At 32.9% G+C, this 71,050-nt stretch overlaps 2 protein-coding genes and 1 long non-coding RNA gene across 3 annotated transcripts; all 3 read right to left on the bottom strand.

Annotated features, from left to right (window-relative positions):
• Positions 1 to 906: 906 nt before the first annotated feature.
• On the bottom strand, positions 907 to 20,669 carry LOC127722301 (aminopeptidase N-like). The gene is made up of 20 exons (XM_052229191.1): positions 20,473 to 20,669; positions 19,593 to 19,748; positions 18,425 to 18,539; positions 17,618 to 17,738; positions 16,627 to 16,781; positions 15,623 to 15,736; positions 14,890 to 15,024; positions 12,921 to 12,986; positions 12,131 to 12,196; positions 10,566 to 10,750; positions 10,148 to 10,248; positions 9,381 to 9,520; positions 7,943 to 7,998; positions 6,532 to 6,679; positions 5,741 to 5,814; positions 4,309 to 4,419; positions 3,496 to 3,663; positions 2,373 to 2,510; positions 1,638 to 1,719; positions 907 to 1,083 (listed from the first exon to the last, which is right to left on the bottom strand). Exons 1-20 carry the CDS (start codon positions 20,667 to 20,669, stop codon positions 949 to 951), a joined length of 2,463 nt encoding a protein of 820 aa, XP_052085151.1. The 3' UTR covers positions 907 to 948.
• A 30,348-nt stretch (positions 20,670 to 51,017) lies between these two features.
• On the bottom strand, positions 51,018 to 59,715 carry LOC127721440 (myb-like protein X). The gene is made up of 11 exons (XM_052228170.1): positions 59,628 to 59,715; positions 58,268 to 58,333; positions 57,771 to 57,863; positions 57,370 to 57,435; positions 56,875 to 56,919; positions 56,189 to 56,239; positions 55,538 to 55,609; positions 54,972 to 55,023; positions 54,007 to 54,342; positions 53,089 to 53,146; positions 51,018 to 52,442 (listed from the first exon to the last, which is right to left on the bottom strand). Exons 2-9 carry the CDS (start codon positions 58,294 to 58,296, stop codon positions 54,022 to 54,024), a joined length of 729 nt encoding a protein of 242 aa, XP_052084130.1. The 5' UTR covers positions 58,297 to 58,333; positions 59,628 to 59,715; the 3' UTR covers positions 51,018 to 52,442; positions 53,089 to 53,146; positions 54,007 to 54,021.
• A 1,051-nt stretch (positions 59,716 to 60,766) lies between these two features.
• On the bottom strand, positions 60,767 to 70,487 carry LOC127721439 (uncharacterized). Its single transcript, XR_007991255.1, has 3 exons — positions 70,400 to 70,487; positions 62,096 to 62,219; positions 60,767 to 61,237 (listed from the first exon to the last, which is right to left on the bottom strand). It is a non-coding gene; the product is annotated as an uncharacterized LOC127721439 (long non-coding RNA).
• Between the last annotated feature and the right edge of the window lie 563 nt (positions 70,488 to 71,050).

The raw sequence follows: 71,050 nt of genomic DNA, 5'->3' as shown, positions 1-71,050 counted from the left end.
CTTTCACTATACTAGTAGAATAGTACACATGTATGTCGTACAGTCAAAAATATATAGCAAAAATTGCGCACGATTATATTTGGGGAAAGTATAAAACATTTTTTTATTATCCGATCTATTCCTGGTTGGGCTTTTTGGTTAACTAATGGAATACAATTCAAGTCGACATTAAACGAACTTTTTACTACTTCTTTATCGTAGTGGTCATCTCCCGAATCGAACTGTTAATATAACTGTAGACCACTCTACCATCGAGGTCACACGGACAAGACAGCCTGAGAGCTTGTAATGCTGTATTTATTGCTTACTTAGCTGAAGGGTCCATACAATATATAGATAAAAATGAAAAGCGCTGTGGGGTAAACATGGCATGCAAAAACTACCAAAACAACTAATTTTAACTTCAACAAAGATTTAAAGTTCAATCACTCTACAGATCAACACACGTGCAATGTGTCAAGCCCTGAGTATAGAAAAAAAAGATGTTCATGTTTGACTAGAAAATCACGTCTATATGTGTCTCGACTGAAACAATTTTGAATTTGATATGGGGACGACAATTTGATTTTTATTTTTTGGGGGGAGGGCAGCAGGATTTTTAAGAGGCATATTCTGGCCGCGAAAAAAAGTATTTTAAGTATGCGTAGCAACAGATATAAATGAATAGTCAACCCGCAAAAAATCCACCCCGCCAAATATCCAATGGTCGTCCCCTGAAGTATTGTAAACAAAAAGAAATGTTGACCTCAGAAACAGATAGTTGGTGTCTTAGGCAATCATACCACAATTTCTTATTTTCATCTTAACATGTACACAAATAAATGAACTTTTATAATAAAAATCTCTAATTTGATGTTATTTTTAGTGGGTATGTGTGCTTGTAAGAAAGGAAGAGCAAATTTGTGCGAAAATATTTTAATCAAGGAAGCTACATGTACATGTATAATGTCAAATATCTTTGCTCATTAGCCAAGTCTTGATGACATCATAATTCTGTTCACCCCATGTTAGCTTATTCCTTGCAGTTGCCAATGCCGCTTTAACACGCCATGATTGCATGTTCACTGGAGACTTCTTGCCAAACTAAAATAAATAAACTGGAAAATGAACATACAATGACAGGTTATTTGAGTAAGTTGTCTCTGGCATTACATTGTCAATGTGTTATACATCTAAAATGCATACTATTTTATTTTTATCCGTAACTAAACTTTACTTTCATGCCCGTCTTTTTAATAATTTTTTCCGTTGGAAATGTGTGGAAGGTAATTTCAATTAGAGTAAATAGTAAAGCCGGAACATGTATTCAATCTTTTCTTAATTTGATAGAATGTGCAACGTTTAATGCACTTTAAAGTGTGAAATAGTATACGATGTGGAATGCAGTTTACATACATTAGAACTTGGTACAGTGTAACATTCATTTTAAAACATATGCGGCATACCACAAATGATTGGAAGTGGTTGCGAAAAACATATATCTATTCAAAATTTCCGGGTTAAAGTGTACCTTTAAGTAAATTTGGTTCATAAAATAACAGTGATTTGATTATAAGTATACTAAATTTACACAGATTATTCGAAGAAGTTTTTTTTTAATATTATACTTAAACAGTAAGCTGAATAATAAATTTTACCCCTTCTATTTCATGATGAGTATTAAATGTTTCTACCAGCTCAGGGAATAGTTTGTCTGGTTTCATTCCATCTTTTACGAGTCTGAAAATAAGTGTGATTGATTGATTGTTGGTTGCAGTTAACGTCCAGTGTTGAAAATAAGATATTCAAAGTTTATATTAGAAATGAATAATAAGAAATGTTAATTGATTGGTTGTGTTAAATGCCACTTTGAGCGCTATTAAGCTTCAGATATGGGACAGTAAATGTTCTTTAAAAACTCTATATTTTATATATGAAATCCTTTCATTAAAGACAAGGAAGACAAATTCGAGAATACACACTTGCACAAAATGTGAGAGAACAAATGCTATAAGATTTAAATAATTGTTTACATGGTTAAATCTACTAGCACAATTTTCGTCATTGTCATAAAAAGGGATTGTTCGTAAAATATTATCAATACTATATTGTTTTTTTCATATATATAGTGAAAAAATAAAGATTATTAAGTTGAATGTTCTACGTATCCATTAACCTGCGTCCATATATGCCGATTCTTTATTTATTTTTCTTTAATGTCCTAACCCCAAAGGTATTAAGGTCACATGCAAAACAATGCAATGGCATAAAAAACATTCCGGTCTTATTTTGCTCCTTTAGTTAATCTTAAATATTATTAAGCAACTATCTACACTACGGAGTTATTACTTCGGTTTTTTTTTTAAACTTAACATTATCTGATAGATACATACCTATCAAAAGCACCTGCATTCTCTGTTAGATATTCAAAAGCCAAGGACCGTCCAACTTTATTTTTGGAAAGATATAGTAACGCTTTGGTTAACTCTCCTTGTCGGATTTCCTCTGAATTTAAGGTGTACTTCAAAAATCTACGAGAAAAAACAAAGAAAATTTTAAAGGTTTTTTCCTTGTTTGTATAGAATTGTTTTTCATTTTCGAAAAACGTTCAAAATATTTTTTTATGGTGCAGTCTTTCAGAGGCGACATTTTTTCCGAAAACTACCCTTTAACATGCAAGATGTATAAATACGTTCAGAAATCTTCCTTTCAATTTCCACCACAAATATGTGCTGTATATATGGATGTAGATACCAGCCCAGTAGTCAGCACTTCTGTATTGACATGACTGAATTATCATTGATGTGGTCATAATTATTTTATAAACCTTTAATTTTTTTCAAAATACTTCGGATGTTCTACCCCATGAATAGATTATCTTAGCTGTATTTGGCAAAACCTTTCAGAATTCCATTCCGGGTTCCGCAATGCTCTTCAACTTCCTGCTATAGTTGGCCTTTTAACTTTTTTGATTCGAGTGTCACTGATGAATCTTTTTTAGACGAAACGCGCGTCTGGCGTACAGAATTTTAATCTTGTTACTGATGATAAGTTTATTTACTATGTTAAGTACAGTACTGTGTTCTCACTCGTATTAGGCTGAGATATTATTGAAGCGATCATTTTTATTTGAAGAATCAAAAGTAAAAATAAATATTACGCAGAGTTAATATATATTCAAATTTTAAAAATTACTAACAAAAAAGCAAAATAAGCCCATCCGCTAAGTTATTTGTATAAAAAAAAAAGACGAATGCCTTGTTTTCCAGACAAAACTTCACTCAAGCATTAACTACGAAAGTATCGGAAGCAAATGTAATAAATAGCGAACGGGAAGTTAGAGAGATCGCATCAAAAGTGTTTGGTCGCGACCAAAGACCAAAACAGCGTAAAATCGAATGAATTTATCACGATCAAATGTATGTTTCAGAGCATACAAGTATTTGTGGATGATGATTTCTATACCAAATCAATAATATATGATACTGGTTCATTGATTTTAGATATACATAATACCTCTGTAAGAGCTTCATATCTTTACTGCACGACAAAGCACGGTATAGGACTTTTCTCTCTGAGGGGTTTCTGGACGATTTGAATTTCTTAAGTACGTAATCCCATTCCTTAACTCCACCATGACGCACTGCAGTACAATAGACAGTATCTCTCAGATTGACATCAATTCTGGAAACAAAATGCGTAGAAAAACGGGAACATGCTGAAAAACTACAACTTCATTATCTGCATTTATTTTGGCTTCAGTAAGTGTTCTTCACAACAAATAGACGCATACGGATTTTTTTTTAATTTTTTTTAGTAGAAAATCTGAAAGTTGACACCAAACTCGGTCTTAATAATACATTTGATATTCGCCACTGGATGTTAAACAAGCAACACGCAATCATCTTAGAATTCACACCACAAATGGAGGTTTATGAATTAGTTTTGGTTTTGTTGATGGAAGTAAGAAATTTGAAAAAAAAACTATCAATTATAGCATACTTATTTCTAAAAAGTCAAAACTAGACTTAATTTTAATGAATGATAAATGATTTTAGAATATTTTGCAATAAGCTTTCTGAATACTATAACTGTTTATAACGGAGCATAATATACGATAAAGATATATGAGTGGGGTTTACGGAACAAGAATATTTGGTCAAATCTACAGAAAAATGGATAAAAAAAATAAAGATTAGAAGAAAATATTGCAAAAAAAAAAATAGAGAAAAATGAGATGATTAAATATAAAGAACTGATAAAAATGAAGGACACCCCCATCAAGACCCTCGTTTTTTTTTGTCTCAGAAATACGCGTAACGAACTTACTGATGACTCCCTTCACTCTCCATGAACTGTCTGAATGACGATTTTGCCATTTCTATACATTCTTCATCATCATTGTCACATGCCATGTCAACTATGTACATCTGCGCAATTCTATAAGTATCAAGAAAGAAAATAATATGAATGAGTACCATCTAGATTGTTGGAAAGGATTATCCTGCAATCAGCCAATACATGGTGTGCAGATAACAGTTAGAGTTGGGGTCCTGGTCGTGGTGCGCGTTAAACTCATGTCGATTTCATTCAAAGTTGGGATGTAAAAACACTGCTCAACATTAAATTGCAGGATAAAAGTAATATTCGTACAGTGTAGGAAAATATCAAATGTATTCGTACATCTATGAAACCACCTCATTTATTTCCATGTTTTTAAAGCTTATACAAATAAATCTTATATTTTCCCCAACACTATCAACTACTATATATATCTATGAATTGGCACTGTGACAATGCAGCTAGTTTAACCAGTACTAGACCCAGATGGAATGATAAGAGTACATTTGTAGTAGGGAACGTATATGTAACTCAGTTGAAACAATAAAACTTTACGGATGTCATACAATGTAGATTTATTGAAGAATAAAATCAATATTTTGTCTGGGATTTTGAGCAGTAAAATGTTTATGAGAAGTTTATTTGTTTTTTTTAGTAAAAAGTCGCTACGAGAAGTTTTTTGTTTTTTTTTTAGTAAAAATCGCTATGAGAAGTTAATTGGGTTTTTTTACGGTATGACTTTCTCCTATGACGAAGCTCTAAAATAATAGTGACAGCATGCCAATGCACAATAATAAAAATTACATTCCCATACAAAACAACATATGTTCATGTAAGTGCCTAAGTACTATTGGGCGGGTGATATCCTCGAGAAATAGCCTTTTCACCAACAGAGTTACCGACACATTGGTAATGAGTTGTAGTCCTAACTATACTGTTGTTCAGTGGTTGTCGTTGGTTTATGTCTGTCATATCTGTTTTTCGTAAATTGTTTTGTTATAAATTAGGCCGTTAGTCTTCTCAATTGAACTGTTTCACATTTTTCATGTCGGGGCTATTTATAGCCGACGATATAGTATGGATTTTCCTCATCATTGAAGACCGTACGGTTGCCTATAAATGCATACATCCTCTTCATTTGAACTTTGGTTGATAATTGTCTTACTGGCAATCATGTTCTTATTTTCTGAGAATATTTTCTTTTGTCATTCAATGCTATTTTGGTTGATGTATGAGAAGAGAACAAATTGCATCATTTGAAAACAAAAAGATAATGAGGAATATCTCATTTACTCGTTTTGGACGTTCATGTAACAAGACGTTCGATAGCAAATACTGTAGTATTTGTAGAAGAGATTACTATTTCTTTGTGCACGGAAGAAATACACTTTACTTAATAAGCATTTTCATGTTTACTTACTTTTCTGTGTGAATTTCTGCGGTATCAATACTATACTTTCGAAACTGTCTGGAAAATATTTTCTGCGTGAATTTCTGCAAAAAAGAATGGTAGAAAACATGACAAAAAAAATAAATATATTTGTAGTTTCCTTTTTTTAAAGAAGGTACAAAATACTGTGTTTTACCAAGCTAACAAACATTTAATTTAAAACCTTTAAATAAACTCAAAAATCGAAAGGTTAATATATTTAATTCTGAATTAATATTAGTCATTGGTTCAAATGAATGCAAGTATTTTTTAGCTTTTTTTCTTTTGAAATCGTTTTGCTCTTTCTATTTTCTTATAACGCCTTTTCCAAAATTTCAGAATATACTTGAATGGCTGTGTAAAACGTAAAGCCCAACAAGACGCAAACCTTATACAATGACTTTAAACAGATTTAAATGGTTGATTGGTGCAAGGTAAAAATGCACAGGAAGATTTGTCACCGTCCCTGGATACATCAACCTATCTGCCTTTGCTCTTACTCCTAAGTGTAACAGCAAATACCAGTTACTCTAAATACTGGATGCATTGTGTAAGCAAGAAATATCAACAAGAGAATCCAGGATGGAAGGACCTTTTTCTTGAATTCGGGAATTCAGAAATACCCAGGTGCTTTCGTCTGGAATTCGGGATTTAATTATATCGTTATACGGGACCGGGCACCTTATTTTCACTGGAATTCGAGGTTTGACATTTATTTTTTTGGGAATTCGAGATGAAACCCACTCCTACCCTCTTTCAATATATAAATATTCAATATTTACAGAGAAAGTACTTGAAAGTTTGGTTCTGTCTAACACATCTTTGAGGTAATTCAGTTCGCTCATTGCAGCTTTGAGTGGTACATAATCATCTTCATCAGGCAAATACTCCAAGACCTGAGTAGCGATTTCTGTGGCTAGATCACCAGACCTAAAATACGTAGTATGATTATTTTCATTTAATGGTTGAGAAAAATAAAGTTTGACTTTTTTACTTGCACCATATTGGGTGTCTCGAAAACACCCACTTCCTTATTAGGGCGTAGACTATAGTTGCCATGGTTTTCAACAAGATAAAAATGTAACAGGTGTTTTATAGTTTTAAGATTGGAGATAACTTTTTATTAGGTTAGATTAACTGCAGGAATATATTCCGATGAACAATATACACGATCGAATGAGTCAATATAAAAATAAGAAGATGAGGTATGATTGCCAATGAGAAAACTATCCGCCAGAGTGTAAATGAGGTGGATGTAAGCAATTAAAGGCCACCATACGGGCTTCAACTATGAAAAAACCCATACCGTCTATTCGGCTATAAAAAGCCTCTAAGCTCTTTTCAACAGATTCTTATATTTTGTTCTATAGTTTTTCTGTGATAACTGTCCTATCCAAAGTTTTTTTTTTAATTTGATATAAGAGAGGCAGAAGATTCCAAGGGGATATTCAAACTCGTAAGTCGAAAACGAACTAACACCATGTTTAATCACTCCACATCTTTATATGTCTGTCTCAATGTACTGGTATTGGTTGTCTGTCTCAATGTACTGGTATTGGTTGTCTGTCTCAATGAACTGATATTTGTTGTCTGTCTCAATGTACTGGTATTGGTTGTCTGTCTCAATGTACTGGTATTGGTTATCTGTCTCAATGTACTGGTATTGGTTGACATTAGTTGCTGTTTGTCCGAGTTAGTTTTTGATTTTTCGTCGATTGTTTTAATTTCTGTCAGGCCATTTGTTTTCTCTGTTGTGTCATATTTTGTTATCTCAAAAACTTCTATAGCTTATTAAGTATACGGTATTGGCTATTGTTCGTATTGTCGTAATGTGACCTGATTCTGTTTTTGAATGAGGTTAAGAAAAATGTGTAATCAGAAAACGTTAAAAGGAAAATTGACCAGTCAGAAAAAGTCGGTATTTGCAATCGATGTATTGTCATGTGCATAGCATTGTTGAGTCTTTCATAAAGACAAACAACGTTTTCGTCGTTTACAAAATTTGGCAAGGCGCATTCAGTTTAATGATTAGGGAATCCTTTAAAAATCCTTTACCGATGTATATAGCTGTTTTTACAGATTTTTGTCCTTCTTTTAGTTGAATATATCTTGTGATCAATAGAATAAGGTTACATTTGCTAGATAAAACATTTGAGAGCGAGAGAGTGAGAGTTGTACATAAAAGATACTCACTTTGCCAGATGCCAGGCATCGTTGATTATCTGTGCTCTATTTATAGGAGGAATAACCTAAGAAAACAAAACATCTCTTTTAACATATATATACCGTTTTCATAGTATTACATGCTTCTTATATAAGCCATTGATTAATTAAATCTTCTGAAATTTTAATTGTTTTGAATGCGTTTTAAATATTACAAAAAAAAAACTCCATTATTTCAGCTTTATCATGAAGTAATTCGCATGTGCTCCTTATTGATAACAAATGTGTGTGTTGCGTTGTAGCACTATCAAATAATCACAAAGCACATAAAGGGAGTAAAAAAAGTAATCAATACATGTATGTCATCATGTTTTTTTATGTTTCCTTTATCAATACATCGAAATAGTAGAACTCACCATTACCAGATTGTTTGGTTACATAAGAGAAGCAAACGATACCAAAGGGATATTCAAACTTATTAGCCGAAAACAATCTGACAACACAATGAAAAAAAAATAAAAAACGACCAAAAGACAAACAACAGTATACAAAACACAACAGCGAAAACTAAAGACTGAGCAACAGGAACCTAACAAAAAAACTGGGGGTGATCTCAAGTGCTCCGGAAGGGTGAGCAGATCCTGCTCCATATGTGGCACCTGTCGTGTTGCTCGTGTAAGTACAAACCCGGTGATAAGTCTTATTCGGTGATCATATTCGAGGAAAAGAGGACGGGGTTACGACAATTAGAACATATCAGTCGTTATCTGTAAAACAGATATTCCATTTCGGTCAACCAAATCGTCATGGCGTCCGTAAAAGTTTCAAAGGGATAATTACAACTTCAACACTTGGGACCCTCTTGCTTTAATATCTTCCTTGTAAGCAGCAACCCTCTATTAAGGAAATTATGATAAGAAATGAAAGCTCTAGAATTATCGTATCAACAGGCTTCCTACATAGAATTGGAAAGTTCACAATTGGGAAGTTGAAATCGTCTCTTTTGTCGTAAAGTTTTATTCTTAACCGACCTTCATTGTCTATTTCAAGATGTAAGTCAAGATAATGAGACATACTTACCTGTATCTGTTGTATTCTTTATTTCAAGTTCGATTGGATAGATGCGCAAAACATAGTCACCAAACTTTAAACAATTTAGTAAGAGGACATCATCTATATAGTGGAACGTGAAGTTAAAAGGTAATGCTAGCTACTTGTCATTCTTCCTAAGAAGCTCATGTATGAAGTCAGCTTCATATGAATAAAGGAACAAGTTGGCAAGAAGGGAAAGGAAGCACAGCTGGTTCCCATTGGAATGCCGATTGTTTGTTGAAAAACACGTCCTCCAAACGTAACAAATATGTTGTTAATCAAGAAATCAAGCATCTTGATAATATGTAATTGCATTTATATATTTCCAATGGATTTGCAATTTGCACTAAAGAATTAATAGTTATATAGTATTTACCGTATGATCTGTCCTAAGTTGATTGATTAAATTATACCAGTTCTCTTCAGGATAGTTCACGCGATAGTACCCATACTGCATTAAGTTTCCTATGTACCAATCACTGGATGATGCTTTGCTCATAACACCAGAGATTACCACTGTAAGATAGAGGTAAACAGTCACAACTATTATCAATATTGAAGTTGAATATAATTACTTAATTGCAGGCCTATCACCATTTATAAGCATGTAATGGTGTTATGGTGTAGGAGCTTAATAGTCAATTTGAAAGCAATAATGCAATATCTACCGCTGATGCATTGAGGAAATTAAACATGCAGGTACCACTTCAGTACGATATCTTTTGGTAATATGCATAAGCACACGCTTGTGTTCAGAGAGAATAACTTTGAAGCGTGTGTTGGTTTGGTGTTGTTTTATTTATCTGAAAAAAACGTTTATCAAAAAAATAAATAAAAAATGTATGCAAAACATTACTTCCATGTTGTATTAGACAGATGGTCTGTATTTACAGAATAGAGCATAATATGCAAACATACAGAATATAGGACCAAAAAATATATAGAATAGAGAAAAATGGGGCGCTCAACTATAAAGAACAGAGAATAAAGGGCAAATAAAGAATAGAGAAAAATGGCCAACAAAATTAATAGAGAGATGAAACATCCCTCCCCCTCCAGACCATTAATTAAGAAGCCGGCAAACGATCATCTTTTACCAAAATTCTCCTTAACGGTGTTAATAAAGACAAACTAAAACCTTACCATCAGAACCATTTCTATCCATCCACGTGATATCTTTGTCTGTCTGGTCAAAGCGTAAATTACGATTGGTTGTAAAGGTTACAGGTATTACCCATTTATATCTACAATAGATTAATTGTTGGTGCAAGACATGATGTTGAAGTTGTTCTGGTTTCTAGCACCCTTGATGGTAAATCATGAGAAAGCGCAAATTCGCTATGTTTATTCAAGATATTCATTTTCTTGAAATGTTCCGAGTAAAACCCTAAGTTATCCGAAGTCCCCTTACAAGCCACTAACACTCAACAGTCATTCAATGGTCTTTTGCATTTTATTTAAATGTTATCAACCAATTACAATGTTTAATGTTAATTTGAAAAAAAAAAATACAAGATTACCCGGAACTTATGTGATTCAACAAGTATGAGTTAAATCTTACTCAAGTGGCGACGAATTGTCCTCGTTAACGTTTTCAGGCTCTACGACATATCTTGTCTGTGATAGTCTGAGATCACCCCCTTCCTTTGTTATTGATACAGTCGGGTAGTTTTGTTGTAGAATCCAGGTGTCCAAGATGTGTTTTATATCCTGTACGAATTTTAATTTTCCATCAATTTTGGCTTGCTGAAATGAATGCATGCATGTTTTAATGTTATTTTAATAAACGTCCAGTGGTAAATATTTCAGGAATAGAAACCATGCTATATATAGGTCCTGTCAAGTGAGCAGAATATGCCGATAAATGTAGACATTTACGAAGCCGCTTGGATAAGGGATTGTTGGCTATTCCTAACAATATGTCATCTATTGGAACATCATAGATTTGTTACACTCTCGCTCCAATGAATTTAACGTTCGACTGTAAATGACTGTTTATTTATACAGCCAAAGGAACGCCCATCCTCTACATGAGTGGTACTGTCGGATAGGAGAATTCAACATCACCATGATTCTAGTCAATAAGTTGGGATGGTTACATGTTTTAAATTTCTTTAAAAAATAAGAAGATGTGGTATGATTTCCAATGAGATAGCTATATATCCACTAGAGACTAAATGACGTAGAAATCGTAAGCAACTATAAGTCACCGTATGTCCCTCAAAAAGAAGAAAAGCCCATGCTAAATAGTAAGTATTAAAATCTACAGTGTTCCATTTGTATAGTTTTTGAAAGATTGATTGATTGTTGGTTGCTTGACGTCCAGTGGAAAATATTTCACGAATGTTCAAGACGAGAACAAATAAACAATTAATACAATATGTAGGTAGGTCCTGTAATAGAGGCCGTCTGGGTTGAGGTCGGGGAAATCTGGACTGCCACTGAGTATATTGAATAGAAACAGAAATTTTGTCATGAAACAGGCCACCAACTGACCTCTCAAAGACTTGTTGCAAGGGTTCTTACCGTGCAGACAACGTGGCATTCTCTCTACACGAGGCATCGGATTTCACGTCCCGATTCTGACCGGACGAGTCTGTGTACTTGTACATCCCGCATAAGTTCATGTAAAAAGATACCCCACTTTGGCAAGGGTTTAACTGCCGGTCGCAAGAAGACTTTGTTAAAAGTGTCCATATTTCTATTCCTCATTCACCATTGGAGCGAAATGTTTGATCAATAACACCCACTTGACAGAAATGGAACTACAAATGTATGTAGTTTCAGTGTACATTATTAATTTGGATCAATATTCATGTTCATGTATAACATCTATTTTTTTAGGTCATCGGCATACATACCTTTCCAAAAGCATTATAGAGGTCATCACCATACATACCTTTCCTAAAGCATTACAGAGGTCATCGGCATACATACCTTTCCTTAAGCATTATAGAGGTCATCGGCATAAATACCTTTCCTAAAGCATTATAGAGGTCATCGGCATACATACCTTTCCTAAAGCATCACAGAGGTCATCGGCATACATACCTTTCTAAAGCATTATAGAGGTCATCGGCATACATACCTTTCCAAAAGCATTATAGAGGTCATCGGCATACATACCTTTCCTAAAGCATTATAGAGATCATCATGTGTAGCCGTTGAATACTGGTGCTCCTTCAGAAAACGCTGAAAAATCGTTATTCCACAGACATTTCATTGTCATTCAAGATCAAATATATGAACGTAAAACATGGTCTTTATAAAGTTTGAACTATTCCGGAAGGAAAATTAAAAAAGACTTATGACATCCAGAACCGTACATTTCGTTTTCTTTTGTAGTTAGTTTGTTTGTTTGTTTGTTTTGGTTTTTTTTTTGGAGGAGTTGGGCTGTATTATTTCGCTGTTTTTTTTTTCATTTCGCTGCTTCTTTTATTCATTTCATATGACTGTACACGAGATGACCTCATGAGAAAGTAGCATCATTATAATAAGAAACAGAAACTGAAACAATTTGTCGTTTAGAGAATCATAACTTAATAAAGCCCATGGCAATTTATAACAATGTAATGCAATATCATTTGTTATACCATTTTGGATGGAACGATGTCTGCCGTCAATTCCACGATTTATGTTTGGAGTCATTGGCAACAACTTTGCGCAATTACAGTAGATATTGATAATTCCTGCTTAACAAATGTTGTTAATAACTCCGTACGAGTTTTTCTTACGGATTGTTTTTTTTTTCTCTCGTTGTTACTCTATGGTAATGGTATATTACTCTATGGTAATGGTATATTACTCTATGGTAATGGCATATTACTCTATGGTAATGGTATGTTACTCTATGGTAATGGTATATTACTCTATGGTAATGGTATATTACTCTATGGTAATGGTATATTCAACATACCTGTAATCCTCTCTTAAATGTATGTTCCCCAAGAAAAAATTTCATCATACGAACAATGCATGGACCCTGAAAGTAACATTCAATAATTAAAATCGATTATTGTACTGATCTTTCTGCCACAACCGAATATAAACTTTCGATTGATCCAAATCACTATTACTGGCTATCGGCAGTGCAGATTCAATTGGTAACTAATGATGTACACTTTAGCAAGACAATTGTTTAAATGTCAAACGGATGCTGTTGTATATGTGGCAGTAATAGCTGGTAACTAGATATCATTGAGATGAAAGCCATCTCTGTGGGCCCCGCTGTGAATAATGTGTGGTAAAAAATTTGTATCTTTATCATGAAATCATAACGGTTCTCAAGATATAGAGCGGACACGATCTTTACCATAGGACATGGGGTTGTCAACTTAAACCAAAGTTTTTGACCTTGACCTTTGACCTAGGAAGTTGTACATACATTATGACACACCCTCTGGTGGTGGTTTATATACATGTCAAGTATAAACTTTGAAATCATAACGGTTCTCAAGATATAGAGCGGACACGATCTTTACCATAGGACATGGGGTTGTCAACAAAAACCAAAGTTTTTGACCTAAGAAGTTGTACATACATTATGACACACCCTCTGGTGTTGGTTAATATACATGTCAAGTATAAAATTTGAAATCATAACGGTTCTCAAGATATAGAGCGGACACGATCTTTACCATAGGACATGGGGTTGTCAACTAAAACCAAAGTTTTTGACCTTGACCTTTGACCTAGGAAGTTGTACATACATTATGACACACCCTCTGGTGTTGGTTTATATACATGTCAAGTATAAACTTTGAAATCAAAACGGTTCTCAAGATATAGAGCGGACACGCTCTTTACCATAGGACATGGGGTTGTCAACTAAAACCAGTTTTTGACCTAGGAAGTTGTACATACATTATGTCACACCCTCTGGTGTTGGTTAATATACATGTCAAGTATAAACTTTGAAATCATAACTGTTCTTAAGATATAGAGCGGACACGATCTTTACCATAGGACATGGGGTTGTCAACTAAAACCAAAGTTTTTGACCTTGACCTTTGACCTAGAAAGTTGTACATACATTATGACACACCCTCTGATGTTGGTTAATATACATACTAAGTATAAACTATGAAATCCTAACGGTTCTCTAGATATAGAGCGGACACAATTTGTGACGGACGGACGGACGGACGGACGGACGGACGGACGGACGGACAGACTGATCACTATAGGGCGTCCGCTATTCGGCAGGGCCCTAACAAGGTGACCACACTTTTACCGGCTACCGGTTCGACGATGCAATCGATAATTCAAAAACTACGATAATTCACAATAAGTATGCAGGCTTATTCACATGTACATGCAGATACCAATGATTTTCCATGTCATGTTAAAAGCTGTTGTTATCTGAAAATATCCTAAACGATGTTGAATTACAACATTCATTTTGTTTTATTCCATAATTTATAGTATTTATCATTATATTAGTAATTTACCTGCAATAGTAGATTTGTCCAGCAACAATTTTCCATGACAGAACATTAATATTTGAAGTGCAAGAACCCACTTGTAGAACACTTGTGTCTATGTTCTATCAAATATTTGTATTATTATACAAATCCTTGGTTCTATTAATTTATCGCCATTAGTTCTTTTTTATTAACATGATTAATGTATGAAATTACCGATTTCATAAAAAATTTGAGTGGCATACAACCAAATGGTCTATATGAATACACTACAGTTTCTTCGATTTACTGTACACTAGTATATTAAGATTAACTGTCACTACTGTATGAAGAAACCCGACTATAAAAGAGAAATTACTTTTCAAATCTCATATCGATCACAACCGAATTGCCAGTTCAAGAGTAGTTTATTATTCCTCTGCATATTGGCTTCCGAAAGCAATTGTATATTAAACTATGTACCTTTTCATATGAAATATCATCAAACATTCCATCGATCTCACCAGGAAACGAGACTTCTTTGTAAACAGGACGGCGTTCAACCACTCCATCCCACTTTAAAGCACTGTGCATTATTTCAAAAACAAAATCATTCATCTACAAGTGTAAATAAAAAGTTGAACGATTTCACATTGCGTAAACATTTACATTTATATTTAACACTATCCGTTGAAACGGTTGTTGTTTTGTTTAAAAGAATTTTAATGAAGAGATGGGGTGAAATATCAGGCGGTTTTAACTGTTCCGTTTACTTTGCCTTTTTATGGTTATGATGTTATACAACTACATGCAGTCTTTTTTGTGGAAGGTTTATAAATCCGGGCTTAACCCATCATTTTCTATGGCAAATGCCTGTTCCAAGTCAGGAATATGACAGTTGTTTTCCATTCGTTTTGTTGCTTGATATACATGATCATGATATAGTCTAATGGTTGATGTTTTCAGTTTTTATGGACTTCCCCCTTTTTCAAGTTCGGTACTTTTGTTAATCCTTGTTTTATGACTGGTAAATATGTGATGTATTGACCTTCGATAACCTAATGTGTGTCTAAGTTGTAATAGATAGTCTGTTCTTGTCTTGTCTTCATAAAAGAGAGGCGAAAAATACCAAAGGGATTTTCAAACTCATAAGACGGAAACAAACGGCTTAGTTATTAATAATTGTATCTATCCTTAATTAACAAGTAAACAATACCATTTCCCAGTCAGGGTAAACATGATTTGGACCGCTATATTCCAAATAACTCGCAAATGCTTCATGTAGCCACAAATCACTCCACCACTTTGCTGTAACTAAGTTTCCGAACCACTGCAAAGAAAAATATCAACCCTCTGTTAAAACTTTGTCATTTTTTTACAAAATAGTTATATAATTGAAAAAGATTGATGTGTTTTCTGTAAAAATCATGATATACATTGTGTTTGGCAGTTTCATAAAGCACTTTAATTAACACTGTAATAGGAAGAATTAAATGATATCTCATTTTTTTAAATCAGACAACCATTTCATGTTTTTGCGTGCAGCATTTTCTGGATCTCGCATGTTTGTCTTTTTTTAAACAATCACACCATTTCATAATAAATGCACGCAGCAATTTCTGAATTAAGTATTTACTGAAAGGAAGGATCAAAACTTCGACTTCCGAATTTTTTTTTAGTATCATGAAGGAAAAAAAAAACAAGCAATATCTGAAAATTTTCAAGAGGAATATTTGTTTATTTTAATTATTTTTATGTTCATTTCTGTAAATTGCTTTGGTCATTTTCTCTATTCTTGTTTGGAAAGTTTACCTAGTTATAAATCCGGGCTTAACCCATCATTTTCTATGGCAAATGCCTGTTCCAAGTCAGGAATACAGTTGTTTTCCATTCGTTCTGTTGCTTGATATACATGACCATGATATACATGTAGTTGTTTAGAGTAAATCGAAGAAGCAGTAATGTATTCATATAGACCATTTGGTTGTATGCCACTCAAATTATTTTAATGAAATCGGTAATTTCATATATTATTAAATACCGTTGTTTGTCTGTTGGTCGTTTTTCGTTTTATGCCATGGGATTGTCAGATGTTTTCGACTTATGAACTTGAATGTCCCTTTGGTGTCTTTCGCCTCTCTTTTGAATGTTCCTGCAAAAAGGTAACATTGAATGAAATAATGTAGAGTGTTCTAAGATAACAACATATTACATTCCCACCTGATGGGCTATTTCTTGGGAGACAAGCATAGCTACTTCCTGTTTGTCTCTTTCTGATGACTCATTGAGGTTATAAAGCATGCTTGATTCTTTATACAGGATAAGACCCCAGTTATCCATTGCTTCTGGACCAAAGTCTGGAACAGCCACCATATCTACAAACAGTTTACTTGATACAATAGCAAATCGTGATGAACTTTGGTATAAGTAATAACTAGAATCAACTAACAGACGACTTAACATTCTAATTAAACGCTGTCTGTAACGTGTATTTTTTTCATGGATAACGACATACATTTTGGAGCATCAATTTCACTATTTGTAGTCTGAAATTGTGGGCGTAAATGTCACGTATATGATTTTTAGATTGTACAGTTAAACTTTGTTTTCTGTGAGTATTTATTTAGAATATATAGTATCAAATGCTCTGATTTGTACTTTCTAAAAAATGCTGCAATACTTTTAAAACAAGCACCAATGATTTGGAGTTCATACATGTAGGTGGCAAACAGGACGTAGATACGGAGGGATCTTATACATTGTAATACATGTTCAACTGTAGGTGGCAAACAGGACGTAGATACGGATGGATCCGATAATATGCCAAACGATATAGCAATATAAAACTTTGAACCAAATATTAAGAAGCTATTATATGTAGATGGTGCAAAATTGAGACATACATAAGTTACGGAAGGTTTGAAGGACAGAGGTAAACCAGTATACCTTTAGTGTGAGCAGGTAGTAAATACAAAATAAAATATACGAACTTGACAAATTCTGAATTTTGTTTTGTTGATACTGGAATTTCAGAAATTCAGGTTAAGTTGTTTTTATACATGCGCGAAATGTAAAAACTGAAAAAAGTAATCGTAACAATTAAAGATGAGCTTTTATAGTTCTATTTTATTGAAATGTTTGCTAATTTAATATCGTAGTCATTTGTGAAATATTGTAGATTAATATAAGTACAATAAATGGTTACTTTTACCTGATTTTGACAAAGGAAGTTTAACATCAAGGTAGTCTTCAAAATATTCCATGATGTCAATACCAACTTTCAAGGAATATTCAGTTTGATTTACCACATCTTGCCGTGACCATGATCTAAACTTATAAAAAAAATCCAATCAACTAGGTTTGTTATTATTTTAAATCATTTTATCCAATGGATATAATTATTATAATAACTGACAAAATCTTTAAACAAAAGCAGGCAATTTTGACCAATTGAAATGTAAAATATACGAAATTGTAAAATCTGGTCCGATTATAGCTGATGCTTGCTAATCACTGAAAACCGGATGGCAATCACAGAGTTTTTTTTCTAAATTGTTAAAGTTTAGAAGATGACAAACATGCACGTACTTCTTTAAAAGTAACCAGTATAACCAAGATCAAACGTCCAGGCATGCATGTCCATTGGTATATTTTACAATACAGCTTTGACCCTACGGTGACTTAATTGTTGACGAAAATTTGCATGCAAGATATGATCATTCAATAATGTAATGAAAATATAACTTCCTGTGTGTGCTAAATACAGATAAATACGGTCGACAGCTTAGATATTTACTCAAAATTACGCATTTTTACATTTCTCTCCTCCTGGCTTAATCATATAACGTGTTTTGTTTTAAAAGATTTTTGTTACAAGTGGTTTTTGTACAAAAAAAATAAGGAATATTTTCTTTATATAATTGTGCTCTAAATTGTTTTATATCTTTATTCTTTAACTTTCTGTTCATTCACAAGTATTTGTAGATATGCACATCAGATAAGAATAATATAGTCTTACAGTTAGTCCATTTTCAATGTCTGTTGTATTCTCGAAGTCACAAACGACGAAGGCCAGCAAATATGTTGACATCATCGGAGTTTCTGCAAAATGATCGGCTACCCAACCATTAGACCTTAAAAACAAAAGGGTAACGTATAATTAACCTCGTTCTGGACTTGCATGAAATATTTGCCACTGGACATTTAGCAACCAACAATCATATCTTTTTTAAAATTAGTTTCAAATTAGGTAGTTAGTGGTCTGTCAAGAATATTTGTCAATAGTTTGTTTGATGCCTTAGTCAACCAACCCAAAATAGTCAATGACATAATGAAATTTTCAGGTTCGATTTTGATATTGTAAAGTATTTGGTCTATGAAAAAGAAAGCTATACAATTATAGAATTGATACGGTTTTAGAAGTAATAAAATGAAAACGCCTTCAAAATAAAACATTTATCTTTTATTAGTGCCATAAATGAAGCAGGCTGTGTTTACCCTTCTAGAGCCCCTGAGGTCAACCCCGATTTTTGGTGAAGTTTGTGTTGATTAATCTTTAGTTTTCTATGTATTGTTTTGTTATTATATATTGTCTTTTCGTCATTTTTTGTTTTGGCCATGGTGTTGTCTGTTTTTATTGAACTTATAAATTTTAAATGGTCCTATTTGTATCTTCTCTCTCATTTTTTCAAACCGGAATTTCTATTTCTCTTGAAAGTTCTATTGTTTATTCATTTGAACTTAAATTAGAATTAAATATTTGCCACTGGACGTTAGGCAAACACAAATCAATCAATTATTTTTGGTGTAATGTTGTGACGTTGAAAGTTGAATTTTTCGCTTATCTTAAAACTGAAAACTAACGTTGACACTGACTTTCCTTTTGACTTTTTTATGAATTGAATTTATATTGTTATTTTTAACACACATTGCTTTTATGCGATGTTAAAACTTTACACATGCAATTGTTTTCATAGAATTCAGAATATAGACGATTATAGGTTATGTCATTGTAAGTACACCAACACCATAAATTCGATATGCCATTGATTAAATTCCCATTATGGTAGACGTTATTTAATCATGACGTTTTTGAGTGTACACTTTTTAAAATATTACCCATAATGCATTTGATTCTCACCCGCAGGAAATATAAGTCGTAAACTATAAATCATGGAACATCTTACCTCTTCTCTTGACGAATGACGTCAGTATTTGACAAAGTAACCATGTGATTTTTTCTTACTAGAATTACTCTAAATTTTGCTTTGACGGCGGGTTCATCAAAACACGGAAAAGCTTTCCTGGCCTCTGTTGCTCGAAACTGTGTTGCAACTTGATATCTATAAGAAAAATCAGTGTAACTTATTTCTTAGAATTCGTTAAATTTCTTCTGAACAAACGTAACACAAAACTAGGTAGTAACTAAATTTACTAACATACTAGTAGTACATTATGGTTTAAATAAGCTACTGGTAGGTAGTCTCTGAATAAGGGTGTAACTTAATCCACCAAGAGTGTAACTACTTTCACTTAGAATGTAACCTAATTCACTAAGACTTAGAGTGTAACTGAATTAACCAGAAATATTACTTTATTCACTAAGTACCTAGAAATGTATCTTAATTCACCTAGAGTGTAACTAAATTAACTTAGAATGTAGCCTAATTCACAAGTCTTTAAGTGTAACTAAATTAACTAGAAATGTTATTCACTAAGTAAATAAAAATGTAACTTAATTCCCAAGAGTGTAACTAAATTCACTAACAATGTATTTAGTTCAATAAGTCATAGAGTGTAACTAAAATAACTAGAAATATAACTTAATTCCCCAGAGTGTAAATAAATTCACTATGAACATGAACTTTAATCATAAGATGAGTTACTAAATTCACCACAAATGTAACTTAACCCGTCAAGAGTGTAACAACGTTCACTAAGAATGTGACTTAATTCACTAAAAGTGCAACTTTATTGACTAAGAATGTAACATAAATCACTAAGAGTGAAACTTAATTCAGTAAGAATGAAATTCAATTCACCTACAATAGAATTTAGTTCACTTACATCCATGTTTTGTCACTCTGACGTTTATATGAACTCAGATAGAGTCCAACAAGATCATATGTCAGTTTTCCTTGGAATGACATTTCTACAGTATATGTCTTTCCAGCTCTCAACTGTACATCAGATTTGAGTATTATAAACTGGTAATATGTATTATATTCCAGTGTAGGATATATTGGTTCTTCTTCAGACCCCATTGGTCGAATCACGATGCTGTTTTCTGCAATATCAAGCTCCTTACTGTGGAGCACAATTTTATTAGCGGAATGTCTACACAGCATTTCAATTTTCACGAATCCATCGAAGTAAAATTTCTTGTACTTGCTGTCGTATATATGTGGCTGTACTTCTAAATAATACAATGAAGGGTACATGTCGAGCGGAAGACGGACACAGTTTTCTTCGTCAGAGGCGTCGGAACAATCATCATCTCCATCACACTTCCGTCCAAATTCGTAACAACCATTACGATCTGCGCATGACAATTCATTTGCTTCACATGTGTTTTGATGTAACGCTGGATTATAGAAAATATAAACTTATAACAATGATAATATTTAATAACCTTATATTAATCTTATTCACAAAAAGTCTAGTCTCGATGAGTTTTCGAAAACCTTGTACATGTAGACAGGCCTTTAACGATCATTTATTATTTTTTGTGTTTAGTTGCTGTCTCATTGAGACTAATTAGGTATACGAAAAAAATCTAGATGGCTAGGCTAAATTTGTCCAGTTGGAGAGACATATACGATCCGTGGACAAATAGCCGAGATGACGTTTCACGGCCCTTTTTATGACTTTGTTGGTGCCGTATACTAAAAGAGCCGTTAAGAAGTGAGAACAATATCGGACTAGCATATAATTACTCTGTGAACGTACGCTCATAGTACGTTAAAATATGTACAATACCAAATAGGATTCATATTCATATTACATGATGCATATTCAATTTACTAGTACATTGTCATGTTCTCGTCCTGATATCTATCTTATATTTGTGACTGGGCGTGCATTCCCTTTTCCTTAGGCAATGGCGTTTTCTGTTCCTTTTCGGTTCTTGGTTTTCATTAGAGCAAAAAATAGAATTATAACCCGACAAAAAGTAACCCGATTTACGGTACACATTCCTGAAGTCCTACCTTTGCACGGTATCACCCATTCTCCGGTTACTGTTCCTGAAGTAGCTATTCCAACATTTACAATGCGTAATGGATTACGTTTATCTTTCCACGCAATCAATATTTGTTCGTTTCCATCTTTGACCTTTACAATGCTATTCTTCCATGTGACAATAAAAGTTTTAAATTCATTTTGACTCAAAAGGGGATCTTTGTAAGAATCTTTTATTTTCCCCTTTTTTCCCGTTCGCATAATAGTGATCGTATTTCCAGGTCCCCCTAAAATTATCTGATAAAGGGGATCGTCGATATTATTTGTTGACATTAATACCACTTGAACGTCTTGGCTTGCTTTGATTTGGAACTCTATTCTAAAATCGTCCGGGTTGTCAATGGTAACACCGTAGTCTGATATAAGTGTATATAATTCATTTGTATCGCCTGTTGTTATGTTGACATCAGCGCATTCTGTAAAAAAATATATTAAAAAGATAAAAACACAAACTGCGCTAGGGGAGGTAACATTTCACTGTAAAAGTAATTTTTATCAGTATTTTTTTAAAGTTCATGTGATACAGAATTAGAAATACTTGTGTAACCTAAAAAGCTTAGAAACTCCGTTTTACGTTGATGCGCCTGTGTCAAAGTCAAAACCTTTGGCAGACCAAACATTGCAATATCCGATTTTTACACTTTATTTTGTGTCGATAACAGTTAACCTGTATTGTACGTTTTCTATATTATGTCGCCTCCTGTTGTCATATTGGCTATGTATGTATTTGTGTATTTTTATTTGTTTTTGAGTATATGTTTTGTGCCATTTTTTTGTGTGTTAGTTGTTTCATTGAAGTACATTGTACATCTAATAACCAACATATTATGTTGTTCAGTTTGCATTAGAACAAAGATACCTGTATGGTACTTAAGTATGTAGTCATATTGATTCACTTATAGGGTCTTTGCATCGGCACTAAACACATTTATTTAAAAACCAGTTGTTGGCATGACACGGGTTATGTTCTTCTCATATATGTTATGATGGTATGATACTAAACCCCTAACGGGAAGGATTGTGCCTGATATTCATATGATGAAGACATAATCTTTCAATCAGTTTAATTGAAGTCTGGAGCTGGCATGTCAGTTAACTGCTAGTAGTCTGTTGTTATTTATGTATTATTGTCATTTTGTTTATTTTCTTTGGTTACATCTTCTGACATCAGACTCGGACTTCTCTTGAACTGAATTTTAATGTGCGTATTGTTATGCGTTTACTTTTCTACATTGGCTAGAGGTATAGGGGGAGGGTTGAGATCTCATAAACATGTTTAACCCCGCCGCATTTTTGCGCCTGTCCCAAGTCAGGAGCCTCTAGCCTTTGTTAGTCTTGTATTATTTTTAATTTTAGTTTCTTGTGTACAATTTGGAGTTTAGTATGGCGTTCATTATCACTCAACTAGTATATATATTTGTTTAGGGGCCAGCTGAAGGACGCCTCCGGGTGCGGGAATTTCTCGCTGCATTGAAGACCTGTTGGTGGCCTTCTGCTGTTGTCTGTTCTGTGGTCGGGTTGTTGTCTCTTTGACACATTCCCCATTTCCATTCTCAATTTTATGTAAGGTTTAGGAATTTTTGTCAAATGTTAAGAATCCTGGTGTTTTTCCTACCATACAGGGTAACATATTTTGCCCCATAGAAGACAGATTGTTTTGATTTCACCTGACTACATCCTTAAACCTTGTACGACGAAAAAGTAGGTTTACCTGTTACAATTTGGTTTACATAATAACGCGTAGCTTGCCGAGATTGTTCACCGAAGGTAAAACAACTTTGTATTGCCGTATTATTTGTTTCATTGACCCTTCATTGGCACCTGAGTTCAACCCCGTAATTTTGATTAGGTTCGTGTTGTCCACACTTTGGTTTTCTGTGTATTGTTTTGTAGACTGATGTTTGTCTTTTCGTGGTTTCTTTTTACCATGGCTTTGTCTGTTTCTTCGGTTTTTAACCAGATTTTTAAATGAAAATATCGGTTATTAAGTAGGTGATGTACGGCGGGCGGCTGCTAAACAGTGTCCGTGCAATTACTTGAAAACGCTTTCAAATTGACGAAATCTATTCAAATGAGAATATGTTGTTTCCTGTGACTAAATGAAGTTTGAATCTTACAATTTTAGCTTTTATCGTTGTTGAGTTGTAGACCTTTAAGTAGCGATAAGTGATACTTAGAGCGTTGTCCATGCAATGACTTGAAAACGCTTTGACGAAATCATTTCAAATTTAGATATGTTGTTTCCTGTGACTAAATGAACGTCAAGTTCGATTTTTACGATTTAGCTTTTATCGTTGTTGAGTTGTAGACCTTTAAGTAGCGATAAGTGATACTTAGAGCGTTGTCCATGCAATGACTTGAAAACGCTTTGACGAAGTCTTTTCAAATTTAGATATGTTATTTCCTGTGACTAAATGAAGGTCAAGTTCGATTTTCACGATTTTATCGTTGTTGAGTTGGAGACCTTTAAGTAGCGAAAAGTGACACTTAGATTGGTTTTGGCCTTTTTATTTCTGAACCCTACAAAAATTCATTTATTTCTTTTTTAATTGATCCTGTTTGGGGGTCCAGATTTGCAAATATCATTTTCATGCAGGAAAATCGGTTTGCTGTCAATCTGACAGCCTCTTGTTTGATTGTCTTCTTGTTATTTTCTCTCCCTCTATTATAGGAGAACGGGTTTTGACAATAAAATTATCTTTTGTTTCAGTATTTGGCTAAACCATGCATCTAACCTTTGCGTTAAACAATGATCTAGATGATCTACAACAATATAATGAATTTTATAAGCATTTTAAACAGGAGTGTAACTTTACTGTAACAAATGGACAACTTACCATTCTGCCTTTTGTTGTTATGCAGATGGAAAGACGATGAGATTCCAAGAACGCATACTATAAACACAATGTTCCCAAACATTCTGTCAATAGAGAAATTAGCAATTTTATTAAAAGAAATGCATGCGAAAAAAAATCCCCTTTTCAGCTGGTTATAGAAAGTAATACGCGGATACTTACATTTTTTTTGGTTTGATTATTAAAGATGTACAAACATGTATTTGAAAATTTTGATATAGTTTTGAATAAATAAGAGATTTTTTTCATTTTAAAATGAGACTAAGATCGATCAAAATTGACGTTCTGGAGTAAAGCTGGAGATAAAGTCTGATTTTTTTTTATTGTATGACGACGAGAAAGGAAAAATTGTTTCCCCGGTTCCAGCATTTAATTTTAATAAAACAATTTCAGAAAAAAAGATATTTAGATTAGTGTAAACACTTAATTTGAATGAATAATAGCTTGTCAATAAGATGGATTATTATATCACAATCCTGCAACTCTTTCTTCCTTGAAGTTTTTCGGAACAGAAAAGACAATCAATAAATAAAACTTCAGTTTGGTGTAAGATCGACCTTTGATATTTTATCGTGTGCCTTGTCCAGATACAATATTTTTATTATGTCGATTGATATCTAGATATTTCGTTTTATGTAAGTCATACACTACAAACCAGTAAAAGTCTGAAATGGCCTATATTTGTACTCGACTGAACTGATTTTTACTCGACCAGTCTGAATTGGTCTGAAATTTACTTGATATTACTCGACTGTAGTCTGAACCATACTAAACAGTCTGAACTTGTACTCGACCTTTACTCGACCAGTACTTAACCATTTGATACGAGTCTGAACCATACTCGACATAGTCTTAACCATTCTCGACCAAGTCTGAACCATGCTCGACCTAGTCTGAACCATACTCGACCTAGTCTGAACCATACTCGACCAAGTCTTAACCAACCTAGACCTATTTTTTGTATCTATCTATGTTATTTTTTCATTAATTTAGGAACTGTTATTCATATATATATATATATAAAATGTATATCACATTTAAAATTAAAATAAAACAAGGTGATCAAATTTCTGGTTGGATTAAAAAAATATCATGTAATAAATTAAGTTCGTTAAATGAATTTTCATATACATGATATCATGTTCACATTGATTTATGCATCAAAAATACTATAACTTTCAACCATTATTCAAATATCTTAAATGTTATTCAATTTTTTTTTTATCAAAATATATATAAAATAGTATATAAAGCAACTTAATAAATGTTAGAATTGACACCTTTGTTTTGTAAAATCAAAAATTTAATATAATAATAATAATAAAACTTTCATCTTTTTATCCTTGATAACCTTTTAAAAAAGGAAATGTATTCCAAAGTTGCAGTAGAATTTATTTTAATTAAATTTAAATACGTTTTGTCAAAATTAAAGACATGGCATACAAGAAGCAGTTTAATAAGGTTTAATGGTTTAATTACCTCAGTACAGGTGTTTTACAGGTAAAAAGAAAACCATATTTTTCTTAAACTCGTGTATTACTTATCTAGTGAATTCAAAGGCCTTGTTATTTAAGTTTTACAGGATGTTGTAATTTTCAATGGATGTTATTTAAAATTTATTACTCTCTGACCAGGTGTGATCTTTTTAATCAGTGTGCGTCAAGCAGGATGTATTACTTTATAGTTTACCCTTAATCAGAAGAAAATTTTTATTCATTTCTTGAATTTTTTATCCCTTTTAAAATATATATATATCCCAAATTATGAATAGGAATAGATATATTTCTGATATAAGGTTAAACAATGTCAGTGATTTTGTTGGCTGTTGTTACCTCATTAAAAAGATAGTTATATAACTATTGTATATAACCATGAAACCTAAGTACAGAAAGTCACAGGACAAAAAGTCACAGGACAGAAAGTCACAAATTTGATAGGACAAAAAGTCACAAATAATTTGTATACAATTGATTGAATATTTATGAGAAAGATCTTGAAATGTTTACTTTTTATGACACATATTCATTTTACAGTTTAGGAAATTGTTCATAAGACTTAATTTGATAAATAAAGATTTATAAAATTTTAATCATGCAAAGGATATATTTCTTGGCACCATGAAGCCATTTAAGTACCAAGACATTGTAACATTTTGTTTTCTTAACAATTATTTGATCATTATTGATATTGTTTCAAGAAAAATACAAAAATGTTTTTTTAAAAATAAGTGTTCTATTGTTCAAAGAAAAATAACCTCAAAACTGAATTGTGACTTTTTGTCCTGTGACTTTCTGTCCTACATTCGTTTTTATTTAGGAATTTAGGAAAATCAAGTTTTGTTTAAAAAAAAAACACATGCCAAACAAAAAGCACATTATTTTTAATAAGGTTTTATTACCCTCAGTATAGGTGTGGTTTTCAGGTAAAAAAAAGTCTTTTATTTAACAAGACTCAGACTTTAAAATTAGATAATTTAACTATCTCGATTTGCCAAATCTAAGAGAATCATGTATTATTAAAGAATGTAAAAAATGTTTTTATATATATCTTTATTTAATTGTGGCTGTTGTCATGTAAGTTAAGGAGAAAGTTATTTTAACAATCAAAATTATAAAGAAGAGGTTATTTGGTCAAGTATGGTTCAGACTGGTCGAGTATTGTTAAGACCTTTGGTCGAGTATGGTTCAGACTGAAAAAATAGGTCGAGAGCTGGTCGAGTACTGGTCCAGACTGGGTTAAGACTATCTCAGACTGGTCGAGTAATAGTTTAGACTATTTTCAATAGCAAAGATAAGGGTCAAGTACAAATCAGTACAGTCGAGTATGGTTAAGACTGGGTCGAGTAATATTAAGTAAAATTCAGACCAATTCAGACTGGTCGAGTAAAAATCAGTACAGTCGAGTACAGATATAGGCCATTTCAGACTTTTACTGGTTTGTAGTGATAGTTGTGTTGACTGGGTTATAGAAATATGGTCTTTCATGGACTTTACCCCATTTGGCAATAAAACCAATGAAAACAAAACCTCAATACTAGAATTAAAATTTGCTACGGAAAATGTGTTTTGTCTATATTTCTACATAAGACTCATCAGCGGCGTTCGAATCAAAACTGTTAAATAGAGTTATATGTACCAGTGTTTCTGTGCGTGGTGTATAAGAATGAAAGCTAAGGTAGGTATATGACTACGAGACAGCATGCAAACAAAAACAAATAACAGTCAGAGCGTAAGACCACATTTTTTCGGCAGGCCCTACTGCTCCTTTATGAAAATCTTGAATCCACCACTTATAAAACCGATAGATAAATATACATGCAAATATCATAACAAACAATGTGTATTAAATCTGCTGCTTTCCGTTTCCACCAGTATTTCTAAAATTATAGAACGAACTATCCCCGCTCGCTCTCTCTCTCCCCACCCCACCCCTCCAAAAAAACACCACTTTAAAATTCAAGACTATTTATTACAAAGAGCAAAATTTTCTTCAAAAAATATCACAATACTTTTTTGAAAAAGAGAGTATCGAGAATTTTCAATTGTACAAAAATCTAAGCATAATGGCTCTTACCTTGTAGTCGTGATCGAACAAGACGTTTGAACTATGTAAACAATACACATCACTTTTGAGTAGTTTTGCTCGTGGTCAATTGTCCAGGTAAATTTGGCTAATTACATTATAAAACGTTCTCTGTCCTTCAATTTAAAATAATTTAGATGCAATTAAAGATTACGGAACAAGATGGACATCTCACTGTGAAACGGACATTTAACGTCTATTAACTCACAAATGATAGCTACCGTTATCTTAATTTGAAATCACTTCAATTTAATTTAAATGAAATTGTAGGACAACAAACTACGACGTTGTTTGAAGGAAAAGGATAATTGTTGATTCTTAAAAAAAACAAAGTAAATGAGCACCCCAAAAAAATAGAGAATATAGAGTAATGGGATGCAAAAGAAAAAAGAATAGTTGTGGAAAATAAAAGAATCATGTTATAAAATACTGATTACAGGAATAAACGATGTACGAAATAAAGAACACATTTAATTACAGAATAAAATAATAGTAAAATAAACTTCAGGATTGTTATAGAATGAGCATATTTAAAGAATACAAAAATTAAGGACCCCCATCCAGACCCTCATACATGTATATCAATTCAGAAATGTAAGAATAAACTTTAAAGTGGCATGCTGGTGTTGTATGAATTATGGAATAACCTACATATTCAAATTATCCTGTACACAATTGAAGTAAATTTGTATGATGAAATACACTTTGATTTGTCTTATCGAGTAAACCATCAAAGCTAAAATATCGACTCTTTTTGCTGCTGATCGAAGACAAAGAAAAATCATATTTGTATTCCATTATAACAAAACTAGTACTAATACTACATGTTTCGTATTTCAAGCCAATCTGATGATTCGAGCCGCGCCTTTTCAAACTGACTTTTGTCAGATTTTCTCCGACGGAACACCAGTTATTGATTTGAGGTACATTGTAGTACGGCAGATGGACGTCTTGATGGCCATGTGGTCGGATCCCGAGGTTTCAATGCAGTTTCTTTTGAACCGTTCAACCAATACTTTTCAAATTTTAATAAGTTGTTACTGATGACAAGATTAAGGTCAAATTTTCTTTTGTCGCTCGGGAGATATAGCCTTTAATTGCTTAACAATGACACACAAAATGTAATAAAAACCGGTTTGCTGTTATTTTGATTCTTTGAACATTTTGTTCTTATGCAGTGCTGTTACACCACTGTTCTAGATAAGGGAAACAAAGTGAGGGTGGAGCACTAACAAACATGTTTAACCCATCTTGTTAAAGCTTATTTGTTTGTCTTCATTTTGCTGTACATTTTTTTGTAACGATAGATAATGCTGGCTTTTGAATAATTGTTGTTCCAGGGGTGTGGCCCTTTTGAATATTGTTCCAGGGGTGTGTCCCTTTTGAATATTGTTTCAGGGGTGTAGCCCTTTTGAATATTGTTCCAGAGGTGTGGCCCTTTTGAATATTGTTCCAGGGGTGTGGCCCTTTTGAATATTGTTCCGCAATATTGTGTCAGGGATGTGGCCCTTTTGAATATTGTTCCAGGGGTGTGGCTCTTTTGCATATTGTTCCAGGGGTGTAGCTTTTTGAATATTGTTCCAGGGGTGTAGCCTTTTTTTAATATATTCATTGTTTGCTGCAGATACACTCAGACATTTGTGCTATTCGAAAGGACATTTCATCGCTCATAAGCATGTTTTATGTTGTAATGTTATACCACTGTTTCAGGTTAGGGTGAGGTTGGAGCCTGTTAAAACGTTTAAACCCGCTGCATTGTTATGCACCTGTTTTAAGTCAGGAGCCTGTTGTTCAGTGGTTGTCGTTTGTTGGTGTGGTTCATAAGTGTTTCTCGTTTCTCGTTTTTTATATAGATTAGACCGTTGGTTTTCCTGTTTGAATTTATTTACACTAGTCTTTTTGTGGCCCTTTATAGCTTGCTGTTTGGTGTGAGCCAAGGCTCCGTGTTGAAGGCCGTACTTTGACCTCTAATTGTTTACTTTTTACACATTGTGACTTGGATGGATAGTTGTCTCATTGGCACTCATACCACATCTTCTTATTTATATTTAAGTATATATGCAGAGGAGACAAATATCCACCAGAGACCAAAACGACATGAATGCAAGCAACAATTAGTCAGTATCCGACCTTCAATAATGAGCAAAACCGTACCATTGCCATATACATTAGTAGTAAGATTTACATATGTTTTTTTTCAGCCAGCAAACGGCACGGAAAATTAAGTGTGAAATAGAAGGAGATTTAAAGGTCGGTTATACGTCATTGAAACAGCAGCCCAACGACAGACATAACAAAAAAAAAACAACATCGTTATGCATACATACAGTCTACGACAAATAGACAGGTAACCAAACATTGTCAATATGTCTCGCTCTTAATTGTCTCGATTCCAAGTACCATAAATGAATACAACAGAAACAATCAAAGATCTGGTGTTAACACTCAATTCCCTAAAAAAAGGGGGGAAATATTACCATATGACATACGACCACGTGCCAGACGTAGGACACTCAAAGAAAATGAAACGGGATTAAAGAAAAGTGGGTTTTTTATGTCTCAAATGTTGCAACACAAACTTTAATGTAAAAATTATTTCTTTAAAAAGGTATAATAACACGGCTTTTTTCAAAGTTTTGCAAAATTTGTGTTTGTTATCAGGAAAAACCCATGATAAAGACTCATTTGATGATTTAATCGTTGTTTAAATTTTTTGGGACTTTTTAATTTTTAATCTGCGCACCTCACAACTTCAAAAAATACGAAAAATGCCAAAAACCCTACAAACGTATATAATACGTATATAAACGATCCAAATGTTTGCCAATACCTTCTCTGAGGAAATTTTGCAAATTGTGAACTATATAAGGGTTTCAAGCCCTATACATCATATGCTAAGCTCTGATAGAAGTAGCTTCTTTTGTTTTGTATTATGCATGGAGAACAATTTTTTACTTTTACTTTTGCTTTTTGCATTGTTTTGTGTTTTTGATTTTTTTTTAGAAAAAAGGTGGGGGAGCCGTGAAATAGATTTTTTTTAAATGATAAACAGCAGCTATAAAATGAGATAATATTTCAAAGTTTAGTAAATAGGTAACAACTTTTTGACAAACAAAACATAAAATATGAATAAAAGAAGATGCAAAGTATACATCAATAAAATAACAACCCAACAACACACAACTGAACAGCATGACATTCGCTATTTTTTCTTTATTAGATTGTCAGTTCAATTATGCACCACTTTCCACATGCAAATTGTAGAGTTTTAATTATGACAACATTATAATGAAGTATATTAGTAAAAATCTTAGACTTTCTCCAGCGCAGGCCTACGTAAAATAGGCGAGTACATGTAACAGCATTGTGCAATGCCGTCAATCTGAGTAGATGTACATTAAATTTTTATATCACAGTGTGGTATCGGCAACAGACGAGGAAACAGCATAATTTCCTCGTAAACGATTAAAACGGCTAAAGTCTGTTTTCAGTCATAGTCACAATCCCACTAGCATAACCATTCCGTGAGTAGGGAAAGTCGTAAGTCGAAGTTGATGTCAGTAGGGTACCAGATTTAACGGAATTGTAAAGAATCAATCCACTTAGTTGACTATGCAGAGAGGACGTCAATTTAATCAATCGTCTGATGAAAAAACAGAGAGAGGATCTGAGAAATCGGTGTACACTGCAGTGTAAAAGGAAGAATCAAATGTTAACACTGCTGAAGAAGCAGTTAAAGTGATTACACCCAGACAGAATATAACAGAACAAAGAAAATCTCATATTAAAAGCGGTTCTTTTTAGAGTCAAAAAATCATTTCAAACAGAGTCTGACTATTGTTGACATAAAAATTATAATTATTTTTTGTTGTTGTTGTCATTTTCCTCTTCTTTTAGTTTGCGCTTGTTTTTATCTGTCTCCCGAAAATTAGTGAAACTTACGTAGAGCGTGTAAGGACGTTTGCGCAAATTTCCTAACATTGTGTGTGAGTTTATTATTTTATTTTTCGCATGACATCCCAGAAAAACACCTTTGAAGCAAGTGCGTGTGTACATTTCGGGAAAATTAGTTCTTTCTTCACTCAGATAATATCCCCAAAAAGCAAGTGTCACAATAGTCACATGACTGTGTAATATCTTTACACTTAGATATTCTGACAAAATGGTCTTAATATGCATGAAATATTTGCCACTGGACGTTAAGCAAAAAACAATCAAATCAATCCGCTATATTTGAGACAAACAAAATTGGCAGTGCTATCAGATTTATATGAATCAGATAATATATTTTTCAGCCATCTGTACACACGAAAAATGAAGTGCAGCATTAATAAAAGGAGCTGTGAGGTATACGTCAATGAGACAGCAACCTTACTACAGAAATAACCGAAAACATCTAGAGGTAAGGTTTATAGTCTTCAACAATAGACAGGTGTCCGAAAAATATGTTATACAAGTGCTATCAGATTTATATATTTTTATATTGTTTTTTAGCCAGCAGTGTACACGGATGTGGGTTATACGTCATTGAAACAGCAACCCAAAGACAGAAATAACCCCCAAAACATCGTGATGCATACATACATAGACAGGTGACCAAACATTGTCAATATGTCTTGAAGTGCTCTTAATTGTCTCAATTCCATGTACCATAAATGAATACAAAAGAAACAGTCAAAGATCTGGTGTTAACACTCAATTCCCTAAATAAAGGGGGGAAATATTACGATATGACATACGTCCACTAACGACCACGTGCCAGACGTACGACACTAAATGAAAATGAACTGGGATTAAAGTAAAGTGTTGGGTTTTTTTTATGTCTCAAACTACCCCCCTCTTATCTTACAGCATTACTAGGAGAAATATGGCAAGAGTTGCATCTAAGATTTAATCCCGTCGCTTCAACGTGCGTACGGGTTTCACTCAATCCCGACAAGGGTTAAGTTCCCAACAGATCTAGACTGTGTTAAACTAGTCTGCGGTTATTTAACAAATGTTGCAACACAAACTTAAATGTAAAAATTATTTCTTTAAAAAGGTATAATTACACGGCTTTTTTCAAAGTTTTGCAAAATTTGTGTTTGTTATCAGGAAAAACCCATGATAAAGACTCATTTTATGATTTAATCGTTGTTTAAATTTTTTTGGGACTTTTTAATTTTAATCTGCGCACCTCACAACTTCAAAAAATACGAAAAATGCCAAAAACCCTACAAACGTATATAATACGTATATAAACGATCCAAATGTTTGCCAATACCTTCTCTGAGGAAATTTTGCAAATTGTGTACTATATAAGGGCTTCAAGCCCTATACATCATATGCTAAGCTCTGATAGTAGTAGCTTCATTTGTTTCGTATTATGCATGGAGAACAATTTTTTACTTTTACTTTTGCTTTTTGCATTGTTTTGTGTTTTTGATTTTTTTTTAGAAAAAAGGTTGGGGAGCCGTGAAATAGATTTTTTTTAAATGATAAACAGCAGCTATAAAATGAGATAATATTTCAAAGTTTAGTAAATAGGTAACAACTTTTTGACACACAAAACTTAAAATATGAATAAAAGAAGATGCAAAGTATACATCAATAAAATAACAACCCAACAACACACAACTGAACAGCATGACATTCGCTATTTTTTCTTTATTAGATTGTCAGTTCAATTATGCACCACTTTCCACATGCAAATTGTAGAGTTTTAATTATGACAACATTATAATGAAGTATATTAGTAAAAATCTTAGACTTTCTCCAGCGCAGGCCTACGTAAAATAGGCGAGTACATGTAACAGCATTGTGCAATGCCGTCAATCTGAGTAGATGTACATTAAATTTTTATATCACAGTGTGGTATCGGCAACAGACGAGGAAACAGCATAATTTCCTCGTAAACGATTAAAACGGCTAAAGTCTGTTTTCAGTCATAGTCACAATCCCACTAGCATAACCATTCCGTGAGTAGGGAAAGTCGTAAGTCGAAGTTGATGTCAGTAGGGTACCAGATTTAACGGAATTGTAAAGAATCAATCCACTTAGTTGACTATGCAGAGAGGACGTCAATTTAATCAATCGTCTGATGAAAAAACAGAGAGAGGATCTGAGAAATCGGTGTACACTGCAGTGTAAAAGGAAGAATCAAATGTTAACACTGCTGAAGAAGCAGTTAAAGTGATTACACCCAGACAGAATATAACAGAACAAAGAAAATCTCATATTAAAAGCGGTTCTTTTTAGAGTCAAAAAATCATTTCAAACAGAGTCTGACTATTGTTGACATAAAAATTATAATTATTTTTTGTTGTTGTTGTCATTTTCCTCTTCTTTTAGTTTGCGCTTGTTTTTATCTGTCTCCCGAAAATTAGTGAAACTTACGTAGAGCGTGTAAGGACGTTTGCGCAAATTTCCTAACATTGTGTGTGAGTTTATTATTTTATTTTTCGCATGACATCCCAAAAAAACACCTTTGAAGCAAGTGCGTGTGTACGTTTCGGGAAAATTAGTTCTTTCTTCACTCAGAAAATATCCCCAAAAAGCAAGTGTCACAATAGTCACATGTGTAATATCTTTACACTTAGATATTCTGACAAAATGGTTTTAATATGCATGAAATATTTGCCACTGGACGTTAAGCAAAAAACAATCAAATCAATCTGCTGTATTTGAGACAAACAAAATTGGCAGTGCTATCAGATTTATATGAATCAGATAATATATTTTTCAGCCATCTGTGCACACGAAAAATGAAGTGCAGCATTAATAAAAGGAGCTGTAAGGTATACGTCAATGAGACAGCAACCTTACTACAGAAATAACCGAAAACATCTAGAGGTAAGGTTTATAGTCTTCAACAATAGACAGGTGTCCGAAAAATATGTTATACAAGTGCTATCAGATTTATATATTTTTATATTGTTTTTTAGCCAGCAGTGTACACGGATGTGGGTTATACGTCATTGAAACAGCAACCCAAAGACAGAAATAACCCCCAAAACATCGTGACCAAACATTGTCAATATGTCTTGAAGTGCTCTTAATTATCTCAATTCCATGTACCATAAATGAATACAAAAGAAACTGTCAAAGATCTGGTGTTAACACTCAATTCCCTAAATAAAGGGGGGAAATATTACGATATGACATACGTCCACTAACGACCACGTGCCAGACGTACGACACTAAATGAAAATGAAATGGGATTAAAGTAAAGTGTTGGGTTTTTTTCATGTCTCAAACTACCCCCCTCTTATCTTACAGCATTACTAGGAGAAATATGGCAAGAGTTGCATCTAAGATTTAATCCCGTCGCTTCAACGTGCGTACGGGTTTCACTCAATCCCGACAAGGGTTAAGTTCCCAACAGATCTAGACTGTGTTAAACTAGTCTGCGGTTATTTAATAAATGTTGCAACACAAACTTAAATGTAAAAATTATTTCTTTAAAAAGGTATAATAACACGGCTTTTTTCAAAGTTTTGCAAAATTTGTGTTTGTTATCAGGAAAAACCCATGATAAAGACTCATTTTATGATTTAATCGTTGTTTAAATTTTTTTGGGACTTTTTAATTTTAATCTGCGCACCTCACAACTTCAAAAAATACGAAAAATGCCAAAAACCCTACAAACGTATATAATACGTATATAAACGATCCAAATGTTTGCCAATACCTTCTCTGAGGAAATTTTGCAAATTGTGTACTATATAAGGGTTTCAAGCCCTATACATCATATGCTAAGCTCTGATAGAAGTAGCTTCTTTTGTTTTGTATTATGCATGGAGAACAATTTTTTACTTTTACTTTTGCTTTTTGCATTGTTTTGTGTTTTTGATTTTTTTTTAGAAAAAAGGTGGGGGAGCCGTGAAATAGATTGTTTTTAAATGATAAACAGCAGCTATAAAATGAGATAATATTTCAAAGTTTAGTAAATAGGTAACAACTTTTTGACACACAAAACATAAAATATGAATAAAAGAAGATGCAAAGTATACATCAATAAAATAACAACCCAACAACACACAATTGAACAGCATGACATTCGCTATTTTTTCTTTATTAGATTGTCAGTTCAATTATGCACCACTTTCCACATGCAAATTGTAGAGTTTTAATTATGACAACATTATAATGAAGTATATTAGTAAAAATCTTAGACTTTCTCCAGCGCAGGCCTACGTAAAATAGGCGAGTACATGTAACAGCATTGTGCAATGCCGTCAATCTGAGTAGATGTACATTAAATTTTTATATCACAGTGTGGTATCGGCAACAGACGAGGAAACAGCATAATTTCCTCGTAAACGATTAAAACGGCTAAAGTCTGTTTTCAGTCATAGTCACAATCCCACTAGCATAACCATTCCGTGAGTAGGGAAAGTCGTAAGTCGAAGTTGATGTCAGTAGGGTACCAGATTTAACGGAATTGTAAAGAATCAATCCACTTAGTTGACTATGCAGAGAGGACGTCAATTTAATCAATCGTCTGATGAAAAAACAGAGAGAGGATCTGAGAAATCGGTGTACACTGCAGTGTAAAAGGAAGAATCAAATGTTAACACTGCTGAAGAAGCAGTTAAAGTGATTACACCCAGACAGAATATAACAGAACAAAGAAAATCTCATATTAAAAGCGGTTCTTTTTAGAGTCAAAAAATCATTTCAAACAGAGTCTGACTATTGTTGACATAAAAATTATAATTATTTTTTGTTGTTGTTGTCATTTTCCTCTTCTTTTAGTTTGCGCTTGTTTTTATCTGTTTCCCGAAAATTAGTGAAACTTACGTAGAGCGTGTAAGGACGTTTGCGCAAATTTCCTAACATTGTGTGTGAGTTTATTATTTTATTTTTCGCATGACATCCCAAAAAAACACCTTTGAAGCAAGTGCGTGTGTACGTTTCGGGAAAATTAGTTCTTTCTTCACTCAGAAAATATCCCCAAAAAGCAAGTGTCACAATAGTCACATGACTGTGTAATATCTTTACACTTAGATATTCTGACAAAATGGTTTTAATATGCATGAAATATTTGCCACTGGACGTTAAGCAAAAAACAATCAAATCAATCCGCTATATTTGAGACAAACAAAATTGGCAGTGCTATCAGATTTATTTGAATCAGATAATATATTTTTCAGCCATCTGTGCACACGAAAAATGAAGTGCAGCATTAATAAAAGGAGCTGTGATGTATACGTCAATGAGACAGCAACCTTACTACAGATATAACCGAAAACATCTAGAGGTAAGGTTTATAGTCTTCAACAATAGACAGGTGTCCGAAAAATATGTTATACAAGTGCTATCAGATTTATATATTTTTATATTGTTTTTTAGCCAGCAGTGTACACGGATGTGGGTTATACGTCATTGAAACAGCAACCCAAAGACAGAAATAACCCCCAAAACATCGTGATGCATACATACATAGACAGGTGACCAAACATTGTCAATATGTCTTGAAGTGCTCTTAATTGTCTCAATTCCATGTACCATAAATGAATACAAAAGAAACAGTCAAAGATCTGGTGTTAACACTCAATTCCCTAAATAAAGGGGGGAAATATTACGATATGACATACGTCCACTAACGACCACGTGCCAGACGTACGACACTAAATGAAAATGAAATGGGATTAAAGTAAAGTGTTGGGTTTTTTTTATGTCTCAAACTACCCCCCTCTTATCTTACAGCATTACTAGGAGAAATATGGCAAGAGTTGCATCTAAGATTTAATCCCGTCGCTTCAACGTGCGTACGGGTTTCACTCAATCCCGACAAGGGTTAAGTTCCCAACAGATCTAGACTGTGTTAAACTAGTCTGCGGTTATTTAACAAATGTTGCAACACAAACTTAAATGTAAAAATTATTTCTTTAAAAAGGTATAATAACACGGCTTTTTTCAAAGTTTTGCAAAATTTGTGTTTGTTATCAGGAAAAACCCATGATAAAGACTCATTTTATGATTTAATCGTTGTTTAAATTTTTTTGGGACTTTTTAATTTTAATCTGCGCACCTCACAACTTCAAAAAATACGAAAAATGCCAAAAACCCTACAAACGTATATAATACGTATATAAACGATCCAAATGTTTGCCAATACCTTCTCTGAGGAAATTTTGCAAATTGTGTACTATATAAGGGTTTCAAGCCCTATACATCATATGCTAAGCTCTGATAGAAGTAGCTTCTTTTGTTTTGTATTATGCATGGAGAACAATTTTTTACTTTTACTTTTGCTTTTTGCATTGTTTTGTGTTTTTGATTTTTTTTTAGAAAAAAGGTGGGGGAGCCGTGAAATAGATTGTTTTTAAATGATAAACAGCAGCTATAAAATGAGATAATATTTCAAAGTTTAGTAAATAGGTAACAACTTTTTGACACACAAAACATAAAATATGAATAAAAGAAGATGCAAAGTATACATCAATAAAATAACAACCCAACAACACACAATTGAACAGCATGACATTCGCTATTTTTTCTTTATTAGATTGTCAGTTCAATTATGTACCACTTTCCACATGCAAATTGTAGAGTTTTAATTATGACAACATTATAATGAAGTATATTAGTAAAAATCTTAGACTTTCTCCAGCGCAGGCCTACGTAAAATAGGCGAGTACATGTAACAGCATTGTGCAATGCCGTCAATCTGAGTAGATGTACATTAAATTTTTATATCACAGTGTGGTATCGGCAACAGACGAGGAAACAGCATAATTTCCTCGTAAACGATTAAAACGGCTAAAGTCTGTTTTCAGTCATAGTCACAATCCCACTAGCATAACCATTCCGTGAGTAGGGAAAGTCGTAAGTCGAAGTTGATGTCAGTAGGGTACCAGATTTAACGGAATTGTAAAGAATCAATCCACTTAGTTGACTATGCAGAGAGGACGTCAATTTAATCAATCGTCTGATGAAAAAACAGAGAGAGGATCTGAGAAATCGGTGTACACTGCAGTGTAAAAGGAAGAATCAAATGTTAACACTGCTGAAGAAGCAGTTAAAGTGATTACACCCAGACAGAATATAACAGAACAAAGAAAATCTCATATTAAAAGCGGTTCTTTTTAGAGTCAAAAAATCATTTCAAACAGAGTCTGACTATTGTTGACATAAAAATTATAATTATTTTTTGTTGTTGTTGTCATTTTCCTCTTCTTTTAGTTTGCGCTTGTTTTTATCTGTTTCCCGAAAATTAGTGAAACTTACGTAGAGCGTGTAAGGACGTTTGCGCAAATTTCCTAACATTGTGTGTGAGTTTATTATTTTATTTTTCGCATGACATCCCAAAAAAACACCTTTGAAGCAAGTGCGTGTGTACGTTTCGGGAAAATTAGTTCTTTCTTCACTCAGAAAATATCCCCAAAAAGCAAGTGTCACAATAGTCACATGACTGTGTAATATCTTTACACTTAGATATTCTGACAAAATGGTTTTAATATGCATGAAATATTTGCCACTGGACGTTAAGCAAAAAACAATCAAATCAATCCGCTATATTTGAGACAAACAAAATTGGCAGTGCTATCAGATTTATATGAATCAGATAATATATTTTTCAGCCATCTGTGCACACGAAAAATGAAGTGCAGCATTAATAAAAGGAGCTGTGATGTATACGTCAATGAGACAGCAACCTTACTACAGAAATAACCGAAAACATCTAGAGGTAAGGTTTATAGTCTTCAACAATAGACAGGTGTCCGAAAAATATGTTATACAAGTGCTATCAGATTTATATATTTTTATATTGTTTTTTAGCCAGCAGTGTACACGGATGTGGGTTATACGTCATTGAAACAGCAACCCAAAGACAGAAATAACCCCCAAAACATCGTGATGCATACATACATAGACAGGTGACCAAACATTGTCAATATGTCTTGAAGTGCTCTTAATTGTCTCAATTCCATGTACCATAAATGAATACAAAAGAAACAGTCAAAGATCTGGTGTTAACACTCAATTCCCTAAATAAAGGGGGGAAATATTACGATATGACATACGTCCACTAACGACCACGTGCCAGACGTACGACACTAAATGAAAATGAAATGGGATTAAAGTAAAGTTTTGGGTTTTTTTTATGTCTCAAACTACCCCCCTCTTATCTTACAGCATTACTAGGAGAAATATGGCAAGAGTTGCATCTAAGATTTAATCCCGTCGCTTCAACGTGCGTACGGGTTTCACTCAATCCCGACAAGGGTTAAGTTCCCAACAGATCTAGACTGTGTTAAACTAGTCTGCGGTTATTTAACAAATGTTGCAACACAAACTTAAATGTAAAAATTATTTCTTTAAAAAGGTATAATAACACGGCTTTTTTCAAAGTTTTGCAAAATTTGTGTTTGTTATCAGGAAAAACCCATGATAAAGACTCATTTTATGATTTAATCGTTGTTTAAATTTTTTTGGGACTTTTTAATTTTAATCTGCGCACCTCACAACTTCAAAAAATACGAAAAATGCCAAAAACCCTACAAACGTATATAATACGTATATAAACGATCCAAATGTTTGCCAATACCTTCTCTGAGGAAATTTTGCAAATTGTGTACTATATAAGGGTTTCAAGCCCTATACATCATATGCTAAGCGCTGATAGAAGTAGCTTCTTTTGTTTTGTATTATGCATGGAGAACAATTTTTTACTTTTACTTTTGCTTTTTGCATTGTTTTGTGTTTTTGATTTTTTTTTTAGAAAAAAGGTGGGGGAGCCGTGAAATAGATTTTTTTTAAATGATAAACAGCAGCTATAAAATGAGATAATATTTCAAAGTTTAGTAAATAGGTAACAACTTTTTGACACACAAAACATAAAATATGAATAAAAGAAGATGCAAAGTATACATCAATAAAATAACAACCCAACAACACACAACTGAACAGCATGACATTCGCTATTTTTTCTTTATTAGATTGTCAGTTCAATTATGCACCACTTTCAACATGCAAATTGTAGAGTTTTAATTATGACAACATTATAATGAAGTATATTAGCAAAAATCTTAGACTTTCTCCAGCGCAGGCCTACGTAAAATAGGCGAGTACATGTAACAACATTGTGCAATGCCGTCAATCTGAGTAGATGTACATTAAATTTTTATATCACAGTGTGGTATCGGCAACAGACGAGGAAACAGCATAATTTCCTCGTAAACGATTAAAACGGCTAAAGTCTGTTTTCAGTCATAGTCACAATCCCACTAGCATAACCATTCCGTGAGTAGGGAAAGTCGTAAGTCGAAGTTGATGTCAGTAGGGTACCAGATTTAACGGAATTGTAAAGAATCAATCCACTTAGTTGACTATGCAGAGAGGACGTCAATTTAATCAATCGTCTGATGAAAAAACAGAGAGAGGATCTGAGAAATCGGTGTACACTGCAGTGTAAAAGGAAGAATCAAATGTTAACACTGCTGAAGAAGCAGTTAAAGTGATTACACCCAGACAGAATATAACAGAACAAAGAAAATCGCATATTAAAAGCGGTTCTTTTTAGAGTCAAAAAATCATTTCAAACAGAGTCTGACTATTGTTGACATAAAAATTATAATTATTTTTTGTTGTTGTTGTCATTTTCCTCTTCTTTTAGTTTGCGCTTGTTTTTATCTGTCTCCCGAAAATTAGTGAAACTTACGTAGAGCGTGTAAGGACGTTTGCGCAAATTTCCTAACATTGTGTGTGAGTTTATTATTTTATTTTTCGCATGACATCCCAAAAAAACACCTTTGAAGCAAGTGCGTGTGTACGTTTCGGGAAAATTAGTTCTTTCTTCACTCAGAAAATATCCCCAAAAAGCAAGTGTCACAATAGTCACATGTGTAATATCTTTACACTTAGATATTCTGACAAAATGGTTTTAATATGCATGAAATATTTGCCACTGGACGTTAAGCAAAAAACAATCAAATCAATCCGCTATATTTGAGACAAACAAAATTGGCAGTGCTATCAGATTTATATGAATCAGATAATATATTTTTCAGCCATCTGTGCACACGAAAAATGAAGTGCAGCATTAATAAAAAGAGCTGTGAGGTATACGTCAATGAGACAGCAACCTTACTACAGAAATAACCGAAAACATCTAGAGGTAAGGTTTATAGTCTTCAACAATAGACAGGTGTCCGAAAAATATGTTATACAAGTGCTATCAGATTTATATATTTTTATATTGTTTTTTAGCCAGCAGTGTACACGGATGTGGGTTATACGTCATTGAAACAGCAACCCAAAGACAGAAATAACCCCCAAAACATCGTGATGCATACATACATAGACAGGTGACCAAACATTGTCAATATGTCTTGAAGTGCTCTTAATTGTCTCGATTCCATGTACCGTAAATGAATACAAAAGAAACACTCAATTCCCTAAATAAAGGGGGGAAATGTTACGATATGACATACGTCCACTAACGACCACGTGCCAGACGTACGACACTAAATGAAAATGAAATGGAATTAAAGTAAAGTGTTGGGTTTTTTTTATGTCTCAAACTACCCCCCTCTTATCTTACAGCATTACTAGGAGAAATATGGCAAGAGTTGCATCTAAGATTTAATCCCGTCGCTTCAACGTGCGTACGGGTTTCACTCAATCCCGACAAGGGTTAAGTTCCCAACAGATCTAGACTGTGTTAAACTATAGTCTGCGGTTATTTAACAAATGTTGCAACACAAACGTAAATGTAAAAATTATTTCTTTAAAAAGGTATAATAACACGGCTTTTTTCAAAGTTTTGCAAAATTTGTGTTTGTTATCAGGAAAAACCCATGATAAAGACTCATTCTTCATCCATGCAAATATGTAATGTAGTTGTTTATGTAATGTAGCTAATTAGTAATGTCCTTGCACACCATTCTTTTATTACTTAAATTAAACCCTTTGTCTAATCAAAACCAAGCGAAATCCATTATTACAAAAATAGTATTATTCACCCAAACAAATTTGTCTGACAAGAAAAGATTATAGTACGAACGCAACTTTGTATTCTTGAAGCGTAGACATATTTTTACTTTTTAGGAACTATTTTACAGATGCCGAGAATATGGAAAGCTTTTTCACACAATATCGCAAAATTATTTGATGGAAAAATCGATACCATATAACTCCATTTTGCTAGATTTGAATTATTTCATTTTGTTTTACGATTCTGTTTACACGAATACATATTGAAAGCATATACTACAATAGTATTGTCTTTAAATTACTTAAAATTTAAGTATAGAACAAATGAAATTGTACTATTCATTGAATGTTGTCTTTGTTGTCTGATTTCTATTTAAACATGTATTGTAGTATCGCGAACAAGTTTACAGTTGTTGTCCATTTGCCGTTTCCACTTCAATGTTATTACCTTAAATACGGATGTAAGGTGTCCTTGTTATTTTGAAACACATGTTCTTTTATCCCAGTCCCTTATATGAATTTACAGTATGGGTTTTTTCATTTGTGAAGGCCGTATATATACGTTGAACTGTAACTGTTTACAGTATGGGTTTGGTCATTTGTGATGACCGTATATATACGTTTAACTGTAACTGTTTACAGTATGGGTTTGGTCATTTGTGAAGACCGTATTTATACGGTGAACTGTAATTGTTTACAGCATGGGTATGGTCATTTGTGAAGACCGTATAAATATGGTGAACTGTAATTGTTTACAGTATAGGTTTGGTCATTTGTAAAGGCCGTATTTATACGGTGAACTGTAACTGTTTACAGTATGGGTTTGGTCATTTGTGATGACCGTATATATTAGTATACGGGGAACTGTAATTGTTTACAGTATGGGTTTGGTCATTGTGAAGACCGTATATATACGGTGAACTGTAATTGTTTACAGTATGGGTTTGGTCATTTGTGAAGACCGTATATATACGGGGAACTGTAATTGTTTACAGTATAGGTTTGGTCATTTGTGAAGGCCGTATATATACGGTGAACTATAATTGTTAACATCATTGTCCATTGTCCTTTGGTCTTGAGTGGATAGGGGTCTCATTAGCAACAATACATCATATAAATAAGAATATGTGGTATGAGTGCTAATTAGACAACTCTCCATTTCTTAATCCAAAATGGAATGCAATGGCTGTCTCATTCAGTACGAATCAGTTTTGATTATCATTTGTTTTTGGTTTTTTTTATGGTGTTTTTTATTTACTATTATTACAAGTTTGATCGTTTATATAAATATACATTGTTAATTTCCATTGTGTAGTGCAATGTAGGCGTACATATGATAATAATTTTACAGCTGATATAATAGTTTTAGGTAAATAAATTGAAGAAAAACTACGATTTCCTATTGGTGCATTCTGAATAAAATTCGGATCTATCATAACTTTCATTCGTATACACCTCTATGTCTTGCATTGTTCTGGACATAATATTCAATTTCATGTATGATAATATAGTAACATGCTAATCTTACTTCAAGCATACGGATTCATTTCATCTCTATTGGTAGCAGATTCTGCTGAACAAATTTTATTGGTTTTAAAAAATATCGGATGCCTATGTAATTCTTTCATTGCCTTTTGTAGTTGAGAGGTTGTTTTATTCAATTAACAACTATTATTTTTGTATACAGGATATTTTAAAAACGTGTTGGCGGATTATACAAAATAAATGGAGAATGTGTCGCCATGGACACAGATGATGCCCCTGCTTGCATACAACATTATAAAGGGACATAACTCAAGAACAATAAAAGTGACGCTACCCAAATTTGTACTTGATTTTAGTTTTGAGGTAATAAGTATTGTGTATAGGTTTCATGTTTGGTTGGGGCAAACTTAAGTTACAGAACGGAAACTAAAAATTTTGCAATTTTTCGATTTATAAAGGGGCATCACTCAATAATGGTTAAAGTGACACTACCCAAATTCAACTTGATCTGTGTTTTATCAGTGGAAGGCAAAATTAAACATTGCATTGTATAAAGCATTGATTGTAGTTGATTCAACTATAATCATGGACAAAGGAAGATAACTCCAATTTAGATAAAATGCTCCGCTGGGCGCAGCTTGATACGACCGCAGAGGTCGAACCCTGAACAGTTGGGGCAAGTATGGACACAACATTCAAGCTTGATACAGCACTGAATTTGGATTGTAATTAAATATTTGACACAGCATAGGTTTCTGACACAAAATGAATGACTTAAATTTTTTTAATTTACCTATTCAAACCATATCATTATTATTTGCTTTTATATATAAATCAGAAATAACCAATTTAAAATGGAAAATTTTAAAGAAAAAAAAAGGAAAAAAAAATCCCCCCCCCAAATTTTTTGAACCCCCTTATGATTCATCACCCCCAAACTCAATCCCAGCCTTCCCTTTGTGGTATGGTACCTTGCAGTACAATTTCAGAGAGATCCATACACTTGAACACAAGTTATTGTCTGGAAACTAGAAAAATGCTTGTTTTTTGGCCCCTTTTTGGCCCCAGTTTCGTAAACGTTTAGGGCAATTACCCCCAAACTCAAACCCAGCTTTCCCTTTGTGATATGGAACCTTGTGTTACAATTTCATAAAGATCCATACACTTACACACAAGTTATTGTCCTGAAACTAGAAAAATGCTTGTTTTTTTACCCCTTTTTGGCCCCTAATTCCTTAAATTTGGAGGCAATTACCCCCAAAATCTATCCCAGCATTCCTTTTGTGGTATGATACCTTGCAGTACAATTTCAGTGTGATCCATACACTTGAACACAAGTTATTGTCTGGAAACTAGAAAAATGCTTGTTTTTTGGCCCCTTTTTGGCCCCAGTTTCCTAAACGTTTAAGGCAATTACCCCCAAACTCAAACCCAGCTTTCCCTTTGTGATATGGTACCTTGTGTTACAATTTCATAAAGATCCATACACTTACACACAAGTTATTGTCCTGAAACTAGAAAAATGCTTGTTTTTTGGCCCCTTTTTGGCCCCTAATTCCTAAAATTTGGAGGCAATTACCCCCAAAATCAATCCCAGCATTCCCTTTGTGGTATGGTACCTTGCAGTACAATTTCAGTGAGATCCATACACTTGAACACAAGTTATTGTCTGGAAACTAGAAAAATGCTTATTTTTGGCCCCTTTTTTGGCCCCTTATTCCTAAACGTTTAAGGCAATTATCCCCAAACTCAATTCCAGCTTTCCCTTTGTGATATGAAACCTTGTAGTACAATTTCATAAAGATCTATACACTTACACACAAGTTATTGTCATGAAACTAGAAAAATGCTTGTTTTTTGCCCCTTTTTTTGCCCCTTATTCCTAAATTTTGGAGGCAATTACCCCCAAAATCAATCCCAGCATTCCCTTTGTGATATGGAACCTTGTGGTACAATGTCAGAGAGATCCATACACTAACACACAAGTTATGTCTGGAAGTTACAAAAATGCTTATTTTTGGCCCCTAATTCCTTAACTGTTGGTACCATAACCCCCAAAATCAATCCCAACCTTCCTTTTATGGTATTGAACCTTATGGTAAAATTTCATAGAGATCCATTCACTTAAACTAAAGTTAGAGTGCGAAAACCAACGTCATACCAATATACGACAGCAATTTTTTTTTGCGGTCGTATAAAAATTACTTGAACAATGGCATCATTGATATTTTTAAAAAAAAATGAAAAATTGCTATTGTAAAGGGCATAACTCTAGAACAGTAAAAGTGAAACCACCATAATTCAAACTTGATCTGTGTATTGTGGTGATGAGCATTGTGTATAAGTTTCATAACATTTGGTTGAGGCAAACTTAAGTCAGAGAACGGAAATGAAAAATTTTGCAATTTTTCCATTTATAAAGGGGCATAACTCTAGAAAGGTTAGAGTGAGTCACCAAAATTCAAACTTGATCTGTGTTTTGTGGTAATAAGCATTGTATATAAGTTTGGTTGAGGCAAACTTAAGTTAGAGAACGGAAACCAAATTTGGAACGTACGGACGTACGTACGTACAGACAAGGGTAAAACTAAATGCCCCCTCCGCTTTGGCAGGGGCATAAAAATATGGAAATTGCATCTTCATCTTTGCAGGATGCTAATATGGCTTTATAAAGTTCCATATTGAACACACCATCATTTGGATGCTGGCATCTAACATATATATAGACTTTGATATACCTTTTGTTTGGATGCTGGCATCCAAATTATATGCTTGCAGACTCAACTTTCTCTTTGGATGCTGCCATCCCATGAAAAAAATTGTATGTTCATCCTTATTCTCAGGGATGCTGGAATCCCAGTTGTAAGTAAAAGTTTTCTCAACACATTATAAATTGAATGCTGAGAGTCATTTCCTTTGGATGCTGGTATCTGTTTCTGTGAAGGCCGGTGGCTGTTTTGTTTAAAGGCTGACATCTTTGCATTGTATGTTTCTTTATATATTTGACCAGGTGACTTAAGTTTAATCGCTCAATTGAAAAGTCTTTTATCTTTTAAAAAAAAATTCACATATTTGGTGTTTGTTTATTATTTACGGTATATAAAAAATATATAGGAAAAGCGCATAAATCTAAAACTGGTGACTTTTATTGTGATGAATTACAAAAATACAAATAAAACGAAACAGTAATATACAATAACAGCTTAACCTCATAGCCTGCTGAAATGATATCATAGACATACACTCTACTATTCAGATTGGTGACTGCACTTTATTAAGGTGCTTCATATGAAGTCTGTAAGCCTGCGTTATAATTTTGTGTCTATGACAAACCCCCATTTTTAATTAAACTATATATTGGCTTTATAAATATAAGATATCATAAGGAGATCTGTCTTCCCTAGTTGCCTGCATACAATAATACAGTACTGGTTTAATAACAATGCAAAATCTTTTAAATTTTTATTTTAATTATCAGTACTGGTCTCTTTCATCTGTACGTACTGGATATTGTCAATATCACTGGACTTGCTATATGCACATCATGTCATGATCTGTTTTCATTTCACAAGGAGATCTGTTTTCCCACATTGCCTACATACAATAATACATGTCATGCATGTACCACTTTGATAACAATGCAAAATCTTTTAAATTTTAATTTTAATTATACGTACTGGATATTGCCAATATCACTGCTTAAAAAACACTGAAACGAGAAATGAAAACAGTATAGTTTTTAATACAGATAAATATTCTGACCAATATAAATGTTTAAAGAAATTGCTTAAAATGAGTTTCCTGTTGCTAACGTCTTTCATCCACGACAATTTGGGCTCATATTTGTCTGTAAGCAATTATACCCCATCTCCTTAGTTTTACATTCACAGTCAAATATAAACTGGCCTCAAGCAATCAATGATTCTATATTCTTCATATAAAATCTTGCAAATATATATGAAAGATTGTCAACAATAAGTTTTGGTTGTAACATCACAATACTTTTAAAGTAGATATTCATGTAGAATATAGTGTTAAAAATATATTGCTTTCCTCCCAATGTTCAAAATGACTACTCGTGGTTGCAAAAAAAAACTACTTACACCCTCCCATCCTTTTCCACCCCCAAGAAAATGCATGATTGTTTGAAGAAAACTTCCATTTAAACTTCACTTTACCAAAGATTTCCATACCAAGCCTGGTGCTTCTGCGTAGTCACAGATAAATCTATTAAAAAAAACCATCTGAACCACTAATTAAATCGAATTATAATTATTGAACAACACTTAGATCTATACAAATAAACAGCTGCGCCATGAGCGCATGATACGCCTGTCGCTTTTTAAAAGAATAAAGTTCAATAACTTCTCAATGTCATATCAGAAATTTATGAAAAGATAAAGGGAGGTTATCTTAATAGATATAAACCAGTCACCAAAGTTTCATGAAAACTCATCAAATAAAGCACTTTAAAGATATTGTCTGAAAACTGGAAAATCACCCCTTTTTTATGAATAAAATCCCATAACTCGGAAACGTAAAATCTAAAATTTATAATAATCGAAATGGAGCTTACGTCAATAGATATAAACAATTCAATAAAGTTTTTTACAAATTGGTGAAAGTCAGTCAGGGGTACTACATATACAAGTGTATTTGTTTTACTTCTATAAGTAAAAAAAAATAATGTGTTTGCATGTATATTTTTTACTTATACAAGTAATTTTTTTTTACCTATACAAGTAAAAAAAAATTGAGTAAGAGTTGTCTTCCCTACATAGTAAACACATTTGTTAATGTTTTTTTTACTTATATAAGTAAATTTTATTTGGCAATGTTGTTGTATAAAATTGAGACTTAAGCCTGTATTATTGTTTGAATTGTCTCCCCTAAAATCAAGGAAAGTAAACACAGCCATTGATTTCAACTTTTAATTCAACTATAATCAACAAATAAGTGAACACAGTATTGGCATAGTATAGTTTTCAAACATTTCTGACTAATGATATTAGAATGCAAAGTAAATGATATAAGCCAAATCATGTTTCCTAATTAAATCAAATACAAGCAATATTTTATATTATTTTATTCTACTGTTTTTTTGCACAATATTATAAACCAAAATTATAAAATTACGTAAAATGTTTTGTAATGGAAAGAAAAAAGTATACCAAATTAAATGGCAATAAAAGATTAATATTACAAAGTTAAATGTATTAAATGATGCACAAAAAACTAGACACCTGACTAGCAGTCACGACAGTTCAAATGAATAACCAACACTATTTTCAGACTAGATAATACATGAAATAATGACCAAATTGGACACATGTAAAAATATAAAAAAATTATGTGTAACTCAATTCACAAACATGACAAACCTCAAACGAATCTGTAATATGTTTGTCTTTTTCCAAAAATCATTTTATATATGATTTAAAGCCATCTTTTCTTGTATTATTTCAATAATCTCTGGAATATTTAGTTTTCTTGCATTGCTTAAAAAACAGTATTAAAAACTGACAAGATTGTGAAGGGAATTTTATAATTAGTGTTAAATTGTGTGATTATATTATTCTGAAAAGGAAACTTAGATCTCTGTAGTTATAAAGTGCTTTTAAAAAAAAAATCCTATCAGTAATAAGTATGTCATATTAAAGTGGAAAAATACACATAATATTCTCATGCATTTGTCATGAACAGATTCTAATATACATTTTGTACAATCATGAAAATGTAATTAACTAAATACACATACTTAAATAACCCTTAAAGCTTCATTAACATTGAATAACACCAAATTATGTCAATTCTTTAGTTCAAAATTTCATAATGAGAACAAGGTAAACTTGATAAATTCTTTTACTATTAATAGAAAATTTGTAAGAAAAAAACCCAACCTTTTTGTGATTTAAAATCTAAGGATAGTTAATATTGGATGCAAAAGTAGAAATATAAATATTCTTAATTTGGCAATGATATACATGATATATATAAAAGACATTTCAATGATAAAAATTGAATCCCCAAGACTATTAGCAAAAGATAATTATTGGAGTACACTAAAATCCCAATAATTTTGAAATATGAGCTTGACATGGTAGAATATACATAAAAATTAATCAAGACAAAACAAATCACAAGTTCTTGAACTAATAAAAGCGGAGCACATTGCATTTGCACATTTGCACCAATTTATAAAAAAATGCAGTTTTTCATTTGCGCCAAAATATACTACTTTCATGGGACTTCTGCAACTTTCACAGATAACACATGTCAGAAAAGTTGAAATATACATTTCCTCTGAATTAAAAGCTCAGATAAGAAATTTTAATATATTTTTCTCCTTGTGATAAAGTATTAAGTTTATACTCAAATAAATCTGAGTCATGGACTTTTAAAATTATGTACTGTAGTGTTTCCATGATTGTTGTAAAAAGATGTATATTATTCAGTTGAAGATGTTCAATCAGACCTTTAACACCTTTTCACAAAAAAATTTTTTTTTAAATCTAGATAGAGTGCCTCCCCCCTGACAAATGCCCGAGGTCCCACCTAGATATGCCTCTAATTTCAAGTTGACTGGATTTCAATTAATTTATTCAATAAAAAACTCAATGATGCTATACATTTATTTATAGTATCTGCCTGTGTTATTGGTGTTAATGAAAGTTATGTAATTCAGCACAAATGAAATATGGTCATTATTTTTGGCGCAAATGAATTGCTAATTGGGACAAAGCACCAAAAAGGCTTTACCCGTAATCCATTAAATGTAACAAAAATAACTACAAGATTGTAAAAATATCTAAAACAAAACAAGTCTAATAGTATAAAATGTTGTAACAGTATAAAATATGTCATATCCTATATACATATATACAGGTAACATTCATTTTTTGACATTATGAATTCCATTTAAACAATTACTACCATTGGAAACTACATTTCCAACTAACATCAATGTATTACACATGTCATAAATGTAGAAAAAGCTTAAACAGAATAATTCATAGCTCTGTCTTGACCATTTTACATGTTACAATAACAATAATAAATTGAAGCAAGTCATTGTACAATTGTAAAGTAATGTGGTGTATATAATATTCTTCTGAGAAATAGTTTATTTTGACCTTTTATAACACATTTAATGAGCAGCAATTACCAAGTGACTCATTTTACCTAAGAGTTCAATGACAAGAATATTATTCCATTCTCTATTCTGACAAATGTCTTATCTTACATTTAAATTGAAAAGCTAATTATAATATATTGATCAGTTTCAGCATGTGAAACAAGGTTATCATTACAAAGGCATGTTACTTGCTTCAATTTGTTATTCTTTAGTTAAAAATGGTACCAAAAGAGGGCTTTATGACTTTGTACTACTCACCACCTACATAAGTTGTTGAAGGATTTGATTTTCTTCTCAAAATAAATAAACCATTTTCACTAAACAATGCTGCTTTTATTTTAAATAGCATGGTTAAAAAATATTTTTCGATAACAAGATTTAAAAATTTGACAAGGCTACAGTATTTGGTATAAATTACAGCTAGTAACACCGTGCTGGAAATAGTTCTTTGTGCTAATTTGGCCAAATGTGATAGGTGTTAACTTTTGAGACAACAGATGCCAAGTGAAATGAATGTTTTAACTAAACACACACCAGAAACCAGGGGTACTAAGGGCATATAATAAACATAATAAATGTCAATATGTGGTATATCCCCCCCCCCCTTCCCCCCAAAAGAAGACAAAAGTTAATGACACTCAAAATTCAACAAATTTATATGAAAACCGGGAACCACCTAATTGAAGCAAGTCAGGTGGTTGTAAAGATTTAATAATGTCCTTTTCCATGATGAAATACTTTATTTCATCTAAAGCCCAGCTTGCACCTTTTCTTCTAAAAAACTGGCCCCATACACCAGAATCATCTATGTCAGTAACCTGAAAAAGAGGTAAAGACTTCTACTATACTATGAATTGCAAATATCCTAAGTAATCAATTATCAGATTCACTTACAGACAAAACAGATGGACTCCTAGGTAATATAACATTTGTATGAGTTCAGGTGGCATGTGATAAACTATCAACATTAAATTATTTATTTTTATAAAAAAAGTGCCATTTTAATTTTTATCTTAAATTATATCTAACATTAATTAAATATAAATATTTATTGAGATAATATAAAAAAGAGAAAATCATATAAAACTAAACTAAAGAAGAAAGCATGATGAATCAAATACAATTCCTCCCCTTAAATTACATTTCATCTTGTTATGTATCTTTACTTTAAATCCAAAATTGGTAATCTATATACACAAAATTAAGTCACTGTAAGTCATAGTCAGAAAATATTAAAATTTTTGTAAGAGGCTGAGAAACCGTGGAAAGGCGAGGTTTTAACGAGCAGGTAAAGATAAATAAGAATCAAGCACATTGGGAAAAGTGCTATTAAAAGCATGCAAGTTAAATGGTTAAAAACCTTAAATCAAGCAACTAATGAATATATATTAATAGATTTTCAGGTTCTAAAAATACTGAAATGTCTAGTAATTTGTACCAAAAACAGTTTTTATTAAAACTTACAATAGCAGGAAAATCAGTTTTACCATTGGTAACTTTGATGTGTTCTCCAATACAAAGCCTATAAAATAATAAAAGATAAACATTTGGTTATTTTATTTTTTTTTAGTTGTCTATCATGTCTATCTAACATGTCTTATACAGAAATGTTTTTTTTTTAATTCTGTCGAAAAATATAGGCAGATCACCATTACATGTATATCAGCTCGACTGATTTTTCGATATCATTTTTATCACTGAAACAACAAACAATCATTGAAATGTCTTACATTCATAACATAATTTCAGCCTAATATATAAATACAAAATCATAACACAACAACATTAACATGAGTAACATAACAGTTGCTTGATAAACAGCTGCGCCATAAGCGCATGATACGCCCGTCATCTTGTGAAAAAAATATAATAAATGTTTTTGGAATAACACAGTGTTGTACAGAATGTCATGCTAAGTATAGCATGACTCATTCCTTATTCCCGTTCAATAGCAAGTTTATATACTACAAAAATTGCTAACAACATGTTTTACATGTTTTATACGATACCAAAAAACTCATTAAAAAAATCAATAATACAAAAATAAAATAAAGAATCATCACAAAAAAGTTTACGGATCTTAAGATCAACATAACTAACAAGTGTGTAAAGTTTTATGCAATAATCTTAAATAGTTATGAGATATGATGCGACGTGAAAAAACACACCCCCCTTATTTTCAAAAAAAATGTCAATAACTCGAAAATAAAATATTGAATCATCACCAAAAAGTAAACAGATCTTTAGATTAATATAACTAGCAAATGTGTAAAGTTTAAAGCAATAATCATAAATTGTTTTTGAGATACGGCGTGATATGTGGAAAAAACGGTCATTTGTATATCATATGTCACATGACGTAGAAAAAAAGATTGTCTTTACCTCATTATTTGGTTTTTATTCATGTTCTCTTCCTGTTTTTTCCCTCCTTTTCATCATTCTTGTTCTCAGCAACTTTTTTTCCCTCCTTTCCTTCATTCTTGTTCTCTTCCAGTTTTTTCCCACCATTCCTTCATTCTTGTTCTCTGCCTGTTTTTTTCCCTCCTTTCCTTCATTCTTGTTCTCTTCCAGGTTTTTTCCATCTTTTCCATCATTCTTGTTCTCTTCCAGTTTTTTTTCCTCCTTTCCTTCATTCTTGTTCTCTTCCAGGTTTTTTCCCTGCTTTCCTTCATTCTTGCTCTCTTCTGGTTGTTCTTCCTCCTTTCCTTCTTCCTTGTTCTAGAAAATAAAAAGTGTTACATTAAAGTATGTTTAATTTCCGACTGCTTTAATTGGTGTTGCATCTGCCTCCACATATATCCAAACATTACGATTTCTAAGATGTGTAGCATTTTGAAGATTTGGTGCTTTTTAAATGGTTTCTAGGTTAATTCTTTCTTCTATATTAATCTAGTAAAGTATGTAAAGTATGTCAGCAGACCAACATAGCCTTCAATAGTTGCATTGTGATAACTTATAAACTGTTCGACCACTTCTCTTCTATGTTGTTTGTTTTCCAAAATAGAGGTCAAGTTTAATACAATATGTTGTTTGTTTTGCAAAAAAGAGGTCAAGATTAATACATTTATTGATGATTTTCACTTCTACTGTCCAGAAGTAATGGTCCTTGAATAAACCTAAACAAAATCTGGCTGTCTTCTAAGAGCTGTGGTCAACCATCATGTTCATAGTGGAAATATAGACAATGATAGAATTTGAATTGAAATAAAAAATCTTTCTTGCAAAGTATGTCTATAATGTTTTTATTCAGATGATTAGTTTTCAAAATACTTTTTGTAATTTTTGAGAATGTACCGATTTGAAATATATACATATTATTTTGTACAGTTATTTATTAAATATGTTACCTGATCTTCTTCTAGATTAAAACTGCATTCTTTTATCAGAATTGTTGCCTCACTGAAAAAAAAAATGAAAATCAATTTATAACAACCATGACAACTGTTAAATGTTAACCATGTTAACTGTGACATTAAATTCAATGCTTTTTTATTACATGTAGTTTTTTTTTTTTGGGGGGGGGGGGGTCAGGACGGGTGTATATGTTTAATAGTTTCGTGTTTTCAAGGTCCCTTTATAGCTATAATATTTCATTTTGGTATGGCTTTTTCTCAAATGTTGAAGGCTGAAAAGAAATCAATGGCTTCTCATATAAATAGTTTAAGCAATTTTATCAACATTGGTGACCCTCAATCATTTCAAAAGGTAATAAGTTTTATAATATTGTGAAGTACTTTTCTCTGTGGGTATCAATTTCCATGGGTTACCCAGATTACGTTAGTTCCTGAGGTTTCAAATTTTGGAAACTTACTTATAAACTTTAATTTGTGATTTGATCGAACTATGAAAACCACAAATTTGAACACCACGAACAAAAATTCTTTCACAATAGTTCTATTTTTTATCTGCTTACCTTAACAAAGATGAGTCTAGTGGAAGAAGAGGACTTAAGTCATTGAATTCTTCATCATGACTGTCTTCAATTCTGTAAGAGTATAAGATATAAGTATATAAAAAATACATTATCCTATCTTATTATATGATGTACTGTTTATATTTGAATTTCACAACTCATATGTTATGTATGTAACTGCCACAAATAATTTTACAAATGCATCACCTTAATATTTAACTCGTTGAAGAATATTTGAACATCTAGGCTTCATGTACTTATTTACCATTGCTCGTGCTTGTATGTGTATTGTTTATTAATATATATGCTTATGTCAGGCCATATGACCATCGGATATCATCAGAAATTTAATAACATGGCGTCTGGTCTTAAATGCAGACAGAATCTTGATGTATTTCTATGCGTATGTGCATTGTAATACTTTCTTGTGGACTTTTTGTAATTTGGAAAAACCTTTTAGTATATATACTAAATATCGTACGACTGTTTGAGTTGAATGGGTGAACATGAATTTGACAGCTAGTGCCCCTTTTAAAAAGTAATCGTTGTACCCATTGAATGCTTCAAATTTTAAAAAAAATCTCTATTTTGTTAACAATTTCAGTATGTTGACAATCATGACAATGTGTCTGACAATAACAAAAAAAGTACCTTTCAGTTGACACACTGACTGTTGAGCTATGTTGACAGGATACGCTTGAACTAAAAAAAAATGGTTGATACATTATCTTCCTGTTCAATTTAAAAAAAAACATCAATTTTCAAAGTATCGGGAAACATGAAGTTGGTATTTAAAAAATCTGAAAAGTGCTCACACTTTACTTCTCATCACTGTTAAGCTGGTGGCCAAGTATGAAGTCATTCCTCGCATTCATATTGGAGAAGTGTTTGACGAAAAATTTTGAAGTTCATTTTACATATTGACAATTTTCAAAGTATCCGCAAACAGGAAGTTGATTTTTGAAAAATCTGAAACCTGCTCACACGTGAAAACTCATCACTGTTAAGCTGGTGGCCAAGTATGAAGTCATTCCACACATTCAATTTGGAAAAGTGGTTGACAGCAATATTTGTCGAACGAACGAACAAACAAGGTGATTGCAATATAGTCCCCACTCTATAGAGTGCAGGTATAATAATAATGTTGGACCCTTAGGAATTTTGATATGGACTAATTTGAAGACCGAGCCCTAAATAAAAAAATCTAAATGAACAGTTAGATTCAGCATATCGTAGAACCCAAATAATTGAGTTTTTGATGAAATCAAACAATGTTTATTTTTTTGTAATTTAAGAATGGAAGCTTTATATTCCCAAGATTCAAATTTCATACTTACAATTCATTGATAAACAGCTGCTTCCTGGGTTTCTTTGTTATTGGTCTGAATAAGAAAAAGTATTTTCATTTTTTTATTTGCTAATGTATTTATCAATTAAATTGAAATTCAAGGTTGAAAGGTATTAAATTTCCTGTTTAAGTTTTGTTGTGGTAATTTTGGGGCCCTTTCTATCTTGCTGTTTGGTGTGAGCCAGCGCTCTGTGTTGAAGGCCGTACTTTGACCTTTGTTAACTTTAATTACATTGTGACTTGGATGGAGAATGGTCTCAATGGCGCTCATTTCACATCTTCTTATTTACATACAACAAGCTACCTATGCTAAGCTATGTCACAAAAGAATTTATATTCAAATGTACAGAATTTAAAAACATTGACAAAATGGTATTTTTGTTCAATGAAAGTGCCAACCAGATACATGATTTAGGAGAGGAGTTGCCTTTTCCTTAATCTAGTTAAAACATTCTTTAAAGCTGTACTGTAACTTTGTCATTACCTTATTTCTTCTTCATTGTCATCATTCATGGCATTACCACTTTCATCTTTATCCGAGTCAGAACTGCTGAAAAAAAAAGCAAATATAAAATGGAACTATTGAGTCGTATATATAACATGTATAATATTAATAGTTCTTGAGAAATGAAACTTGCGAATGGTGAAACTAAGAAATATGTAGAGAGAATATTTTCCATCCAAATTTTCAATTACTTTATCTATCTTTCATGTCTTCAGGCAATATATACCAGTGCTATGACAAGTCATTTAATACGGAATGAACATTCTTAATTTTATATTTGTTGTTTTCAAGTTTTCTCTCAATTTTCAGTTGTTTAAATGAAAAGCTTTCAAATTAAGTATATAAAATATATTTTTGATTATTGTTGACAGTGTTTGTACCTCTCTTGCTTTCTCTTTCTCCCTCTCCCTCTTCCCTTTGCGCCTCCTGCACCCCTCCCTCTTCCTCCTCTTCCAACATGTCCAATAGTAGATCTAATAAAAAAAAAGCATTCTCATTTTCATTTGCCAAGGTATTTATCAATAAAATTAAATTTCAAATTGTTAGAAAGATATAAAATTTCCTGTTGTTTTGCTGTGGTCATTTTTGGGCCCTTTGTGGCTAGCTATTTCGTGTGAGCCCGTGTTCAGTGTTGAAGACCGTACTTTGACGTATAATTGCTAACTGTAAATACATTGAGAGTTGGAAAGAGAGTTGCCTCATTGGCTCTCATATCACATCTTATTTATATTCAAATGTACCAAATTTAAAAACATTGACCAGATGGTATTTTTGTTCAATGAAAGTGCCAACCAGATACATGAATTAGGAGAGGAGTTGCCTTTTTCTTAATCTAGTTAAAACATTCTTTATAGGTGTAGTGTAACTTTGTCATTACCTTATTTCTTCTTCATTGTCATCATTCATGTCATTACCACTTTCATCTTTATCCGAGTCAGAACTGCTGAAAAAAAAGCAAATTTAAAAAGGAACTTTTGAGTCATATATATGATATTAATAGTTCTTGAGAAATAAAACTTGCAAATGGTGAAACTATGAAAAATGTAGAGAGAATATTTTTCATCCAAATTTTTAATTACTTTTTCTGTCTTTCATGTCTTCAGGCAATATATACCAGTGCTATGACAAGTCATTTAATAAGGAATGAACATTCTTAATTTTCTATTTGTTGTTTTCAATTTTCTCTCAATTTTCAGTTGTTTAAATGAAAAGCTTTCAAATTAAGTATATAAAATATATTTTTGATTATTGTTGACAGTGTTTGTACCTCTCTTGCTATCTCTTTCTCCCTCTCCCTCTTCCCTTTGCGCCTCCTGCACCCCTCCCTCTTCCTCCTCTTCCAACATGTCCAATAGTAGATCTAATAAAAAAAAAAGCATTCTTATTTTCATTTGCCAAGGTATTTATCAATAAAATTAAATTTCAAATTGTTAGAAAGATATAAAATTTCCTGTTGTTTTGCTCTGGTCATTTTTAGGCCCTTTGTGGCTAGCTATTTGGTGTGAGCCCGTGTTCAGTGTTAAGGCCGTACTTTGACATATAATTGCTAACTGTAAATACATTGTGAGTTGGAAAGAGAGTTGCCTCATTGGCTCTCATATCACTGTGAGTTGGAAAGAGAGTTGCCTCATTGGCTCTCATATCACTGTGAGTTGGAAAGAAAGTTGCCTCATTGGCTCTCATATCACATCTTATTTATATTCAAATGTACCAAATTTAAAAACATTGACAAAATGGTATTTTTGTTCAATGAAAGTGCCAACCAGATACATGATTTAGGAGAGGAGTTGCCTTTTTCTTAATCTAGTTAAAATTTTCTTTATAGCTGTAGTGTAACTTTGTCATTACCTTATTTCTTCTTCATTGTCATCATTCATGTCATTACCACTTTCATCTTTATCCGAGTCAGAACTGCTGAAAAAAAATCAAATATAAAAGGGAACTTTTGAGTCATATATATAATATTAATAGTTCTTGAGAAATGAATCTTGCAAATGATGAAACTATGAAAAATGTAGAGAATATTTTCCAGCCAAATTTTTAATTACTTTATCTATCTTTCATGTCTTCAGGAAATATATACCAGTGCTATGACAAGTCATTTAATAAGGAATGAAAATTCTTAATTTTCTATTTGTTGTTTTCAAGTTTTCTCTCAATTTTCAGTTGTTTAAATGAAAAGCTTTCAAATTAAGTATATAAAACATATTTTTGATTATTGTTGACAGTGTTTGTACCTCTCTTGATTTCTCTTTCTCCCTCTCCCTCTTCCCTTTGCGCCTCCTGTACCCTCCCTCTTCCTCCTCTTCCAACATGTCCAATAGTAGGGCTAATAATAAAAGAAAACATTCTTATTTTCATTTGCCAAGGTATTTATCAATAAAATTAAATTTCAAATTGTAAGAAAGATATAAAATTTCCCTGTTGTTGTTTTGCTCTGGTCATTTTGGGGCCGTTTGTGGCCAGCTATTTGGTGTGAGCCCGTGCTCAGTGTTGAAGACTGTACTTTGACGTATAATTGCTAACTGTAAATACATGTACTTGTTTCTTGGAAAGAGAGTTGCCTCATTGGCTCTCATATCACATCTTATTTATATTCATATGTACCAAATTTAAAAACTGACAAAATGGTATTTATGTTCAATGAAAGTGCCAGCCAGATTCATGATTTTGGAGAGGAGTTGCCTTTTCCTTAATCTAGTTAAAACATTCTTTATAGCTGTAGTGTAATTATGCATTACCTTATTTATGCGGTAAATATAATTAGCTAAAAAAAAATTAGAATGAAACATTTGCATTTAGATTTATTGAAATTCTTACCTTTCAAATAACTTTTTAAATTTTTGAATTTTTGCTGGTCCTGGTTTATATCTGAAACATCATACAAAAAAGGATTTAAATAAAATTTAACCAAAAAAACTAAAGGTTCAAGAAATTCTATAATTATTTGAATGATTTCTATTACATGCATAATCAAGACTTAAATGGGAGTCTTTAATGGAAGTTACAACAAGTTTCAACAGAAGAGTGATGAACAACAGCAATTAATACTCGTCAAAGGTACTAGGCTTTTACTTTTTTTACGCCAGACATGCGTTTCGTCTATACAAAACTTATCAGTGACACTTTAATCCAAATAATTGCAATGTTAAATAAAGTGGAAAGTTGAGCATATTGATGACCCAAATTAGAGTATTTTAGAGTTTAAACAAGAAATATTTCTGTGCTTTATTATTGATGTGTAACAGCAAATTATTTCAATTCCTTACAATATTTTGGACATGCTAGAAATCAATTATTCAAACAAATCAACATAACAATCTACAACCTCAAAATAATGTTTATTAAATGAAGGATAACTTTTACTTACACATTAACTTCATCTGGAGCTATCCTGATCGGCAAATTGTCTAGTTGGTCCTTTTGTCTTTCAGCAAGGGTCTTGGCACTACCCCTGCTGAAACTGAAAGGGTCTTTCCCTGGTGTTAAAAATTCTACTTTAGTATCTTTCTCCACCTCCGGCATGGATTGTTCCTTTCTATTAGCATACGGGGGATAGTCTGTGAGAACTTCACCATTTATAAACCTCTCCCGGAGCTCCCCATAACCAAAACATCTGTATAGATGTGTTCCCCGTTTCCTTATAATGAATAGAGTGTCAACAGGTTCGTAAACCTGCTCTTTTTCCAACTTCATAGCAATTTTTTTAATTTCAACATTATCCTAGATTTGGAAGCATTTAACGCACTAATCCTGCAAGTAAATTTGTCCTTTTTGTCTGAATATGTCTTAAGCACCCCTGGTTTCTCTTTTCTGTGTCTAATATTCTGGGTCCTGGTTTCTGAAACTGAAATCAAGAGAATAATAAAGAAACGAACATGAAAAAGCAATAATCAACATCACTCATAGCTTAAACACTGATGATCAACATCACTCATAGCTTAAACACTGATGATCAACATCACTCATAGCTTAAACACTGATGATCAACATCACTCATAGCTTAAACACTGATGATCAACATCACTCATAGCTTAAACACTGATGATCAACATCACTCATAGCTTAAACACTGATGATCAACATCACTCATAGCTTTAACACTGATGATCAACATCACTCATAGCTTAAACACTGATGATCAACATCACTCATAGCTTAAACACTGATGATCAACATCACTCATAGCTTAAACACTGATGAAAAAAAAAATATGTTTAATTAACAGGGTTTGATTATCTGCTGCTATCAGATTTGCCTCTTTTTCATAGATAACAAAATGTATATGTGACATCAGAACTACTTTCACCTGCTTCAGGATTGACGAAGACAGCCGCACAGATGAAAAACAATATAATTTAACCCTTTTTTATCATAAGCGTAACATAAAAGTGAATTTAGATTATTTGCATTTAGTATAAACAATCATGCTGCATATTCCATTTAAAGATAGCAGTGTCAATGTGTAAAGCATTACAATTTAAAAATTTTAATTATGAAAGTGATTTTTTTTAGTGTTATTTTTGTTCATCTTTAAAACTTAATAGCTATGAATGTGGGAGTGCAGGAATTCACTTGAATTTTCCTTTCTGTATAAATATATATATTTAGCACTTTAGTCTGTATAAAATCACATGCAAACCATGCACAAAAAAGTAGATCACTGCCCACATTCATGTTTATGGAAAATCTCAGATTAAAATACCTTGCTTGCAAATTAATGCGTAGTTTTCGCTGGATCACCAGCAAAAATATCAACATTACAATAAGGAAAATACACATGCTTGCCAATTGCAGTGAAAAATAGGAATCTTCATTCCACATGCGATCTAAAACAGAATAATGTTTAATGGTTTAGACAGGTTTCACTCTATACACACATGCACATTTTTTAGTTGAATATGAAAAATTACTTTTGTGGGCCTGAAAATAAGGTCTAAGACAATGTCAGATGTAGGAATAAAGCATGCAAATATATATAACAATATCACAAAATCATAATTTTTTAGTTGTTCATCAATTCAAATTAAATTTTAATTGTTTTTAAATGAAGAACAGGAAAAAAGCACATTTATTGTCCATATGATGAACAAATGACATGCATGATATGTATGATGCTCAAAACGATTTTGTTAAATTATGGGTAAACGGGTACAATATTACAAATCTAATTCACAGTCAAGCGGCATTCATTTTCAAAATAATGAAGAATAAAGATATATAATCATGCATTGCAGCCACACTTTTATGGTTGTATATGATGCCAAAATACATGAAATATATCATGCATTATTTAAAAAGAAATGAATAAGTTCTTTGATGGTCATATTGCTGGTACTATATAATTTCTCTCTCTCAAAAGGTGTGACTGGAACAGGATGTCGAATATGAAATGCTCGGGTTGTAAGGGTAAACCTAGAAATTCTGTTTTTATAATATGAATTCTTTTTCCCAATGCGGCCTGTGTGCATCCTATCAACCCTTCATCAAGAGCCATACCAGAAATAGAAGTGTGGTCTGTTGGTTTACCTAAGTAATTGGATTTCCTTAAGAGAACTCTAAAAGCAAGAACAGCATCATCAATACCCAAAGAGTGTGTACCACTTTTTGATGAAGATAATCCTAATACACTGAGTGAGCGGTCTTTGATATTCTCCAGTAGGGTGTTATTTCTACATACAGTCTGCCAAATTTCATCAGTGGGAACACCTTTTGGTATCCATGATTTCAGCTGCTTATTCTTTTCTTCAAGAACGAAGTCAAAATCTTCTCCTAGGGAATAATTGCCGCTAGTTGTTATTGATGAGTAATCATCATACAGCTGTCTAACATCTTCTGGCATCATTTTGTATTGAATGGCATCATACAGTTCAATAATTTGGTACTTAGGGTGCTGCCTTCCATGAAACAACTCTTTTGTCATGTACATTGAACTCCTCAATAATGATGCATTGTTCCTACGTGTAGCCATTCGAAGATTAATTATTCCTTGGGAGTATTTACCAACTTGATCAATTAAATATGTTAGGTTAGGATACTCCTTAGAACTATAAAATCTAGAATTAAAACCTAGAAAGCCCTTAGCAGAAGGTGTTGATTTCAGCAGTAAGCAATGGCGTACATATGGTAAAACCAGTTCTTGTAGACTTCCAAGATGGAAAATGAGAAGGAGACGCCAACTCTTATGGTGGTCTTTGCATCTCTTTGCAAATAGTTTAGATGCATCCGACACAAACCCCATCTCCTCACACATTGCTTCAAGAAATGGTACCCAGTTCAGCTCAAAGAAAGACTTTATCAGATTCATCTCATAATGTCCAAGACCAATCTTGAGGTATAACCAATCAAACTCAAAGACATATTTTCTCTGCTCATCAGGATGAGACTGATTAGCATGTTTGTTATATTCTTCAAGTGTTAAAAAGGATTTGTTGCAATCAGCAAATACACAAATACCTGCTTCTTGCTTTAACTTCCTAATGATCATATATGGAAGGCCATCACAACAGATAAAAGTCCAATGTCGTTTTCTACCACCATATCGAAGTATGTCATTCTCTGCTCCAATCTTTCGTAAGACTCTAGCAACTGACAAACTGCTATTAGGGTTGCAAAATACAGGATCGGTCAAAAACAACTCATGCTTTCCTTGATGATTTGATGTTACATGGTCAAACTGAGAAAATTCTGAATGTACTTCAGTCGTATCTTTCATGTCTGTCTTTTCTTTATCATGCTCAAAAACAATCTTCTGTATCATTTCTTTCTTTGGTTGAGTTGATTTTTTATCTTTTTGTATTGCTTTAACTTCTTTGATACCCTCTCTTTCCCCACAGCCAATGCAAACTCGTTTCAGTTTTTCATTTAATGTTTGACAATTTTTGCAAGTTATGTCATTTTCCTTGTTAAAATTCTTCTTAACTAAATCGTCTATAGAATCTGTAAAATCTTCACCATTCTCTTTTTGATCCTTTAAAAACAATTTGTATGGCATGGTTAATATGGTGATACAACTGTTCATTGTGTTCGGTTTCCATTCTTATGTAGTCTTCACCATCCTGATCAATTATGTCTGAAATGATAGACTTCAATTTGTCATTCTCCTGTGTCTTTTTCAATTGTTCCCTCCTCAGTTTGATCAATATCTCTTAATGGCTTCATTATCATTTCTGGTTTTAGGTCTGGTTTACATTGCATATTTTCTTTGGAGAGCAATTGGACATATCCTTTGTTTGTAATAATAGATACTGAAACCTTATTTCGTGGCTTTATTGAATATGTCTTACCAATGACTTGTTCATTATCAAAGTCATTCATCAAATCACAGGCTGGAATTACTGGTAGTTGACTTCCTTGGTACTTCAACCAATTTGCAATTGTCTTGTAATGACCAGAAGGATTTGTGTTACCAATCATATCAACGACTACTTTACTTCCTGTGAATGCATATGCTGATATACTCATTAAAATGGAAACTGGTGATATAAGTTTCTTATTACTTAAAGCATACAATTGCTCCAATGCACGTGAAACCAAAAGAAGATCAGTAGAGAATAACTTTTCAAGATCAACAGGAACGCTATCTGAAATTTCATTTCCAAGAATACCTAACAAATATGACAAAACACTCCCATTACGATGATTTAACCATTTCAATATGCTGAAATTTGACATAGCAACCATGTCTTTATAAAGCAGTGAAAATGAATCTGCGTCTTCAGAAATATTCCTCTGTTGTTTCCTGCCTATGCAGTTGCATAATACAGACATTGTTTCCGGAGGCAGCATGTCCAAGAATTTAAAAAGCAGACTTTCAATTTGACTTTTCGGTGCATTTAAAATTAGAACTTTAAATTCTTCCATCAAACTATCTGCATCCATGGTTGGTGATATTTTTTTCTGTTCAGATATGTTGCTGCCAATATTTTCCTCTTGTACACCCCCCTCTGTCAGGTCAATCAAATAATTGCCAATAGGTTCTTCTACCTAAGGCACTTTTGATTTAAAAGTGGATTGATCAAAATGACCTTTCATTTCAGATGCACTGTCTACACTGCTGAGTTGATTATCATTTGTTGTGGTTTTCTTATCATTTTCAGCACCAATAAAGGGTAAGTTTTCCACTCTGACTAAATTGCTTGAAGTTATCTGTTCTATTGTTAAATTTGATTCTGGAGGTTCAAATAATTTCAAATCACTCTGTAAACTCCATTCTTGAGACGATTCATCAGATATATGGGTATGTTTTTTTGTTTGTCCTGTTACTGTTATTAGTTGGTCTGGACTCTTACTGCTTGAAGGGGACATCCTTGTTTCTTCTGGTATCAAAGATAAGGTTTTCGGCACTGTTGGTACATCAGCAGCTAGGTCAAATGTTTCAACATCTGTGCAATAACTTTCATTCTGAGATATAGCACCAGGTACAATGGTCTTTTCGTCAACCTAAGCATCATTATTTGTCTGACCTGACTGTTGCACTGCTGTACTGTTTGTTATGTCTTCAATTTTGTTACATGTTGTTTTTATCCTGGTTTCTACTGGATCAGACAAAGCATCATCTGTCTTCCGTTTTTTTGGACGACCTCTTTTTTGGAGTTTTTCTTGGACTGCATAGTTCACATTCTTCAGAATGTGGTACAAACGTTTTAGGACTTAAATTAGGTTAAGGAATACTAACTTTTGTGTCTCTATATCTATACAAATTGCGAGAACAATTGTTACAAATGAATTGTTGATGAACTTGTTCACATTCATTTTTAACATCTATTTTCATTAAAACAAAGATTTCTTCTGCAAAATTGATTTTTTGGTATCGTTTTCTTTGGTTTATGCTTCCATTACATAGGCGACAGATATCTTTCAATATGTTCATGTGCTATTTGTTAAAAGCAGACATTGCAAATGTTTCTTAGTGGTGGCTAATGTAACAAATTGTCATTATGCTCAGCAAGAAGTGATAAGAAAGCAGATTCAGGAAAGTCATCTGAAAACAAAGTGGTAAACATACATGGCATCAGGACATGAAGGACATCACATTATAAACTGCACAATTTCAAGGATTGTTAAAAAAATACTAAAACGATGCTAACAAGAAATGATTGTAACAGGATGCTGTTTCGAAGTCTCCTAAACGAAGCTCCCACAATTCGTAATTCCCATTAGTGATGCCTGGGGACTAACCCTGTATATCATTCAAATCATCTTGGCATGACAACCCAAAATATATATGGTTTAGGGGTGGGGATATCGACCATTTACAAGATACTAGAACATTGGGGGTGGGGGGAACCCCTGGGGACTGACCGTATAAGTCTTTCAAATGTTCGAGACATGATGAACAGGCATATATATGGTTTAGGGGTGGGAATCTCAACAATTTACAAGATATTAGAACTTTCTAAAATGGCAGGGGGTCGGGATGACCCCTGGGGACTAACCCTATATATCATTCAAACCATCTTGGTATGACAAACCAGAATATATATGGTTTAGGGGTGGGGATCTTGACCACTTACAAGATATTATAACTTTCTTAAAAGGCAGGGGGTGGGGGTGACCTCTGGGGACTAACCCTGTATATCATTCAAACCATCTTCGCATGACAAACCAGAATATATAGGTTTAGGGGTGGGGATCTTGACCACTTACAAGATATTAGGACATTCTTAAATGGCAGGGGGTGGGGTGACCCCTGGGGACTAACCCTGTATATCATTCAAACCATCTTCGCATGACAAACCAGAATATATATGGTTTAGGGGTGGGGATCTTGACCACTTACAAGATATTAGAACTTTCTTAAATGGCAGGGGGTGGGGGTGACCCCTGGGGACTAACACTGTATTTCATTTGATGTGCTTTATCATGACAAACCAGAATATATATGGTTTAGGGGTGGGGATCTTGACCACTTACAAGATATTATAACTTTCTTAAATGGTAGGGGGTGGGGGTGACCCCTGTATTTCATTTGATGTGCTTTATCATGACAAACCAGAATATATATGGTTTAGGGGTGGGGATCTTGACCACTTACAAGATATTATAACTTTCTTAAATGGTAGGGGGTGGGGGTGACCCCAGTATTTCATTTGATGTGCTTTATCATGACAAACCAGAATATATATGGTTTAGGGGTGGGGATCTCGACCATTTACAAGATATTAGAATTTTCTCAAATGGCGGGGGTCGGGATGACCCCTGGGGACTAACCCTGTATATCATTCAAACCAGCTTAGCATGACAAACCAGAATATATATGGTTTAGGGGTGGGGATTTCGACCATTTACAAGATATTAGAACTTTTTTAAATGGCAGGGGGTGGGGGTGACCCCTGGGGACTAACCCTGTATTTCATTTAATGTGCTTTATCATTTAGAACATTTTCAATTAAAAAGATTGTGTCTATCACAAACGGTTTTCAATTTATAATCATTTGAAAATTAAAAAAAATAAAATCCCATAGGGTTCTATAGTAAAACCCTCCTTTCTTTTTGCCCCTCAAAGTACCCCTTTATAAACCCCATTGCACAAACAAAACCCTGATTGCACCACTAGACATGTTAGTGTAACATATTGTGAAACCCTAAGTTAATCTGACAAGTGGTTTTGGAGAACGGGTGCGGACAAGTTCAAATTTAAAAGCGGCGGAAGAAGAAGAAGAAGAAGAAGAAGAAGAAGAAGAAGAAGAAGAAGAAGAAGAAGAAGAAGAAGAAGAAGAAGAAGAAGAAGAAGAAGAAGAAGAAGTGAGCTAAACCAATAAGTCTTCCCAAACGAAGAGACTTAAAAATATTTATTCTGAAAATGGACGCCACTCTACACTTCGAAACACTGAGATGAACTAAAAGTAAAAAAATATACAAGACTAACAAAACCTATAGGTTCCTGACTTAGGACAGGCCCAAATGCTTTACAAGACCCGAAATCATAAATGATAGGACCAGCTTAGCAGAGGAAACAGAATAAACTGCTTCGCTGAGCGCAGCTGGATACACCAGCAGAGGTCCAACCCTGAACAGTTGGGGCAATAATGGACACAATATTCAAGCTTGATACACACCGTGTATCATCAGTACAGCGGATATAGGTACTAACCAAGCGGGCGTGATCGATTTTGACCTTACACGGTAACGAAAATCTTTGTTTTGTTCACATAATATCAATGTGTACTTCAATCTAAACATAATTGTTGTTTTAAGAAATGATTTGGTCGTAGGTTGATGATTGGAGATATCTCATTATTTTCCCAAAACAAGAACGATTACTAAAAACATGTACAAATACTTGTCAAAGAAGTTGGCACTCGTCTCATCCGATATAATTCTATTTTCATTGCAACTCTTTTTCTGGTAGAAGGCAACTGTGTGTGTTTAATAGGTATAGGTGTTTCAATAATTGGCATTGAAATCTTTCATGCATATGTTTTTTTCGCTATTTTATTACAAAAAGAAGCGTTGTGTACGGTGTTTAGCTGACCACATAAATCCTTCTGTACGGTGCATAGTTAAGTTGCTGTACACCGTACACAAAAACTAAATTTTCATACTCGTTTATTACCCAAAAAGTTTCAAGGAATGGGTTATCACAGGTAGGTTTATGATTGGTAACTATTACTTTTGCCATGTATTAGCTTTCTTTCATATAAAACATGTAAATGTCTCGACAATTGTATCGAAATTAAAAGTTGGTGTTGACATTCACAACTATTTGCGCATTAACAAGTTAATTGTTCTTATTAGAATATCAAAGTTGTCTTATAAATAGGAAAAAATCGATGTGAAAATTATTTTGGAGCAGGAATTTCAGATGTTGAGAAATGTGCACTGAATGTTGATAAAACAAAACAAAGATTTTCGTTTCTGTGTCAGCTCAAAATCGATCATGCCCACTTGGTAAGTACCTATATCCGCTGTACGATGATACACGGTGATACAGGTCTGAATTATGATTGTAATTGAATATTTGTAAAATCTTAAATTTATAAAATACTAAAGGGAGCTTACATCAACAGATATAAATGATTCACCAATTTTCATGAGAACTGCTGAAAGCATTTTTGAGTTATTGTCCAAAAACTGGAAAATCCCCCCTTTTTTAATGAATAAAACCTCATAACTCAGAAATGTAAAATCTAAAATTTATAAAATACTAAAGGGAGCTTACATCAACAGATATAAACAATTCACCAAAGTTTCATGAGAACTGCTGAAAGCTTTTTTTAGTTATTGTCTGAAAACCGGAAAATCCCCCTTTTTTATGAATAAAACCATATAACTCCGAAACGTAAAATCTAAAATTTATAAAAATCGATACGGAGCTCATGTCAAAAGATATAAACAATTCACCAAAATTTCTTGCAAGTTGGTGAAAGCATTCTTGAGTTCTTGTTTGAAAACTGGAAAATCCCCCCTTTTTAATACACCTTATCGCTATTCCCGCTTAACCCAAGAATCTGTCCCGCTTGAACTTTTGACGTCATACAACAATCACTTTTCCATTGTTGCGTCAGATATTTTCTATTATGACGTCAAAATTTTACGGGAAATTTTGTGATGTCCAGTAATGGCGGACAAATAGCGATAAGGTGTATGAATAAAACCCCAAAACTCTGAAATGGTAAATCTGAAATTTATAAAAAAAACGAAAGGGAGCTCACGTCAATAGACATAAACAATTAACCAAAGTTTCATGCATAAGGGTTTTTGAGTTACTGTCCGACATGTTGATGACGGACGGACAGACGTACAACGGTAAACGATAATACGTCCCGTAAACGGGCATATAAAAACAATTTGGCATCTTACTAAACTTGTTATTGTCCAGAAACCAAAGGTCTTCAGATGAGGACTTGATAGTATGGTATGAACGCCAATCTTTCTTGTACAAAGCAGGGTCATAAATAATCTCTCAATATCATGACCAGTACTGAATATGAAACTGGACATAAAAAAAAAACATCACCCCATATATTAAAACCTATAGACCGTCCATCCATTTATTTTAACTTACCATCTGCATTGTCTTGTTCCTGCATGTTTTTCACTTATTCTAAAATTGAAAATAACAAGATTATACCACAATATCTTTAAGGTTTATCATTTAAATGTTAATTTTTTTTCTTAAATTGTGTTATATTAATATTACAATAAATAATGACATTGTGTTCAATTAATTTTTGTTTACTCAATACTTATATATTCTTAAGGCAGTATGGAAATTTTCCCTTCATGTGACTTATTATCAATATGAAGATGTGGTATCAATATAGAAAATGTAGAATATACCCCAGATCAACATGAAATTTCAAACCCAATGCACTTTAATATAGAGAAAACAAAATACTTATTCTTAAATAAGTCGAGACAGTATTGTTATTTTCTCTTCATACGACTTGTCTATAAAATCATGACCCATATTTTTGAAACATCCCCATATATATACCAATTAATTAGGATGTTGACCCACCCCTTTTTACCAGCATAATATTTTTACTTGTTTAAGTAAAAAAAAAAAACTCAATACTCATTCTTAAATTAGTTCAGACATTATTGAAATTTCCCTTCATATAACTTGTCTATTTCAGTTCACCTGATCAAAGATATGCAATTTCAGAAAAATGATATATATAAAAAAAGAAGATATGGCATGATTGCCAATGAG

Source organism: Mytilus californianus, unplaced genomic scaffold (assembly GCF_021869535.1).
Source record: "Mytilus californianus isolate M0D057914Y unplaced genomic scaffold, xbMytCali1.0.p SCAF_12, whole genome shotgun sequence".
In the NCBI taxonomy this organism is placed as follows: Eukaryota; Metazoa; Mollusca; class Bivalvia; order Mytilida; family Mytilidae; genus Mytilus; species Mytilus californianus.
This window is presented reverse-complemented; position numbering and strand designations above follow the sequence as displayed.

Bases quoted from the DNA above. Each gene is read 5' to 3' on its own strand.
- LOC127722301 (XM_052229191.1), bottom strand. From the start codon at position 20,669: ATGGGGTCTGAAGAAGAACCAATATATCCTACACTGGAATATAATACA. The intron at 7,999-9,380 runs GTAAATACTATA...TTGTTTTCTTAG, and splicing joins AACTTAGGACAGATCATACG to GTTATTCCTCCTATAAATAG. The intron at 2,511-3,495 runs GTATTATGTATA...TTTTTCTCGTAG, and splicing joins GATATGAAGCTCTTACAGAG to ATTTTTGAAGTACACCTTAA.
- LOC127721440 (XM_052228170.1), bottom strand. From the start codon at position 58,296: ATGAATGATGACAATGAAGAAGAAATAAG. The intron at 57,436-57,770 runs GTACAAACACTG...TTTTTTTTTCAG, and splicing joins AGAAAGAGAAAGCAAGAGAG to CAGTTCTGACTCGGATAAAG. The intron at 56,240-56,874 runs GTAAGTATGAAA...ATTTTTTTTTAG, and splicing joins CAGCTGTTTATCAATGAATT to TTCAAGCGTATCCTGTCAAC.